Source organism: Cyprinus carpio, chromosome A3, assembly GCF_018340385.1.
Source record: "Cyprinus carpio isolate SPL01 chromosome A3, ASM1834038v1, whole genome shotgun sequence".
Classification (NCBI taxonomy): domain Eukaryota; kingdom Metazoa; phylum Chordata; class Actinopteri; order Cypriniformes; family Cyprinidae; genus Cyprinus; species Cyprinus carpio.
Genome location: NC_056574.1, coordinates 10,429,163 through 10,501,251, shown reverse-complemented (window position 1 = coordinate 10,501,251; position 72,089 = coordinate 10,429,163). Strand labels below are relative to the sequence as shown.

General features: G+C 37.4%; 1 protein-coding gene and 1 long non-coding RNA gene across 2 annotated transcripts; one reads left to right on the top strand and one right to left on the bottom strand.

Annotated features, from left to right (window-relative positions):
- Window positions 1-21,419: 21,419 nt before the first annotated feature.
- On the bottom strand, window positions 21,420-24,195 carry LOC122136173. Its single transcript, XR_006153976.1, has 3 exons — window positions 24,110-24,195; window positions 21,830-21,928; window positions 21,420-21,714 (listed from the first exon to the last, which is right to left on the bottom strand). It is a non-coding gene; the product is annotated as an uncharacterized LOC122136173 (long non-coding RNA).
- Window positions 24,196-25,855: 1,660 nt separating this feature from the next.
- LOC122136150 lies at window positions 25,856-27,460 on the top strand. Its single transcript, XM_042717828.1, has one exon. The coding sequence runs from the start codon at window positions 26,071-26,073 to the stop codon at window positions 27,079-27,081; it is 1,011 nt and encodes a 336-aa protein (XP_042573762.1). The 5' UTR covers window positions 25,856-26,070; the 3' UTR covers window positions 27,082-27,460.
- Window positions 27,461-72,089: the final 44,629 nt, after the last annotated feature.

Genomic DNA, 72,089 nt, shown 5'->3' with positions numbered 1-72,089 from the left:
TAAAACGCAAAAGCTGTTTAAGTGTTTCCACAAATATGTGTACCAAGTTGATCAATAGACCTAGCCAAAATTCACCATCTAAAATACTCTGATTAAGGAGATCTTCTCAAATATTTGCCTTCCCTTACACCAGTTTGTTGGTCAAGTGAATATATGACTAAGGACTTCACTCAATCTGTTAGCCAGAACCTTGGAAAGTAACTTATAATCAGTACTCAACAAGCTAACAAGCCTCCAATGTTTAATATCATTTAAATCATCTTTCTTGGGCAATAATGTAAGAACTGTATAAAGTTAACTGTCCATTCACCAAACATTCATTGAGTACTTGTAACAAATCCAAACTCACTTCTGCCCAAAAAGTCTTATGAAATTCAACTGGCAGGCCATCAATACCAGGCCCTTTATTACATTCCATATTCTGAAGTGCCTTTTGTAATTCTTCTAAGTAACAGCATACTTAATACAGAATTAAGTTCTCGCATGTACGTGAGCAAATTTTCAAAAAAGACATTCACGTCTGACTCCCCCAGAAATAGCTTCACTCCATATAGTTTTCAATACAAACCAATTGGCACTATTTATTTTCTTCAAAGCGGTCTGATTACAAACACCCCGTTCGCAGAACGCAATTTTGATATAACCTCTTTTGAAAAAAAAATGAGAAGGGCATCCATCAATCATATTTGAAAACCTTGATCTGACCAAGCTCCTTGTGGCAGCCCAAATCCAATGAAATAAAAAGTGAATCTCCTGAGGTATCTCTACATTCCTCACCCCTTTCATTCTTTTTCTAATTATTCAATTGATACTTTTTCTATCCCTTGTTACATTAAAAGTGTGCTGCTGAAAAGCAGTCTAATAATTATCATCTCAAAAAAACACCACACTTTTACACATTTAAAAAATAATATTCTATATATCAAAACAACCCCCAAAACTCCTTCAAAAGAATCTTGAAATAAACCGATCACATAACAAATATATTCGAGTGCTCATAAGCACTATTTGGCGAAAAAAAAAAAAAAAAAAACATAACTACAGAACATTTAACTAAACTATGATCGGAAAAAACCAACAGGAATAATGGAACACTCTTTAAATAAATTAAGTTGATGTGTATGTTTCCATAAAATCTATCTAACCTGGCTAGGGATAGTAAATTTTCATGAACATGTGCCCAAATTTATTGTTGCTGTGAGTGATGAAAATTCCTCCATATCCCTTACCAAAAAGTAGTATACTTCAAGTTTATTTTATTAAGTATACTTAAGTAAAGTTCAAGTATATTTAGACTTTTTGTAAGTATAAGTCAAGTATAATTTAAATGCCATTTTAAGTATATTTCTGAGGAGTACATAAAGCCCATTTCTGAGAAGTACATAAAAAGTAAACTAAAAGCATACTTTCCTATTTTTAGTTTAAAAGAAGTATACTAATAGCACAATTGAATAAACTTCTTTTTCGTAAGGGATGTCAACAATTTCATTAGAACTCGTTAGCTGTATAAGTCTCCTTCATGATGGCATATGAGGTTCTACTTGATTTCTATCTAATAACTGATCAGAACAATTAAAATCCCCACCTAAAATCAAAACATCCTCTGTACTACAGTTCACTAAGACGTTACTCAGAGTATCTAAAAAACACATCATTTCAACTGCTCTATTAGGAACATATACAGAAATAAAAACAAAAAACAATTCTCAAACTGCGCTCTAATCTTTAAAAGTCTGCCTTTTATGATCTCTTCCACTTGATATGAACAGGGAATAAAACCTTTAGAGAATGAAATTGCAACACCGACACCATCCACTAGCAGAACTCAGATGATTTAATATGGACATTCCATCAAACTCTCTGGCCCAATCACACACATTCAGCTCATCGCTGTGAGTCTCCTGCTCAAATAAAAATCATCGACCTGTTTTCTGTTTGACTAATTAAAACGTTGAAAACGCTTCTTCCCTTCTCTAGCCCCATTTATGTTTAGAGAAGGCAATACTTGTTTCCCCCATAAATAAGAAATGCCAAAAGCAAATAGGCTCAGCAGACACAAAAACTCATATAGACATGCTGATTATTTTTCATTACTGACATTGATTTCGACTGAGTATTGAGCTTAGCAAGTATTTTCTTAAGACGATATACTTCTTGATTGATAAAACCCCCTTCATTCCTATATATATTATCACTTTATCAATGAATTATATCACATCAGGAAAATGTTGCTCAGTGCAAACTTTTCTCACATTCTTTGTTTCCTTTAGAAAGGATTTAATATCATCTGCACTAAAGCTCCTTCTGGAGAATCCACTTTGAGGAACGTCATGCTGCACTCCTTTCCGTGTCAGTTTGACTTAAATCACAATTAAATTTCTTTTTTTTGCTTTCTCATCTGAAGGACGTTTGCTCTAAAAAAAAAAAAAAAAAACGTTGTTTCTTTCTGCTGCATTTTTAAAAGTACAATCGTTCAAATTCAGATAAAATCATGCTTTCATGATGAACAGATCACTCACCCCACACACTCACTTCTCTATTTTTTAGAAAACCACCAACATTAAACAAAGAAAAACCCAACAAACTAAAAAAAGAGGAACAAAGATAGAGAAGTAAAGACCACTCGTACCTCTCGCTCAACAATCCAAACACTCACCCAGCACATGTGCATGAGAGAGAGAGAGAGAAAGAGAGAGAGAGAGAGAGAGAGAGAGAGAGAGAGAGAGAGAGAGAGAGAGAGATTAAGCATGTGTCAGTTACCTGAGTCTGTGCATCTCTAGAACTGCTATGTTTCCATCACCCTGTTTTTATATACATTTTGAAGTATTGCTTCAGAAACAAATGATGGAAACATAAATAATAATAATAATAATAATCCCTTAATTCAGTAAAAAAAAAAAAAAAAAAAAAACAATTGCACACACGCGAGGTGGATTTTGACACATAACCCAGGTGAAAAATAAGTAAATTTATTAAAAATGTACTTGAGATCCATATAGTATATTTCTGGAACAATTATTTGTTTGTTTTTCAATTTATTTGTAAAGCACGTTTTAAACCACCTTAGTTTACCAAAGTGCTTTACACAGTTACATTGTCATTTTAGATTTGTGCTCCTAACATTCATTACTTTAAGTGCATTAAAAATGTATTGAATTGCATTTTAATATTTTTTTAAAAAGTATACTAAAAGTATTTTGGTAATCAATATATGCATAAAAAATGATTAAACACGAGTATACTTTTTGTGATATTTTAGTGTATTTACAGAAGACATACTTATTATAATCTTACTTAAAATATATTTTATATTTACTTTGTATTAGAATGTAGTAAAATTATACATCTTTTAGTGGGTTTACGTATCTTATTTATTATCAGATTCAGAAAGAGCTTTATTGCCAAGTATTTGCTTTAGTGAGATAAGCCCTTCCAGTACACAATGAGACAACAACACACAGACAATATATAAAAAAATAAAAAAATAAAGAAATACACATATGTAAATACATATAGACAAATATTAAAAAATAAATAAATTGTATGTAGACATATGGCAGTATTATATATGAAATGAAACGTGTTTCAGCCGACTTTTCAAAGGAAGATATTGCAAAACATTTATTTTTACATTTTTAGTATATTCCACAAAGTATATTAATTCACGCACTCATAAATACATTATAGCTATGTCTATAAAATAGGGAAATGCATTCTTAGATTGTACAAACTTAAAATGTATTGTAAATATAATTTTGTCAACTATGCCTTAGTAATATAATCATACTTAAAATCAGTATGTTGTTATATTTTGTAATATAATTCAAATACATTTCAATTTCACTTTTAAATACATTAATTTATTAGGCTATTAAACTGTACTTTCCACAGGCATTTCAACATCGTATCATTTATAATTCATCATAAATAATTTTTCCAAAGATAGGCTTAATATCCCTCTTTATTTACTTGTTTATGAACCCAAATTCAAACAAGATCAACCTACCATGTGACGCAGGAGAAACAAACCTCACGGGCTTTTGTGGAGGCTCAGGTGTGTTTGCGTAACACAGATTGTGTTTGGATTATTTTTTGCGATGTTTTTTGAAACGTGAGCATTTTTTGTGACTTTCAGTGGAGGGACAACAAATCTGTCAGATCTTATTAAAACATAAAATAACATGAAGGTGTGTATTTGATTACAGAATTTAGATTATTTTTTTTTTTTTGTTTCACTGGGCAACTTAAATTAAAAAGATCATTCATTGTAAATATATTTATTTTCTCCAGCTTCTAAAAGCGTCTATGTGTGTAGATCTCGATCCTCAGGGGTTCTTCTGTGATTCAGTTTTTTTTTTTTTTTTTTTTTTTAAAGCGCAGTAGCTCCATTCAATTATCCAATCAGAGCCGAGCTTTTCAAAATCAGCTTTGCTGGTAATGGTCCAGTCACACCGCTGTTGAAATGGTATCATGTTTTCCACAGAAATCATCCCAGTTTCTCTTCTGACCAGAAGACACGGACAGATGAAGACACATGTAGCGTACATTGTTCTGTCACTCTACTGCCTGAATTTATTTATTTTTTTCAGATCAGCTGCTGTCGCAATAGAAGACTAATTGAAATCAGATCAGAGAGACGAGTGAAGTGAAATGTTCTGTGTCTTTGTACAGTTCAGCCATTTGCGAGTTTAACTTGAGTTTGTAAAAAATTCACTTTATTCACTTCTGCGCTTTATTGTTTTTCAGTAACTTCTTTATGTGTGTGTGCAGAAAACTGCATTGTGATTTATTTCTATTCAATGACTGAATATTCACAGTGTACTCTCCAGTAATACAGGTATAACAGAAATGATCTACACATTGATTGAAGTAGTTCTGTTATAGCATACCGCTGGTTTATTTTAATTTATTATAATTTATTACAATTATTTTAGTCAAGAGTTTATATGTGCTCCTGTACCAAATATACTCATGCAATGTATTGTTGTAATGTACACAAGATATAGTACATTAAAGTTTTCTACATGTGAAAGTATGTACATGTGTCATATTCATTTATGATTTTGTACTTTTTAATATGCCATTATTCCAGAAATAGCTTTATAACAAACTAATAGTGTACTAGTAATGTATTTCTAATGAGCTGAAATCTATTCTAACTGTACTTCAAGAAGCATAAAAGTGTATTTTAAATAATGTAAAGAAGCACAATTAAATTACACTAAAGATACTATATTATAAATATTAAAATGTACTGCAATGTGCTTAAGCATATCTTAAAGAACACTTAACAAACTTAAAGTTGTTCTAGAGTAACACATTTACTATGTACTTAGGACAGTATAATAAAAGTGCATCGATATTAGTACTTGAGTGTATTTTTTATTATTTTTTTTTACCTGAAAGCACTTTCAGGAAATACAGGACTGATGGTGTGATGGAGAACCACTCGCTGATAACTAACAGAGTAACTGTTGATTTCTTTGATTATCTTCAGAGAAATGATCTGGATGCTGTGTGGATGTTAAAGCTTCAGTATCACCTTACATTCCTGCCGCTGTAAAACATGTATCTGCTCCGTTTATTATTCTGTGTTCATTTCTGCAGGTTGGTTCTGCTTTTTGATTCGCTGTCAACCACAAATAACAGGTACGAACGTCAAGCTGTTGTTCATGAATCAAAGTGAGACGCGATGCTGATCAGAGAAATACCTCTCAGCTGTCAGGATACACAGTTATATATTACAGAAATATGAACTGCATTTAAAATCAGTTTTGTGTACAAATGTCTTACCTTCTTAACATTTGTATATAATCAATAAAGCAATGCTTTATTTGAATTCATCACTATTTTATTATTAGAAAAATATTATTAGAGAACATAAGCCCACGTAAAAACTACATAAAACACACAGTCTTTGCTTACTTTTAATTATTTCATTTCTTATTAATTGTTTAATCTGTGTGATATGACTGATTTCAGTTATTAATTCTTCTACAGATGATCTGAGTCAGTGTCCTGCTCGGCGCGCTCTGTATTTATTGCTTTTTTACAATTCAATATTTTAGAACTCATCATAAATTAGTCATCAATCGAAATCTTAAACTCACAATTCATTCTGTAAAACTGTTTTGAAATTGGACATCGTGTTTCCATGGAAACAGTACTTTAAAGACAATTCGCGGCTCCTCACGTTTCAAATTTTACAATATACTGCATTATTATTATTATTTTTATTTATTTTTTTCCCAATCTTGGCAAAACACATATCATTGCAAAGATCTGAGACTCAAGGTTCCATATTTGGCCACTGTTTTGTAATATCAGCAATAATATTCTGAGTGTCTTCTTTAAAAGAGACCAATCTTATGTCTGTATTCTTAAACACTCGTGAATTACAACCATTTCAGTTCAGACAGAGCATTGTCTGTGCTCAAGGTCAGTTAACAGTTAGGTTAAAGTTTTGTGCTAGTCAGTGATTCATTTTATTTATTATAATTTTTTATAGTGTGAAACAGATATATGTAACTGCTAATAACTGGATTAAAAAGACAAATCAATGTAACTGATGACCCGTCACATCCGTCTGTCAGCCGTTTCCATCAGTAATGAGATTTAAAACTTTATTTATTTATTTAGTTGTCTTTTTTAAGCACACACAAACCTGCTCATATTTACTGGTCCTGCACTGTTTAATATTGTGAACTATTTCATTGTACATGAACCCAAACCGATGCAGAAAAACATCACAGAAAGATGAAGACTGTATCTCGAGAAATCCTGAGTAAAGAGTAAGTAGGATCTATAAAGTTCATAACTGTCCAGATTATCTGCAGAAACACCAGCACACAGCCCCATCCGACTGGATCTGTAAAACAATCAAATCAAGAGTCACTTCTTCCAGCACATTTTTACACAAGTGTCTTGTTTATATTGCCTTCATCATTCAGGACAGTTGTAGATCAGAGAGGACAGAGAAGACAGAGAGACACAACACAGATCTGACAAACCTCCTTTATACAGTATCCTGATCATGTGATCAACCCATGACTCCCACATTTAATAACAAGTTAATGAACATGAAACACTATCTACAATTTATATTTGCTGGAACAATGAATGAGTGTTGTAGTTCTTTTGAGCCGGTTCTCAGGAAGTAACCGGTCGAGCCGTTTCACAAGATCAAACCCAATCAAACTTAATTTCCGTGTTGATGACACAAGACGCACAGCAGAAGTAGCACGTCCAACCCAGAAAGAGCCGAAACTGTCAAAGTTTGCAGATGATTACAGAGGATCCTGACACTGTATAACGAGTCGGATGCACAATTTAAACATAAACAGACAAAACATACTGGAAATATGTCTATAACTGGTTTTATTAAATAGGCCTTCCTTTCTATTAAAACTAAGTAAAAAAAAAAAACTAAATTTTACAATGGCTTATTGTGCATGCAGATTGTATATTAAATCAAGGAGTTTATAAGGACAACAAACAAGGAGTTGATAAGACTGGTTTACTTTAGACATCAAGAACATATCCGTGTTTGTGCATCAGTGTCTGCAGTGTGTGCTGTAGCTGTAGCTGTGAAACCTTGACTGTTCACTGTCAGTGAAGGATAAGTGTATTAAACTGAACACAAACACCATTAAGCAAATGAAAGGCAATAAGCAGCTAAATGCATTTCACACAAATACATTTTTGAATGTTTCAATATTTATTAATACAGATTAGTTCATTTATATGTTTCCTTGATAATGGCCTAACATGACACAGAGTTGTTAGAAAATAAATGCATAGTGAGATTGTTGATGATGATGTCAGGATCTGATGAATCAGCGTTTTGAACCGGTTCATTGAGCCGAACGAGAAAAGAAGCGGTTCACGGAAATGAATCGGACTTTGCATCACTAATGTGTTGCATTTGCTAACATTATTAAATATGACTGTACCTGTTTGATCTTCCAGTGTGAATATGTAAAGGCCGATCATCAGTGCATTAGTCACTATCATGAAGATTAACATCACTGTGCTTATGACTGATTCTGAACCTGTAAAAGATGAGAGTGTGAGAATGTTTTGATAAATAACACTTTCATACTGACAGAAACAGAGCTGATCAGGGGTTAAAACTGACTGACAGAGAAACATCTGAACACATATCATCATGATTCCAAATCACATTCATTTCTCCTGGAGACTAAACTCAAACCATCACAGACAGAGAGTCAGAAATCAATCTGAATACAGTGACTGATCAGATGTTTTTTTTTTTCTCGAGTATGCATGACATCATGAAGGACAGAATTCCTTGTACGATTCCGGTGACGAATGTTTTATAAACAAATTAAAAAACAGTGAAGTTTTTGTTCCTGTTTTATTGATGTTGATGTCACAGCTGGCAGATGATCGCTATGCGAGAGCTGTGCGTGCTCATGAATCTTTAGCTCCACCCACAACACACCTCCAGGAGCTCGACTGATTTTTAGAGAGAAGAACTGAATCTGTCTTTTATATATCTGATAAAACAACCGACTCTTCAGAGATATGAAGGATGCAAAACTCTACAGGTACTCAAGATTATCATGAGACTGGCAGAAACTGTGTGTGTTATGTCCCCTTTAAAGCAGACAGACACAGACAGATCATTTCAATTAATGCCCAACATAATCTATGCAGGGAAGCACAAATTAAAAATAACAAATAATATTAGTAATAATAATATATAATAATAGTAATATAATAATTGTGTGTGTTTACAGGTTTGACTGTACTTGTGAGGGTCAAATTATCACCAATATAATGTACTATCATGACAACCGACTTGTGAGGGCATTTTACATAAATCAGCCGAATCATGTTTCTATTTAAATCTAGTGTTTTGCACACATTTCTCTGAGGGTTGGTTTAGGGCAGAGGAGTTTGGTCCCAGAGAGCCACAGTCCTGCAGAATTCAGCTCAGACCCGGATCAAACACACCTGAACCAGCTCAATGTCTTCAGGATCTCTGAGGCTAGAGGCAGGTCAGGGCTTTTTTTCAGGGTTGGAGCTAAACTCTGCAGAACAGCGGCTCTCTAGGACCAAACTTATACCCCTGGTTTAGGGTCAGAGGTCAGGTACCTCATTTATAAATGTGCACATGCACAGATTTGATGCTTGAGGTGCTAAAATCCCCAACCAATGTTCAGATCTATAAAAACAGTCTGACCTGGAAAAGTGCTGCTGCATTATAAGCAATTCTTTGTTGACTGCTGTTCTCAAGTAAAGGATCTGGAATGTGACTGGTGATCTATTATGTGTTAATGACATTAATTAGAGGATGTTTATAAGGCGGAGATCTAAAAACATTCAGAAGTGCACAGTCTCAAGATCATTTGTGATTTATAGATTTCATATCTGGAAGAGAGACATGTGCGTACAACAAGTTTTATTGTGTGTACATTCATTTCTCTGAATCACACGTGAACACATTTGATAAATGATCTCAACGGATCAAATGAAGTATGGTTCCTGTGCAACAGTTTATAAACGAGGCCCCAGAAACACAACAACGACTAAATACAGCCTGCCTTTATGAATCAACTGAGAATAAAAGAAGACATTAAATCTCTCTCAAGATCTCAACAAAGGAACTTCACAAAACAGCACCAGCTTTACTTTTTTACACACCAGTTTGACTTCATTTCTTTCTTCCGTGTAACAAAAGTTCTTATTGAGAGTTAACAGAGGTTTTATTGAAGATTATGTTTGTCATCAGTACGCTGCTTTAGCCGGGCAGTTTAAACAGTGATATAAATGTATCAGATCTCATCACTGAGTAAAGTGTGTTGTTGTCATTTATAGACAATACTAACCCTGAGAAATCACAGAGAGGATGACCGAAATATTTAAAATGAAAAGTTCTCTTATGATAACAGCACATGTAAATACTCAAGCGCCAGTAGCTAGATGAGCTCCCAGGTGGAAGTATTGTGCCTAACTTATACAGTCTATGGCCTTAACGCTGACACTGTCACACAAGAAGAAGACGCAGAGCTGCAGCTTTAACAGCAGTTTTCTGTGTTCATATATTTAATTGTCATTATTTTACTAGTCATAGAATGGGAAACATTATATTAACCTGTTAACAGCAGTTTTCTGTGTTCATATATTTAAGTAAAGGGTGATTATTTTAATAAGTACCGCGTTTTTATTACTCGTCTTATTTTTGTTTTTGCAATCAATACGGCTTGTGCGTAGTAACACTTTATTTCTTTGTTAACAGTTACATGATTAAAACTGATCTTTAAAACAGAGCCACCACATTTCTACATTAAACTCTGTAAAATGTGAAGTTTGTCGCAGCAGTGCCATGCACTTAATGCCTCATCTGCGGTCATTCTTCAATAAGGTTCATTAGTTAACATTAGGGTAATTACATTAGTTTACCTATATAAATAACATAAATAATAATTATTTCCACAGCATTTATAAATCTTAGTTCATGTTAGTTTCAGCATTTACTTATGCATTATTAAAATCACAAGTTGTGTTTGTAAAACATTAATGCAAAGACTAATAAATTGTGTAATAAATGTATTGTTCATTGTTCATTCATATTAGTTAATTAATGTTAATAAATGACATCTTATTGGAAAGTGTTACCATTAATATTTATTCATCATACTGTTGAACTTGACAGTATTTTCTCACTTGTTATTTCACATGTCTTGTGCCCTGCATTTATCATCATCCTCACTATATTTCAATAAAAAAAAAAAACACAACAAAAAAAACAGAGATAACAAATAAAGAAAAACATACACCTCACAATACAAAACAAACTTAAAACATACACTAAAAAACAAACTGAAAAAACAACTATAAACTTACACCATAATCAACAAAACCAAAATAAAAAAGATCACAGTTCATCAGATAATCTGTCATTTGTCATCATCAGTAACACTGGTAAAATCTCTCGTTTATCATCATCAGTAACACTGGTACAATGACAATAATGATGAATCCTAAAAACAAGAAAGATGTTATATTAATGTTGGATATTATAATTCATCAACAGGTTCACAGCAGATTACAATAAATACAGTACAGTAAATACAGTAAATCATAAATGAACACCAGTATCGGTCCATAATGAGTGTTTTAAAGTGAAATTAAAATGATGAAGAATGTTCATTATTAAAGTACGTTGATCTTAACCCCTGAGTAAACTGAACATAGATGAGCTCAGATGATTATGAATATGAACTCACCTCCTCTGACAGATTCAAAGATCGTAACACACAATAACAAAAATATTACAATCCACTAAGTCAAAAATAACAAAAACACAAGGCCAAAGATTTCTATTATCCTTCCACTTTTCTTTCCAACCTCTGTAACTAAAACTGTCAGAAACATTTTTGATAATTAAGATCTGATCTGATTCAGTTTTGAATCATTATAATGGCAGTTTATCATGACACAATTTACAACAAACAGAAGCAGATGAACTGAATGAATCAATGTGACTGTGATAGTTTTTATACAAACATGTATATTATCTTTATATTATAAACATATCAATAAATATAATGAAGTCATCCAATAACCTTCAAAAAAGGTTCTTCATGTTTCTAATAAAAACTGTACAGTATTATATTTAATAAACATTGATATGTACTATTTCTACTAATACTCTGAAGTGCAACATCAGATCTGAAGACTAAAGTCTGTTTGTGTTTTAATGTCTAGAGTTTGATTATTAATATTATTATTATTATTATTATTATCAGGAGCAATCAAGTACCTGACGACTGATGGGAATGAATCACACAGAAATACTTACGGTAAATGAATACTCAAATTAAAAAATTCTGCAGACGCAGCACACAAACACTACTGCAAACAGCACTATTATGATGACTTCATTAAATACAGCATAATTTAGAAACCTTTCCCAAGCACTTGCGAAAAGAGCTGGAAGAAGAGGTAAACAATTATCAGACAGGAACACAATCAAACTGTAAATACTGTTTTTTATGTAAATCATCTTGCTTTCTATGATTCATTCTGACAGTCTTTCTGTTATAATCTGAGGTTCAGTGCTTCTAATACTGATAAGTACACAATCATATGGAGTAAATATGATACCTCTGAAGTTACTCTTGAGTGTGTTTGAGAGAGATTGTGGTGTGTGAATGTATCTCCTCGTGTCTGGATGAATGATCTGCTGAGTCTAAAGTGCTATAATGCTTTAAAACACAGTACATGTGTGTGTCTACATGCATCTAGAGACGGATCATAACTCAACAGAAACCAGATGTGCTCTCATTATCATCAGTCAAGCTGCAGCTTACAAACACATTCATGCTGAGGAATAATGAGTCTATAATTTCAGTTTTAAACTCAGGTGAGTTCAAGTGAACATAGCATAATATATTCATGTAACATTTAATGCAGATCCGCTGTCATGATCCGCTGTAGATCAGAGTGTATTAATAAGATCATGACATGTGATTCAGTCCTGTAACGTGTGTAGGATCTGTCATAATAACACACATCTGTCATGTGCTTCATGTTTCTGCATATGCTATGGTTTATGTCATACTGTTGTTTTAGATTTGCTACAGATTATCCAGAGTTTACAACGATATTTAAATTCTGACAAACACAATTTTTCTCATCTTTTAATGTGCATTGTAATGTTTTTTTTTTTTTTCTTCTGATAATTTAAGTAGACTGACATTTGTATTTGTTTACCTGAATAAACAGCATATTCTGCAACAAAACTGTATTTCAGAATCCATGTTTTAATCTTGTCTGTGAAACAGAAAAGATAATAATTACAATCACAATATTATAAACAACCAACACAAGAAACACAAATGACACTAAAACACTGAACACTATTTCATGTTTTGTTAAATCCCTCACACAAAGATTATATAAAGTCCAAACATCTGGGTATTATGATTAATTCTCTTACCTCCACTGATAAACTGATCATATTAATCATATCTGCAAACCTATTTTTATATATACGTAGTCGCCCAGAGCAACAGGAGAGGCCTCAGAAAATAAAGAGCACAACAACAAACCGACTCATTCACAGATCCTGTAACAAAACCAGATATTCATCATCAGAAGTCATTGATATTCACTGACACATAAGTTTGTGAACCCTTTGAAATTTCTGCATTGATTAAATGAGGTCTGATCACAGTTTAACAAACACAATCTGACTAAAAACACTTTTCACATTTCACTGAATACACTGAGTAATCATTCATAGTTCAGGGTGGAGAAAGTAAGTGACCCCCTGAGTTCAGTATCTTGTAGATCCTCCTTCAGCAAACATTTCTTGCAGCTGCTTATAAAACTCATTTCAGAGCATCCCTCCCAGTGCATCTGTTTCAGTAAATCAATATCTCCGGGTTGTCTTGATAGTACAGCCCTCTTTAGGTTATGTCACAGTATCTTACAGTAATTGGTCAGGACTCGTGCACTTTCTTCTTTTTCCACCATTCTTTAGTGGATTTACTTCTGTGCTTTTGGTCGTTGTCTTGCTGGCTCTCCAAAAACAGTCATGAACTGTTGTCCTGACATTCTCCTGTAAAATGTCCTGATGATCTTTTGAGCTCATTGTTCTTCAGGCCCGAGGAGACAAAAAAAGCACTAAACCATGATGCTCTTTCTCATGATTCACAGTTGAGTAGAGGTTTGTGTGCTGGTGTGCAGTGCCCTTTTTCTTCCAGACTACTGTATAGTGTAACATTTACATTTACATTTAGTCATTTTGTAGACGCTTTTATCCAAAGCGACTTACAATTGCAGGATACATAAAGTGATTCTTCTTAAAGAGGCAAACAGACACAGGAAGTGCTTATAATACCAAGTTTTAGACATTGTTCAAATAAGTACAAACTAGAAAGAGAAGGAATAAATAAAGAGGAGTGTTGTAGATGTTTGTCTAAGCTGTGAACAGAACACTTTCACACAAGTGTTACTGAGCATCCAGTGGTTTTGTGCATCTCTGTAATGTGTTGTAAGGTCTTGTGAAAACATTTGTCCTCCTTTATTTTTCTGCTCTTTGTGTGTATATTACTGACTGGAGATCATTAAGATTTTATTGTAAAATGAAAAAAAAAAAAAAGTGTGGTTATAGCTACAGATCTTTTTTTTCTGCAATCTACACTTTAATTTGTGTGATTTGTTACTGACTTTCATACTAAATTTTACAATGTCAATGCTTTGTGTTGTCATCATTATTACATGTTTGCAAGACTGGAAGTTCAAGTATACTACTGTGATTGTAGTTCCTTAATAAAAATGTTATTATCAATTCATGCATCACTTAATTTCATCACAATAAACTGGCCTGACCTACAGAAAAGAACACTTTAATCTATCTAATAATGATTTATTGCTTGTCTTTGTTGAATAATACAGAAAATAAAGAACTTCAAAAAATCACATATTAAATTGCAATCGCAATATTGGTAAAAAAAAAAAAAAAAAAAAAACAAATAGATTATATTCCAAAATTGTTCTGCTCTGTTGATAAGCGTTCAGAACCATTATTTCGAAACAAATGTTTCACAAAGGTTTTGAGGCTTCATGAAGTAGCTCTTCAAAACTGACCAAGGGCCCAATCTAAAGAGTCAGGTCTGGTTATAGAGAGTGCTAGAGGTGCTAAGTGTCCTCAAACTAAAGTTCTGCTCGCTCACGAATCCTCTCATCCTCTCAGAGGGTGGAGAAGTGACACCGCTCTGGAAACATGTTAGCTCATCACAGATATTACACTTAGCTTTTTCAGCTCTGGTTTTGTAAAGTCTATCTATACTTCAGAGCGTTTAGATTAGTGATAAGATCCAGGCAGATCGTCAGGTCAGGTAACAGATGACGTGTTAAAAGAGATCTGAACATCACTCACAGGAATCGATAGGCAGAATCTACATTTATATTTTACAACAATTCCCAACCCTAGCAATAGATGGCGCTTTTACCAAATTGATGTGCTGTGTTTAGTGTGAGGTAACTAGCTCTGTTTCCATCTCATCAGAAAGTGATGGAAACGTCTAATAAAAAAATAATAATAAAAAAATAAAAAAAATCCCTTAATTCGCAAAAATGTTTTTATGCTAGCTTGAGGTGGTTTTTTGACTTGAAAAAAGTTGTTGTGAATAATGGTAGAAGGAAATACATTTTCCAAATTAATTCTGACATAGCGAACATTAAATCTACTTATACTACAGGGCTGTTGAATGCTTGAATCTGATTGACTGACGAACATTCTGAGGTGTGCAATTTTTTTCTGGGAAACGCATGGTGAATGTAGTTCCAGGCAGCTCTCTTGACCGCATTACAGTTCCATATCACTTCACACATAGTAAAACTGTAATAATGGTCACGCGGTTTGCACAGAAAGGTCGTTGTCAGCGCTGCCCTGACGATTTTATCAGTTAGCCTATACAGTGTAGCAACTTAAAGACTACACATGACATTTCTCACTAGCGATGTAATAACAGCACTGTTTAGAGACACTGCAGCAGAAGAGTGTTTAGAGACGCACAGAGGTACGTTAGCCTAATTCACGCAGGCTCTCTCTCTCTCTTTCTTTCTCTATCTCTGTGTGTCTCTGTCTCTCTCGCTCTCTTTCTAATAACTTCATTAATAACTGCATTAGAACGCTATCAACGTCTCAAGCCTCCGTTACCAGTTTAAAATGACGTTTTGGAACTAGCAAAAGAGGCATCGGATGAGATGCGGAAGAAATAATCCTACTCACAATAGCGATTTAAGTACAAAAACCGGACGAATCCCTTTAAATAAATCATTGGATCGATGTCTTGATGTGTGGTAACCGTAGTATACGCGGAATAATTGACTCCGGCCCGTTGAATTATTAAAAAAATAATGCATGTATGCACGGAGGTGTAACTCCGCTTCGCGTCGTAGCAGCATCACCACCTCGGGTGTGCATTATTTTTCTAATAATTCAACGCCCCATCGTCAATTATTCCTTACGTAACTAATCATCTGTTTCAGCTGATGGTTATTAATTTACTGTTGTTAACTAGGTTACCAATACCACCATCATTCACTCAAACCTTTTTTTTTTTTTTTATTGTTTTTTGCCAACTTTGAAAAGTTTGCATCATGTTTGGATGTAAACCCAGCAAGCAACACACACAGAGTTTGGTGTCAGTGTGTCAAAGCTCTGCAGAGATGCAGCCTCAGAGACAGTTTAACATCAGGACATCAAATACATTGATGCCTTAAAACTGTTTTGTATGTTGACACGAAATCTGAAGATCATCTCAGTGAAATTAGGAGAAAATCAGACCAATGGTCTAGGAGGAGTTCACAAAGTAGGTTTTCAGCATAGATCAAGATGGGCTGATTATGGAATAATGGTATAAATGTTTTTCGGATTGCTCAAAGGACTCTTCTTTGAAATTTCATTATAACTTTTGATCACAAGGGGTCACTGACCCGAAACTTTTTGAGTAGTTTCAAGGTATGAAGCTGATGACACATACTTCACACCAAATCTAAAGATAGCAGTCTTGTCATTTTCAGCCAAACCAATCAGAAGTTATGTGTGAAAATAGACTTGTTTTACATCTCCAGACCACTAGCTGGAGTTAGAGACTCCAAAATTTGCTGTGATTAAAGTTCAGACTGTCCTCCATCAAATGACATTAATTTCCCACAAGCGGTGGATGATCTGGCATAGACTCAAGAGCAGAAGGAGAAGGAGAACAGATACAATAAACACATACAGTAGTTGTCTGAGAGCCTCTAGTGTTTGACTGTGACGAGTGGGGCGGGGCCGAGAGCCGTGGGAACGGAGCGAGGCCGGTGGAGTGATTGGGAAATGAGCGACACCTGCTCCACTCACCGGTCTCGAGTCCCACGGAGGAGATTGGGAGGATACAGAAGAGGAGCGACGACAGTGAAGGACGAGAGAGGGGAGAGAGAGGAGAAAAAAAAATCCGGTTCCAAGACACGCTGCCGCTCGGCCCCTCCACCAGCTGGGTGAACTCTTCCGCGGTGCCTGGCGGCGGCACTGGACGGCCCTCGGTGGACGGCGACGGCTCCTCCGCTTTCGGGCAGCCGGCAGGAGTCCCCCGTTCCCTGCTCCTCCCCATTCTTGGCGGATGGCAGCAGGCTCCGGCCACCTGGCGAACGGCGCCGACTCCTCCGCTCCCTTACGGACGGCAGCCGCCCCTCCACATCACGGGCGGCCGGCAGCGAGTTCGTCCGTCCCCGGCAACTCACTCCAGCCCACCGCCTCGAGCGTCCACAGCGCCAGACTGCTACGCCTTGCTCGATGGCAACGCGGATTCACCCCAGCGGCGAGGGTTCTTCGGCAGCGCGTCCCTCCTTCCTCCCGGGTTTCGGCACCAGTGTAACAACATACAAACTCCATAATAATGGGAAGAAGGAGGCGGGAACCGGCGAACATTCAAATAAATCTTTAATGACAAAATAAATACAAAACAGCGCGACAGCCCCTCACGGGCGACTGCCGCGCACAAATAAAAACAAACCACAAAATAAAACCCAGGCCTGGTCCTCTCTCATCCTTCACTGTCATCGCTCCTCTTTTATATCCTTCCGATCTCCTCCGTGGGACTTGAGACCGGTGGGTCAAGCAGGTGTCGCTCATTTCCCAATCACTCCACCGGCCTCGCTCCGTTCCCACGGCTCTCGGCCCCCGCCCCACTCGTCACATTGACCCTAACTACAGTCCAGCTTATCTCATGAGTCCATCTGAGACCAAGTAGAAATACATCTCATCTGTCTGAGTTACTTATGCTTCTTTCATCACACTGGAAATGGAAAATCAGGTGAAACGCATTGCATTGTGGGATACAGTTTACTGCTCTGTAGTGGATGTAGCAGGTCTTCCAGATGTTCAGTGCATACAGAAAAATTACATAATTTCACATACTGCAGCAATAGTAAGAGTAGTCAAAGTTAGTTTTATTAATAACAGTGTATGTGTCCTAATGTTTTACTCTTCATGACAGAGTCACAATGAAGGATCTGAGCGGTCATCTGAAGCTGTAGATGTTCAGTCTCAGTGTTTCTGATGTGATCCTGAACTGTGATCTCTGTGATCTTCAGACTCCAGCATCAATCCACAGACGTGTTTATTAAAGTTAATATTATAACACTGATTTCTCTCCGTTGATCTCGAAGGAGTCTCAGATTCATTTCTACTGCTGAAGTAGTTTACAGCTAGAGTTAGTTATAAAAGCAGATCACTATTACATCAATATAAAGAACAAGTGCACTGGCAGTTAAACATCCTGCATATATTTACAGCAAATGTACATTTAATAACGGCCTCAATAACAGATGAAGAACGAGACTGAACTCTTAAATCTCAGAAGAAAAAGCTCCTCACGAGTGTTTTTTCTCTGAGGGTTGATTATGATTGTGAAACCACTGAATCCGGCTGAGTTTCCTCCGTCCCGGCGCTCCTGCTGTTCTCCTGGTTTTGTGTGTTCAGAAGAGGCTTCATCTCATGTGATTCTGTTGGGTTCTGGTTCTGGTTCTGGTTCGATCCGGTGGCTGAATCTGCTGCTGCATTCTGGGTTCAGAATAAGACAGATTTTAACATGTGTGCTTCAGCAGCAGTGATTAATAAATGAAGGAAACAGAAGCACTGATCTACAATCATCTCTGTGCTTCTGGAGAACAGTAATCCTGACACTAACCTGAGATTCCTGATTCTGTGATCCAGCGGCTGCAGCTCGACGAGACTTCATTGCCTTCTGTGTTCACGACAAGACAGTTCATTCACACACATCTTCACTAAACCTGCTTCTGCTTTTCAGACAGTTGTTTAAAGTGCAGTTGGTGACTTTGTCCACTTTTAAAAAAGCTTTATATTTGAAGTAAATAATAGCACATTTGACAAATCTAATTAAACTGATTTAGAGCCCTCTCAGAAAGACAGCTGCTCAAATTACTTTTTATTTATATAAATTGTACTTAATTTTACTGTACTTAGTTAAATGTCCAAGTATCTAGTCATTTCCCCTCAAATGTAATTGAGTAAAATTACAGGTTTTTTTTATTTTTCAATAAAACTCAAGTGAAGTGAAATTTCCCTAAAACAGTACTTCAGTAATGAAGCAGAATTAATTTACACATCTGTCCCTTTATTATTATAGAGTTTGTGGGAATCAGTTCATCACAGGTGACAAATAGAAATGTGAATAGAGCAGGTCTATTTCCACTGTGACGTCTGTAACCAGGAACTGATGTGTGTCTGTATGAAGTATTTAAAGACTCAGAGAAACATCAAATCACCAACAGCACCTTCTGCATCTGGTTTCTGACACTCACCGAACAATCCTGCAGACACGGTGTGATCCCTGTGAGGACAGAGATTTACAGCATCATTCAGATCTGATCAGATTCACACACATCACACTCAAGAACACACCAGTCTCAGAACGAATCAAGTAAACCCTCAGATGTCTGTCTGGATACATGAGAATTAATTTAATGGTGTACAGAGAGTGATGAAGATGAAGAGCTTCAGTTCAGTTTAGAAATGACTGAACAAACAGCATCACTGAGTCACAATCAGTAGAAAAACAGTAGAAATATCTCTAGAAGTGACGCATCCTAAAGACCATATTCTTAAATGAAAATGAAAATCCCAAAACACCCTGAAGTGAATGTATTTAATGTTCAGTTATACTTACAGGGTTTCAAATACCATTAAAATCATCAGAATTAAAGTGAAGAGGAATTCAGAGGAGAAGACGATGATCCTCATGTCTCCCGTCGCTCCTTCACCATTAACTGAAGATGAAAATAAACAAGAGGGTTTTATTTATGACACTAGTATTCACCACTCAACAGCATGAAGCACTGATTATACTGATTATTAAGCAGGGGACACAAAACTATATAATTAAACTGTGTATATAAATAATTTTTATTTTTGAACAATAACTATTCATTATGGTCGTAGCTATATTAGTTTATGAAGAACATTTGTCATGAAGATTAGCTTATTTGTTAAAAATAAATACAAATTCTTTATAACAACTTTGAAGAAAAAGTTGAAAGTCAATAATTCTTGATAATATCCTTAAAAAGAGGAATTCGCTGACATGTTTAAGGCTATTTTCATTTTTTTGACTGTAGAAAAAAAAAAAAAAGAATGGTCTAAAAACATTTAACTTGCAGTGTTAGCTTATGAAATAAAATAAAGACAAGAAATAAATCACAATAAGATGTGTAATCAAGAAAAATACTTAATAAAATGTCTTAATGAACATTAAATGTTGTTTGACAGTGAACGCATCTTCATAGTCTCAGTCACAAATATTAAACATGTTTAAAAAAATATTTGCGAAAACGAATGGTTTTTTGAACTCTAAGTTTATAACCTTTAGACACACCACACACAATGTGATTTTTTCTGCTGACTGCAGACAGTGACTGAGTCCAGAACCCGGCCCGACTGGACACGATCCGTCCTCAAGAACAAATTACATTCATAAACAGCCTGACACAGTCGATTATTATTGTGTATTATTGCTCCATATTAATGTATGCGTATGGAAATGAGAATAACCTGTCAGAGAAACTTTGAGATGAAGCTGATTTCTATCTCACAGTGAAATATTTCCCCTCACTCAGATTCAAATGCTGTTTTAATTTATAATATGCATTTATATGCAGATATATGACAGTAATTGTGTAGTGTGTGATGATCAAGTGTTCACTCACCTGTTTTCAGTATCAGTTCAGTCATCAGAGCAACAGAGTTCAGTAAAAAAACACAAACCAATCCAAGACATTTAACATGAACAAAATGCACAAGAGCTGAAAGATCAAACATCAGTTTAATATCAGCAGCATTACATACAATTAAACCACAGTAACAACGTAATGTATTTGATCTCCACATCTTTCTAAAGTTGAGTCGTGGTCTGTTTGGAGTTTGATTTGAGGCTTTGAATATCATCAGGACAGAACTGCTTCATGAAACATGAAACTAATTTTCTGAATGCTTGAGACTATAAAATTACTCAGACAACTGTATTAATAAAATCATAACTATAGTTAACTGTCTAGAGCAGGGGTGTCAAACTCAATTCTGGATAATTTAGATTCAACCCAAATTAAACACACCTGATCCAGCTCATCAAGTCTTTTAGGCTTATTTGAAAGCTACATGGTATGTGTGTTGAAGCAGGGTTGGAACAAAACTCTGCATGGCTCCGGCCCTCCAGGAACTGAGTTTGACACCCCTGGTCTAGAGCAACAATTGTAATTTATAAACAATACAATTAATTTACAATTTATTTATTTGTATATTTTATTAAAGTTATATTTTGACCCCTTATAGTAGGGTTTTTTCCTAATGCTTATAACTTATAAGAAAAAAAAAAACAAAAAAGACACTGTATATATCAAAGGAAATTACTGTTAAGTGTTTTTTTACTGTAGCATTATTACAGTCCTTTACTGTTACAAACATGATCATATTTTTTTCCAGTGTAGAGACTTGATTTCTGTTCAGAGGAGTGAAGAGAATATAAACAAGAGCTGATAGTGAAATCATGACAGTGAGAAGATGATCAGAGCAGATGATTTATACTGTACCGAATGACTGAAATGACCGTGTGAAGTTGACCAGTGCCCAGAGAGACTGGAGAAACACAATCACACAGGTCCATCCGACACGATCTGAACACCAACAAACACATCAGCTTCAGCAAGAGTTCATCACTGACAAACAAACACTGCACTGTAGCACACATGTAAGATCTTTCAGTTCCTGATGTATATCATATTATCATACCCTTTTCATTTTCCAGAGCTGTGATGTAGAAATAGACCAAAACAGCATTGATCAGCATCATGAGAGTTAACCACACTGATCTCCTGACCGCAGGTGAACCTGAAAAAACAGCTTTAAATATTACTACATATTAACATCATATACAATATTATAGAATATCTGTCATTTAGGGCCCTATCATACACCTGCCGCAATGTGGGCGCAATGTGCGGCGCAAGTGTTTTTGCTAGTTTCAGCCAGACGCACTTCTCATTTTCCCGTCCAGTGTCGCGTTGTTTAATTAGCAAATGCATTTGCGCCCATTTGTGCAACTCAGGGGCGTGCTGGTCTGAGAACGAGGTGTGTTCAGGCGCATTGTTGGTGCGTTGCTATTTTGAGGAACTGAAAATAGACTGACATAGACCAACTCAAAACACTGGTCTAAAGTCTGGCGCAATGTTTTTTCTTTGATATTTAAAGAGCGCGTCAACAAAGACCATAACAACTGCTTATTACACACACAGGGATGCACAGCAGCACACAAACATGCCAAATATTAAAAATTAAAGGACTACAATGTAAAATAATATTATTGTGTAGGCTACATAAATATAAAAATGCCTACATGTCATAATGGATAGTCATCACATGTATCAGAATTAGGCTACCTATTTGCTAGTGCACAAGCAATTCTGTTTCATCTCGGAGATGCGTTCTGTCTTTGCGCTTGCAAATTCCGCCGTGTAAATAGCAAATTTGTCATGGCACGAGCGCAACTGGCTCTTAAAGGGAATGGGAGATGAGACTCTGACTGGTTTATCGCATGTTACGCCCAAAAAATGCCGGGCGTGCAAACCCTTTTTCCTGCCGTTATACTAGCAAAAGTCGCCCGGGCGCACCGACCGTTATTCCGTCGTTAAAATAGCAAAAGTGGATTTGGACACGCCCTGAGTGCACCTGCACCGTGCGCTTTACACTTTGCATTTAGATCGTTAAAATAGGGTCCTTAGTGTTTCTGCAGTAATATTATAATATTATATCATCAGAGCTGGGTAATAACTGATTACTTTTAATCTGAGTTATTTAATCAGATTCCAAAATCAAGTACTTACTTTAAAAATGTAAAATACTCAGAATCAGACTACAGTTACTTTTTATGGATTACGTTTACATATTATTCATACAAATGATGTCCCTTTTATTTATTGATTCTCACTAATTCCTCTTTCCTCCAGACTCAGAACGTCTCCAGTTGTGTGTGGACGTCCACACAGAGTCCAGTCATTAGTCAGCTGACCACTGCATTTACAGAAATCATCTAACTACTGATGAACACATTCATATTTATCTGAATTATCACTCAGATATTAATACATATTTCCTTTTAATCAACAAAACCACATTATCCCAAAATAACATATAATTTATTTACTTTTTTCATCTTAACCACCTTCTCCCAATATATGTCATCTTTCCCAAATGTTTTTTGTCATCTGAAATATCTTTCATCTGATATATTTACTTGAAGTGTCCCTGAGATTTGAAGATGAATATTTCATAATTAAGTATCACATTTGCCTGTTTACAGTTCTCTTACGTGGATTAATGTTCATGTTACATGCAGGTAAACAAATAAAATAATGATTTATTTTAATTTTACATTTTTATGATATCATTAACTATTAATCAATCATTAAAAATCACAAACCTCTTGCAGTTCTTCACAAACCGCAGCTTGGGAAACCTTGACGTAATGTGATGTTTAATCCACTTTATGTTGTTAATTTCAACGAATGGAATATATTTCTTTCTTTTTGTTTTTTGTATCAATATGGTAAAAGATCATCCTGTTTAAAACAATGTGATAAGTGAGTAAGATCAAAAGATATCTAAAACTAATCAGAAAGTAATATGATTATATCACCTGAAATGTGTAATGGATTACGTTACAAACTACAACTTTTGTGTGTAATCTGGAATCAGTAACAGATTACAGTTTGTGAGTAATCTGCCCAGCTCTGTGTATAATATTATATAGAATGGCACATCTGTGTTTGACACTGACTGAATACTATATAAAACATCTCACAAATGCTCAAAACAACTGAACACAGATTATTACGTCTGAAATCACTGGAAGTATTTCTACTCTCATTTAACCCTTCACTCAACATCTGTGAAGATGAGAAATACATGATGACTAACAGAGAGCATTAATTAATTATATATTGATCAGATTATGATGTCATGATTAATTAGTGTTTATATCAGGGATCAGATCAGAATTCATCAAACACTTACAGCCCATCCGTTCCCCACATGTAAGATCCCAATCATATCTCGTCACTGTGGTAAACACTGGTAAAACTGCAACAATGAAGAATCCTGTAAACAGAAGAGTGATTATATTAATGCAGATGCTGAGATTATATTAAGATTATATTAATACAGATACTGAGATTATATTAAGATCATATTAATACAGATACTGAGATTATATTAAGATCATATTAAGGCGGATGCTGAGATTATATTATCATTATATTAAAGCGGACGCTGAGATTATATTAAGATTATATTAACACGGATGCTGAGATTATATTAAGATTATATTAACGCGGACGCTGAGATTATATTAAGATTATATTAACACAGATGCTGAGATTATATTAAGATTATATTAATACAGATACTGAGATTATAGTAAGATTATATTAACGTGGATACTGAGATTATATTAAGATTATGGCCCCTACCATACACCTGGCGCAATGTGGCGCAATGTGCGGCGCGAGAGTTTTTGCTAGTTTCAGCCCGACACAGTTCTCATTTTCCCATCCTGCATCGCGTTGTTTAAATAGCAAATGCATTTGCTCCCATTTGTGCGCTCAGGGGCATGCTGGTCTGAAAACGAGGTGTGTTCAGGCACATTGTTGGCACGTTGCTATTTTGAGGAACTGAAAATAGACTGCGCCATAGACCAACTGTGGCGGATGTTGGTGAGCCTGGGTCAGGTTAGTTGAGTCTTTTTTTAAATGGAATTTGTTTACAGTAAAGAATACACAACAACATTATTTTTGGTTTAATAAACTTTATTTAAATTTTCATTTGGAGTTAAGTGCGCACAATCTTTAACGTTTAGTTGGTTTAGTTTTTATTCTTACCGTTCCTTTTGTTGTTTGTTATGTCTGTGTCCCATGAGCGGGTGTACTGGCAAAAGGGGGTTCGGGTGGAAACATTGGATGTATATATATATGGTTCCGACCAATGAGCGGGCCACAACCATTCCGGTTCCTGCTCAGGGGGAGCTCCAAGGACTATTCTTGCTTCTTTTCTTTTGTTTATTTATAAGAAGTATATTTATTAAGTGGAGTTATTTTGATAGTATTATTTGAAGTGTGTGTTTTGTGTGTATTTGATGTTTTCATATTCGTTTATTGTGTGTAATGGCCATTATATGTTTGTGTATCCCCCTTTTTGTGTTAATTGGTGATGGACACCAATGTATAAAATCCGTTAATTGTTTCTGTATGGGGGGGGGGGGGGGGGGGTGTTCTGTGAGAGGAAAGGTCCTGTAGTCCCTAGACCTCTGTAAATGTTTGAGGCAAATGCAGTGACTCATCTTTATTGTACGTTTTTGTTTGGTTTTTATTTTATTTTTTGGGTATGTTTTGGTTTACTTCAGTTGGGTTAACATTTGCTTTACTTTTGTAACCTCATTCTGTGGAAATAAACCCCTAAACGTTTGCAGTAGCCTGCTGCCTCCATGTTCCTTTTTCCTTACTGGTCACATCTATCACAATTGGTGGCAGCGGTGGGATGTGCCAGTGGGGGGCAGCAGTGAACGATTTTTTGTTTGGTTTTCCCTACTTCATTGGTCAAAATGGGACCGAAGAGAGCTGTAAAGAGTGATGAGATGGCGGCGTCAGCTACAGGAGGAGCTGATGCTGAGGATCCACCAGTTTCAGGTGACTCACAGAATATTACAGTCGAAGAGTTACGGGACATGTTCGGTGCACATATGAAAATGTAGATGGAAGAGAGACAAACGACTTGACCAGGAGACAGCGCGGCAGGAGAATAGATGGAGGGCTCTTCAACATCAGTTCACACTTCTTCAGGAAGAGGTACATACGAGAAATACACCAACCAATGTTCATCCTTCTGGGCTTCAATATACACCGTCAAATCAAGGGAGTGAGCAGGTAGTTGCTCTAGGCTCACCATCCGTTGTTGGTCAAGTCGTAGAACACACAAGGGCTATGACAGAGCCGCATCTACAGCCGCTTAACGAAGACGATGATGTGGAGCATTTTCTTACGACTTTTGAGCGGATAGCTGCTGCATGCCGATGGCCGAGATCGGATTGGGCTGTGAGGTTAGTGCCGTTACTTACTGGCAAAGCCCGTAGTGCTTATGTGAACATGGATATTAACGAATCTCTCGTCTATGATGAAGTGAAAGTAGCAGTTTTAAAGAAATATGATATTAATCCTGAGTCCTATCGTTTGAGGTTTCGGTCCACAGATGTGAGAGCGGATGAGACTCCTAAGGAGCTATATGGGCGCCTTAAGGACACTTTTAACAAGTGGATTCAGCCACAGAATCGGAGTAAGGAGGAAGTTGCCGAGGTGATTATCTTGGAGCAATATCTTAGGGTGCTTGCTCCAGAGCTTCAAACATGGGTAAAAGAGCATAACCCGGAGTCAGCAGCAAAGGCTGCAGAGCTCGCAGATGTGTTTGTCGCAGCACGAAGACAAGGTCAACCCTGGTCTTACAATCAATGGAAAACATTCAAAGACCCCAAAAGAACTAGTAAAAGATCTGTATCACCCCTGAAGACAAGTATGATGGGTGGTAAGTTTGTGGGTGATAATGGTGGTCTTGGTGGGAAACTGAGTGCTAATAGTAAAACTATTGTGTGCTATCAGTGTGGACAGGAGGGGCACACTAAGCCTAGGTGCCCTAATAGACCTTCCACACAGGCAAATTTGTGTGGAGTACCTAGACCTGATGACCCTACTTGTATAGCAAAGATTTCCTTGCATCATGTGACTGTGGGTTTGAATGGACAGGAAGTAAGTGCAATGGTGGACACTGGAAGTATGCAGACATTGGTCAAAGCAGAGTTAGTTCCAGTCCATCTGTGGAACCTAAGATCTCCAGTGGCAATTAAATGTGTTCATGGTGACGAAAAGTACTATCCTACAGCTGATGTTTATCTAAAGGTGCATGGACAGTCTTTTTTTGTTGGAAGTAGGCCTTTTACCTGAGTTGCCATACCCTATGGTGCTGGGTCAAGATCTGCTTGTTTTGTTCGATCTCCTTCCTTTGCAGAGTTGCAATGCAGCTATAACCCGGGCGATGGCCAAAAGTAGTGAGGAGGAGGTAGGATTACTAGGAGCTTTACCTTTTTTTGAGGCAGAACTTGAAGCAGGGCCAGGGAAGACACGGAAGTCCAGGAGTCAGAGGAAAGCGTGAAAAGTTTAGACATGCAGTGGTAAGTGAAGGGGAACCTGCCCCTGAGAACACATTGGGCTATAAAATACCTCAAGACATAGTACAATTGCAGAAAAATGACAATTTAGTCGGTCCCCTGTACAAGTGGGTGGAGGAGAGATCACGGGCAGGCCAGCCAGAGGTGGAAAGTAGTCAGGGAGTCTTTGCCTCCGCAATGGGGGCTTGTTTCGTAAACGGAGTCCTGAGCCGCAGTTGGTGGTTCCCAGGGAGGGTAGAGAATTAGTCCTTTCTTTGGGTCATTCTGTACCCTGGGCAGGCCATTTAGGTAGACATAAGACAACAGCACGAATCGTTCGTCACTTTTATTGGCCAGGTATGAGGAAGGACATAGCCACGTACTGTAAAACTTGTCCACAGTGTCAACAGACTTCTCTACGGGTTCCTCCTAGGGCACCTCTTAAGCCTCTTCCCATTATTGGGGTACCTTTTGAGCAGCCAGGTATGGATATTGTTGGGCCATTAGAGAAGACTAAAACAGGAAACCGTTATATGTTGGTCATTACGGACTATGCCACAAAGTATCCAGAGGTTTTTTCCCCTCAAATCCATTGAGGCTCGAGTGGTAGCTTCCGCCCTTATACAACTGTTCTCTAGAGTAGGTTTTCCTGAAAGTATAGTCACAGATCAAGGATCTAATTTTATGTCAGAACTATTAAAACGGGTGTATAAGTTGTTGGGTATAAAGGGAGTAAGGACCAACCTTTATCACCCACAAACTGACGGGTTAACAGAACGCTTTAAATCAAACCTCTGAAACAAATGCTTCGTAAGTTTGTGATGGATAAGAGTGACGATTGGGATCAGTGGCTCCCATATCTGCTTTTTTTGCCTACAGGGAAGTTCCTCAGGCCTTGACTGGATTTTCCCCGTTTGAATTACTATACGGACGGGAAGTGCGGGGACCGCTGGTACTGCTGAAGGACTTGTGGAATGGAGGACAAGACTGTGTAAGTCCTACTCTGATTGTTGACTATGTGGTTCAGATGCAAGAGAAGCTGGAAGCCATGGGGTACATTGGCTCAGGAACATATGGCCGAAGCGCAAAAAATTGCAAAAGACCTGGTATGACCAAGAAGCCAGGACAAGAAACTTTGAGCCAGGTACTCAGGTATTGGTGATGCTGCCCACTGATGCGAGTAAGTTGTCTGCCAAATGGCAGGGTCCTTTTGAAGTACTAAGGAAGCTGGGGCCGGTTACATATGATGTTGCCACTCCGGGTCAGAAACGTTCGAAATGGACTTTGCATGTTAACCCTCTGGAGTCGATTAAAACGCGTATACGCGTTTTGGGGTATTTTCTCCTGATAACCCCGAAAAGAACTTAAATTACACTTTCAGTTTTGATCGTACAGATAAGTGCAATACATCAATCGAATCTGTAAAGGGTCTACTTTTTTTTGTATACAGACATAATAACAACAAAACTTTGTGCACTTATAAAATAAAGATAACAAACAAGGAGTGCTGTCTGCAGCCTTTGTCTGCGCTGATCTTCAGATACAAATGCGTCATTAAAATGAACTGTAACTCTGTGAATACTCAACGAAGAGACATGAGAGAGATATCTATAGAAAGCCTGACATGTCTACTTTTAAACTAAACAAGTGCTGCTGAAAACAAATATTCTGTGATAAAGTAATCCATATGAAAAAACAACGCGATGTCCGTTTTTCACTTCTCCCTTCATTATCTTCTAATGCGACCACGCCCCCCCGCGCCGAGCGCGCTTTTGAGATTCAAATGTTTCACTGAAGCGCGCGGCTTTTGAATACGCCCACACAACAGAAGACAAACGCAGCGAGACTGTTCTTCAAGTTTTTTATTATTTTACTGTTTGCTTCGCGATGAGAGGGATAAGACATAATTCACCCCAAAAAGATGTGATGTGGTTGAGGATTTGAGATTTGGATTTCCTCAGAAAAAAGAATGAAGCACTTTATTCAGCAGAGTTCATAAACATGAGTAAGTCTCTTTCTATTATTTATATACTTGTACTAGTTTTCACATAACGTGTAAACATTTTACTAGTTAGACTTTTTCCAAAGACTTTTTTCCAAACTATAATTCCTGACTAAATGTATAATCAAGTGAAATATTATGAAGTTTCAATAACAATATACACTACTATACCATTCAAAAGCTTGATGTAAATAATATAAATGTAACAATAAATGTAACTGTAACAAATGTAACAATCATTGCTGTTCTTTCAATTTATCTCCCCCTAAAAAACCTGAAAAAAAATATTCTCAGCTCTTTTCAACATTAATAATAATAATAATAATAATAATAATGATAATGATGATAATAATAACAATAAATGTACTTTTTGTAGAAAATAAGATTGTTAAAAGGATTTCTGAAGGATTGTGTGACTGGAGTAATGATGCAAAAAATTCAGTTTCAAAGTCAGCTTTGATTGTTCCTAATAAACTGTTTAACTGCACTCACAAGTGAATATTAAATTATGTTGTGGGATAATTAAATATATTCTAAATAAATTACAAACATAAAATTATATACATTTATTTTGTCCTCACATTCTTTCTTGTAACTCATCCCTCTCAGTCACACAGCTGACTGAATGGCTCATTATGCAGCTCATTATGCAGGCCTTTGTCTTCTCAGGTGTGAATTCATGATAGTTGACGCCTACTCGCATATGACTTTTACCAACAAAAAAAGTGTCTTAGAAAATTTAAATCAATATATTGTTTTCTGTAAGTGAGTAAACAAGATGATTTTCACATCATTTAGAAAAAAAAAGTTCTAGGCTACAAGCTCCAGTTCTCAAAATTCCTGGGAACCAATTTTCTGTATGTGTTTTTATTGCCTTATTCAAGTGATTTAACATTTTAGTTTTTCACTAACCACGCATAACATTTTTTTTCTCAAAAAAAACACAATCATGTACATACATGCTGCTCACATATTATTATAGCCTAGTTTGTGCTGATTACAGTGAGATTAGACTTTAGCCATTTAGATATTTATAAGAAACTGAAAAAAGCACAAATGTCAGGGCATGACAAAACTTCTCCAGGCCCCAAGGAATGTCAAAAACAGGATCCCAGTAATGTTCTCAAAGATCAAGGGATGTTTAATAGGAAAATGCAGTGACTCATCTTTATTGTACGTTTTTGTTTGGTTTTATTTTATTTTTGGTATGTTTTGGTTTACCTCAGTTGGGTTAACATTTGCTTTACTTTTGTAACCTCATTCTGTGGAAATAAACCCCTAAACGTTTGCAGTAACCTGCTGCCTCCGGGTTCCTTTTTCCTTACTTGTCACATCTATCACACCAACTCAAACTATAGGTGGGTTCACTCTGCTTATTACACACACAGGGATGCGTAGCAGCACGCACGCATGCCAAATATTAAAAATTAAAGGACTGCTTATTACACACACAGGGATGCGTAGCAGCACGCACGCATGCCAAATATTAAAAATTAAAGGATTACCATGTAAAATAATATTTTTGTATAGGCTACATAAATATAAAACCGCCATATGTCATATTGGATAGTCATCGCATGTATCAGAATTAGGCTATCTATTTGCTTGAGCACAAGCAGCTCTGTTCCATCTCGGAGACGTGTTCTGTCTTTGCGCTTGCAAATTCCACCATGTAAATAGCAAATTCGTCATGGCACGAGCGCAAGTGGTTTTTAAAGGGAATGGGAGTTGAGACTCTGATTGGTTTATTGCATGTTACGCCCAAAAAACCCCCATTACTCATTATGAGAATAGGGACAACCCATTAAGACCATGCGCCCGGGCGCGCCAACCGTTTTCCCCGTCATTAAAATAGCAAAAGTGGATTTGGACACGCCCTGAGTGCACCTGCGCCGTGTGCTTTACACTTTGCATTTAGATCATTAAAATAGGGCCAGATACTGAGATTATATTAAGATTATATTAACGCGGATACTGAGATTATATTAAGATTGTATTAATGCAGATATTGAGCTTCACTGACAGACACATCAACACATTCACATCCCATCAGACTCTATCAGTGATTTACATCAGTTATTATATCCATCACTCATCATATTTACAGTGTGTAACATTCTGTCTGTAAGATGAAAATGGTTTTATTCACAGCATTTTAAAACATGAAGGTAAATAGTGTAAATGATGAGGATTAGGAACACAACAAAATAAAATATATGAGCAATGTCAATAAATATATTATTATTAATATCACACGTGTAGGAGATATTATTGATCCGCCGCAGGTAATAACAGCCGTGCTGAGGTACAGTCATATCACACTCCTGATCATGTGATAAACTGCATTTAAACAACAGATCCACAGAAGTATGTATGTGTGTAAATAATTCAGGAAGAATTAAAGAAATACTTCTGTCCCAAAACAACAGATTCCTGTGTGTCATAAACACTCCTCCATCAGAGTCATCTATCTCCTCAGTGAAGACATGTTTGACACATTAGAGAAAGAGACGAGCTGATCTCAGGCCGGGAAATGAGCTCATCTGAGAACAGCACTACAGCCGGACTTCACTGAGAGAGCACACATAATAACAGTTAGATTTGACCTGTATAAATAACAGTAGCCGCTTTTCCACTACCAGTGCGAGCCAGGGCTTAAAACAGGCCGGGCAGGGCTAATAGCCTCGGGCCAGTAGCACGAGGCCAAAATAGCGCTGCGTTTCCACCGTCGTGCCAGAAGCTCAGCTGCGCTTCACTAAAACCCGCCCTTTACACGCCTCTCAGGAACAACGTCATGCAATCCAATCATTTCACCAACAAAGAGAAGTTATCAGAAAACTAATAAGAAGTTAACCACTGGAACATGCGCGATCACAAAACGAACACGATAACAGCGGCCTTTTGTTTGCATGCTTTGTTAAATATTTACATTTTAAAGCATCAGTGTTTTCCTATAAGTGATACATTGAGCATAATGAATTACATTTACATTTACATTTAATCATTTAGCAGACGCTTTTTATCCAAAGCGACTTACAAATGAGAACAATAGAAACAATCAGATCAACAAGAGAACAACAACGGTATACAAGTACTATGACAAGTCTCAGTTACTCTAGCACAGAACACGTAGCCAGGTTTTTTTTTTTTTTTTAAAGAATATGATAGACAAGAGAAAGAAAAGGTAAGTACTAGTATTAGTTGGTTAAGTGCAGGCGAAAAAGATGAGTCTTTAGATGTTTTTTGAAAATGAGTAAAGACTCAGCTGTTCGAATTGAGATCGGGAGGTCATTCCACCAGCCGGCCGCAGTCCAGGAAAAGGTCCATGAGAGTGATTTCGAACCTCTTTGGGATGACACCACAAGGCGTCGTTCACTTGCAGAGCGCAAGCTTCTGGAGGACGCATAAGATTAAACTAGTGAGTTTAGGTATGTTGGCGCCATGCCAGTGGTCGTTTTGTAGGCAAGCATCAGTACCTTGAATTTGATGCGAGCGGCTACTGGTAGCCAGTGTAACCCTGATGAGGAGAGGAGTAGCATGAGCTGTTTTTGGCTCATTGAAGACAACCCTCGCTGCTGCATTCTGGATCAGTTGTAGAGGCTTGATAGTACATGCAGGAAGGCCCGCCAGGAAAGCATTACAATAGTCCAGTCGGGAGAGAACAAGAGCTTGGACAAGAAGTTGGGTGGCTTGCTCTGACAGAAAGGGTCTAATCTTCCTAATGTTGTATAAGGCAAATCTGCAGGACCGGGTCGTTGTAGCAATATGGTCTGTGAAGCTTAACTGATGATCCATCACAACTCCTAGGTTTCTGGCTGTCCTGGAAGGAGTTATGGTTGATGAACCCAGCTGTATAGAGACGTTGTGATGAAACGATGGGTTAGCTGGAACCACCAGCAGTTCAGTCTTAGTAAGGTTGAGCTGAAGGTGATGGTCATTCATCCAGCTAGAAATGTCACTCAGACAGGCTGAAATGCGAGCAACTACCGTCAGGTTAGGTTTTCTAGAAGTGCTGGATTTAGAGATGGTTTCTTCAGCAGTGGGATAAGAAATCGCTTGAAGGAGGTGAGTGGGGATCGGATAGAGTGAAGAGAGAAGTTGATAATGTGAGTAAGTGAAGGTATGACTGAAGAAGAAATCGCTTGAAGGAGGTGAGTGGGGATCGGATCCAGTGGGCAAGTAGTAGGATGACTGGACAGGATAAGTTTGGAAACGTCCATCTCTGAGAGTGGAGAGAAGGAGGAGAGAGAGTGTGCATTAGTCATCGTGAAGTTATCCTCAGTCTGCGGTATGGAGAATTGGTCACTGATGGTTCTTGTCTTATTTGTGAAGAAAACTGCAAAGTCGTCAGCTGTAAGAGTCGATGGAGGAGGAGGTGGAGGCGGATTAAGAAGAGAAGAGAAGGTTTTGAAGAGTGTGTGAGAGTCAAACAGTTGTTAATTTTGTCGTGGTAGTATGATGTTTTAGCAGTGAAGACGTTTGCAGAGAAGGAGGAGAGGAGAGACTGATACCAACTGAGGTCGGTAGAGTTTCTTGATTTATGCCATTTCCTCTCTGCAGCCCTGCGTTTAGAGCGATGTTCCCTGGAGAACATCGGACAGCCAGGGGGCAGATGGGGTGGAGTGTGCTGGTCTAGACAACAGTGGGCAAAAGTTGTCCAAGCAAGAGGTTAGAGTGGAGCAAAAAGTGTCCGTAGCACTCTTCGTGTCCAGAGCTGAAAACTGAGAGAGTGAAAGAAGTGAGGATGAAACCACAAATGATAGGCGAGATGGAGAGAGTGAGCATAGGTTCCGTTGAAAGGTGATACCACGTATTTACATTTATGCATTTGGCAGACACTTTTATCCAAAGCGACTTACAGTGCATTATTTACATTTATGCATTTGGCAGACACTTTTATCCAAAACGACTTACAGTGCATTCAGGCTATACATTTTTTTTTTAACCATGTGTGTTCCCTGGGGCCCTCAGCTGTTTGCACCATGTTACTTTAGTATCTTAGTAGTAATTTTCTGTCACAGCACGAGTGATAAGCTCCAGTCGGTCTCTGCACACTCCATCAGTGCTCTTTCATACACTATTACACTTCTATTCACTCTTACTTGTGCTTTTATTCTGTTCTTATTGACACCTATTTTAGATTTCTTTGCCAATAAATGTTTGTGTTTTTGTGCTTTTTTCCCCCTTTCTTTACGTTATTTTGCCCTTTGCCCCTTTTATATGCAGCAAACTTTGTAAAGACTTTGGCACTATGAATGATGATGTCACACATCTTGTTTTATCGTCTGTAATTTACTGTTTCTGCGGTATGTGTAGATTTAGAAATTTACTACATATTCATAAACTGTATAAATTAATGTCATGTTCAAAGAGTGGGTTTTAACATTAATCTGTGCATCAGTGTGAATCTTCCACATCTGTGGTTTTATTGTGCTAATCAAATCAACTTGTTTGTGTCACAGTTACATTCAGTTTTAGTCTGTTTTAGTTTCATTTTCATGGACTTTTATTTTGTATGCCTCTGTTACTGCTTCCTTTGTTCTGTTTTTCCCGCCATTATCTGTTGTCATGGTGATTCGTGTAAGAAGCACAGCTGTCTTCATTGAGTTCATTATCTCTGTGTATTGAATTAAGATCCTCTGTTTGTTTCAGTGTTTGTCTGATATTGTTTGTGGTTTAGTTAGTCACACACTGTCTTGTTTCTGTGAGTTTATTCGAATTAAAGGCACGATATGTAATTATTCACCGCTAGAGGTCATGTATTCAAAACAAAGACGTAGCTTGATGATGCAGAGATTGAGTGTGGAATCATGGGAGTTGTTGTCTTGACCTCACAGCCGGTGGACAAGAATCAGATGGGACTCAGAGATCAGAAATCATGTTAATGGATGAGATTATTATTATTATTATTATTATTATTATTGCTGCAGTATGAAGCGGAGCAGGGTGTGAGTGCTGCGGGAGCTCATGTGTTTGTGAGGTAAAGCAGCACTGTTTTATTATATTACATTCATCTGAGTGTGCTGAAAATGATGGTGTAATGTAGGCCTGTCGCAATAATCAATACGACTCATCGCACAATCTGTGAACATGACCTCAATTTTGATGATGCAATATATCGCCCATTATATTTGCTTCAATGACTGTCACCGTGTTTTGTGCACTCCACTTGCGCCTGCGTCTTTCGCAGCTTCTCCAACATAACGTGGCGTGGTCATGAGGTGCTAGATCAAAACTAAAAAGTGCTTCTACACACAAAGTTTCATCTGCAGATATGATCTTGTTTAGGGATCGGTGTCTTTGTGCGTACAGACATCTGACTGCTGAGTAGTGATTGTGTTTCTCAGCAATAGTGTGCACCCTTCATTTACAGAGAAAACAAGCTCAGATAAAAATTTCGTTACTCTCAGACCCCCGGTGCATACAGATAGTCAAGTCAAGTAAAGTCTGCTTTATTGTCAATTCTTCCACATGTACAGTACATACATACAGAGAATAAAAATTTCGTTACTCTCAGACCCCCGGTGCATACAGATAACACTAACAGTAGAGCCTAAAAATCTAGATCAAATATAAAATATAAGATAAAAACTATACAATAAGGGAATGTAAAAAGGAAGGACCTGGGGATGTGGGACCTGGAGTGGGGGGTGGGGGGTTCATAGTTCAGTGGTGCCTGAGGCAGAAGAGGGGACGGGGGGCAATTTCGGGAGCGAGTTCAGCTTCCTGACAGCCTGATGGATGAAGCTGTCCTTCAGTCTGCTGGTCCTGGCCTGGAGACTTCGCAGTCTCCTCCCTGATGGCAGCAGACTGAAGAAGCTGTGTGACGGGTGAGTGGGATCACCTGCAATGCAGAGGGCTTTTCGAATGAGACGGGTTCCATAAATGTCCTGGAGGGAGGGGAGAGAGACACCAATGATCTTCTCAGCTGCTCTCACTATGCGTTGCAGAGTCTTCCGGCAGGACGCGTTGCAGGCAGCATACCACACAGTGATGCAGCTGGTCAGAATGCTCTCGATGGTGCCTCTGTAGAAGGTGTACATGATGGGGGGGTGGGGCTCTGGCTCTCCTCAGTTTGCGGAGGAAGTAGAGACGCTGCTGTGATTTCTTGGCCAGTGCTGCAGTGTTGTCGGTCCAGGAGAGGTCCTCTGTGATGTGCACACCCAGGAACTTGGTGCTGCTCACTCTCTCCACAGTCGCACCGTTGATGGTCAGAGGAACATGCTGAGTGTGCGCTCTCCTGAAGTCAACAACAATCTCCTTCGTCTTCTCCACGTTCAGAGAGAGATTGTTGTCACTGCACCACCCGGCCAGGCGGCTCACCTCGCTCCTGTAGTTTGTCTCATCTCTGTTGCTAATGAGACCCACCACAGTCGTGTCATCCGCAAAACTTAATGAAGAGGTTGGAGTTGTGTGACTGTGTGCAGTTGTGGGTCATCAGAGTGAAGAGGAGGGGGCTCAGCACACATCCTTGGGGGGCCCCAGTGTTCAGTGTGATGGTGCTGGATGTGTTGCTGCTGACCCGTATTGTCTGAGGTCTTCCAGTCAGAAAGTCCAACAGCAAGTTGCACAGCGAAGTGTTGAGCCCCAGCTCGACCAGTTTGTGAATGAGCTGTTGAGGGATGATTGTGTTGAATGCTGAACTGAAGTCTATGAACAGCATTCTTACGTTATGTTCTTTTTTCTCTAGATGTGTGAGTGTTGAGTGGAGGGTAGTTGAGATGGCATCATCGGTCGACCGGTTTGGACCGATATGCAAACTGGAATGGGTCCAGGGAGGGGGGGAGGGCAGACTTGATGTGGTGCATGACTAGCCGTTCAAAGCGCTTCATGAGGATGGGAGTAAGTGCAACAGGACGGTAGTCATTGAAGCAGGATGGAGATGGCTTCTTCGGGACTGGAATGATGGTGGTAGCTTTGAAGCATGTGGGAACAACAGCCTGACTAAGTGAGATGTTTAAAATGTCTGTGAAGACATCAGTGAGTTCTGCTGCACAGTCTCTCAGTACACGCCCAGGAATGTTGTTGTCAGGACCCGGAGCTTTGCGTGCATTGATCCTGCTGAAGGATCTCCTCACGCTGTCCCGGGGTCAGCATCATCACCTGGTCACCGGGAGGAGGTGGAGTCTTCTGTGCAGTGGGGCTGTTTTGTGCCTCAAAGCGAGCGAAGAAGGTGTTCAGCTCATTCAGCAGAGAGATGTTGCTGACACAGGTACGCTATGGGGGCTTGTAGTCCGTAATGGTCTGTATCCCCTGCCACAGGCTCCGAGTGTCTCTCTGCTGTCACTGAATTGATGGGCTATCCTCCTGGAGTACTGCCTCTTAGCCTCTCTGATGCCGCGGGATAGGTTGGCCCCTGGCTGTTCTCTGGCCCCCCCTCGTCTCCAGCTCTGAAGGCAGCGTTCCGCGTCTCCAGGAGTCTGTAGACTTCCCCTGTCATCCACGGCTTCTGGTTAGCCCGGACAGTAATGGTTTTTGTGACTGTTACATCATCCTCAATACACTTGGTGATGTAGGCAGTGACAGTCTCCGAGTACTCCTGGAGGTCAGTGGAGTTATTGTAAGTGGCAGCCTGCTTATACATATTCCAGTCAGTTGTATCAAAGCAGTCCTGAAGAGCGTCAGACGACCCTTCTGGCCACACTTGAATCTGTTTCTGAACTGGTTTTAGCGACTTTAACGAGCGGTCTGTATGCAGGCATTAGCATGGAAAGTTAATGTGTTGATGCACCTAGGAAACACACTCTTAAAGCTTTGTAAGCTCCTCTCTGTGTGGTGTAAACAAAGTCTAAAACGTTATTACCTCTTGTCGGAAAGTTAATGTGTTGGTGTATTTTTGGAAACACACTCTTTAAGTCAGCATTGTGAAATCCCCAGCTATGATGAGAAAAGCATCGGGGTGTGCTGTCTGCTGCTCGCTGATGTGCTGGTACAGTTCATTTAGTGCATGGTTCCTGTTGCTGTTGTTGTTGTTCGGGGGAAATGTAAACCGAAACGAGCAGTATGGCAGTATATTCCCTCGGCAGATAGAACGGCGGCAATTAAAACGGTTTCCAAGACTTGGCTGCTTCTCTTAAGTTTACTACCTGAACACACACAAAACAAGTTGGACTTGACTCAACAATGTTAACCCTCTGGAGTCTAAGGGTATTTTTGGGGCATGGAGAAGTTTTGTCATGCCCTGACATTTGTGCTTTTTTCAGTTTCTTATAAAATATCTAAATGGCTGAAGTCTAATCTCACTGGTAATCAGCACAAACTAGGCTATAATAAATATGTGAGCAGCATGTATGTACATGATTGTGTTTTTGAAAAAAAAAAAAAAAAATGTTATGCGTGGTTAGTGAAAAAAAAATGTTAAAATCACTTGAATAAGGCAATAAAACACATACAAAAAATTGGTTCCCAGATATTTTGAGAACTGGAGCTTGTAGCCTAGAATTTTTTTTTTTTCTAAATGATGTGAAAATCATCTTGTTTACTCACTTACAGAAAACAATATATTGATTTAAGATTTTCTAAGACACTTTTTGTTGGTAAAAGTCATATGCGAGTAGGCGTCAACTATCATGAATTCACACACCTGAGAAGACAAAGGCCTGCATAATGAGCTGCATAATGAGCCATTCAGTCAGCTGTGTCACTGAGAGGGATGAGTTACAAGAAAGAATGTGAGGACAAAATAAATCTATATAATTTTATGTTTGTAGTTTATTTAGAATATATTTAATTATCCCACAACATAATTTAATATTCACTTGTGAGTGCAGTTAAACAGTTTATAAGGAACAATCAAAGCTGACTTTCAAAACTGAATTTTTTTGCAATCATTACTCCAGTCACACAATCCTTCAGAAATCCTTTTAACAATCTTATTTCTACAAAAAAAACATTTATTGTTATTATTATCATTATTATTATTATTATTATTATTATTATTATTATTAATGTTGAAAAGAGCTGAGAATATTTTTTTTTAGGTTTTTTAGGGGGGATAAATTGAAAGAACAGCAATGATTGTTACATTTGTTACAGTTACATTTATTGGTACATTTATATTATTTACATCAAGCTTTTGAATGGTATAGTAGTGTATATTTTTATTGTTATTGAAACTTCATAATATTTCACTTGATTATACATTTAGTCAGGAATTATAGTTTGGAAAAAGTCTATTGGAAAAAGTCTAACTAGTAAAATGTTTACACGTTATGTGAAAACTAGTACAAGTATATAAATCAATAAAAAGAGACTTACTCATGTTTATGATCTCTGCTGAATAAAAGTGCTTCATTCTTTTTTCTGAGGAAAATCCAAATCTCAAATCCTCAACCACATCACATCTTTTTGGGTGAATTATGTCTTATTCCTCCCATCGCGAAGCAAACAGTAAAATAATAAAAAACTTGAAGAACAGTCTCGCTGCGTTGTCTTCTGTTGTGTGGGCGTATTCAAAAGCCGCGCGCTTCAGTGAAACATTTGAATCTCAAAAGCGCGCTCGGCGCGGGGGCGTGGTCGCATTAGAAGATAATGAAGTGAGACGTGAAAAAACGGACATCGCGTTGTTTTCATATGGATTACTTTATCACAGAATATTTGTTTTCAGCAGCACTTGTTTAGTTTAAAGTAGGACATGTCAGGCTTTCTATAGATATCTCTCTCATGTCTCTTCGTTGAGTATTCACTGAGTTACAGTTCATTTTAATGACGCATTTGTATCTGAAGATCAGCGCAGACAAAGGCTGCAGACAGCACTCCTTGTTTGTTATCTTTATTTTATAAGTGCACAAAGTTTTGTTGTTATTATGTCTGTATACAAAAAAAAGTAGACCCTTTACAGATTCGATTGATGTATTGCACTTATCTGTACGATCAAAACTGAAAGTGTAATTTAAGTTCTTTTCGGGGTTATCAGGAGAAATTGATGGTTGTTCATGTCTATGCAATTTCACGTATTGCTGTAAACTTGGGTTGAAAAAAAAAATCTATAATTTGTCCTTTGCGGAATATATGCTTGTTCTTTAAGCATATTTTGGCATCTTTGTATATAGTCACACCCAACACAAAGTTTATTTTTTGTTGTTGTTTTTTTTTTTAATTCTACATTTTAACTTGATTTTTGATTAAATCTAAAAAGTCAGAGGCTCAGTTAGTTCAACACTGGTTTAGATCTCAGTCTACATGCAGCCTGTGAGCACTACTGCCATCTAGTGGCAATACTGATATTTCATGTAATTGCTATTTTTATACCAACATATGTCACCAGATGTCACCAAAGTAAGCCACATTTGAGGATTTGGCCATTAAAGCTTACTGGAATAAATATTTTACTGAAGGAAAAAATAAATAAATAAATATACAGGTCCTTCTCAAAAAAATTAGCATATTGTGAAAAAGTTCATTATTTTCCATAATGTAATGATAAAAATTAAACTTTCATATATTTTAGATTCATTGCACACCAACTGAAATATTTCAGGTCTTTTATTCTTTTAATACTGATGATTTTGGCATACAGCTCATGAAAACCCAAAATTCCTATCTCAAAAAAATTAGCATATTTCATCTGACCAATAAAAGAAAAGTGTTTTTTAATACAAAAAAACTGAACCTTCAAATAATTATGTTCAGTTATGCACTCAATATTTGGTCGGGAATCCTTTTGCAGAAATGACTGCTTCAATGCGGCATGGCATGGAGGCAATCAGCCTGTGGCACTGCTGAGGTGTTCTGGAGGCCCAGGATGCTTCGATAGCGGCCTTAAGCTCATCCAGAGTGTTGGGTCTTGCATCTCTCAACTTTCTCTTCACAATATCCCATAGATTCTCTATGGGGTTCAGGCCAGGAGAGTTAACAGGCCAATTGAGCACAGTAATACCATGGTCAGTAAACCATTTACCAGTGGTTTGGCACTGTGAGCAGGTGCCAGGTCATGCTGAAAAACGAAATCTTCATCTCCATAAAGCTTTTCAGCAGATGGAAGCATGAAGTGCTCCAAAATCTCCTGATAGCAAGCTGCATTGACCCTGCCCTTGATAAAACACAGTGGACCAACACCAGCAGCTGACATGGCACCCCCAGACCATCACTGACTGTGGGTACTTGACACTGGACTTAAGGCATTTTGGCATTTCCTTCTCCCAGTCTTCCTCCAGACTCTGGCACCTTGATTTCCGAATGACATGCAAAATTTGCTTTCATCCGAAAAAAGTACTTTGGACCACTGAGCAACAGTCCAGTGCTGCTTCTCTGTAGCCCAGGTCAGGCGCTTCTGCCGCTATTTCTGGTTCAAAAGCACACGCCTGTGCACGGTGGCTCTGGATGTTTCTACTCCAGACTCAGTCCACTGCTTCCACAGGTCCCCCAAGGTCTGGAATCGGTCCTTCTCCACAATCTTCCTCAGGGTCCGGTCACCTCTTCTCATTGTGCAGCATTTTTTGCCACACTTTTTCCTTCCCACAGACTTCCCACTGAGGTGCCTTGATACAGCACTCTGGGAACAGCCTATTCGTTCAGAAATTTCTTTCTGTGTCTTACCCTCTCGCTTGAGGGTGTCAATGATGGCCTTCTGGACAGCAGTCAGGTCGGCAGTCTTACCCATGATTGCGGTTTTGAGTAATGAACCAGGCTGGGAGTTTTTAAAAGCCTCAGGAATCTTTTGCAGGTGTTTAGAGTTAATTAGTTGATTCAGATGATTAGGTTAATAGCTCGTTTAGAGAACCTTTTCATGATATGCTAATTTTTTGAGATAGGAATTTTGGGTTTTCATGAGCTGTATGCCAAAATCATCAGTATTAAAACAATAAAAGACCTGAAATATTTCAGTTGGTGTGCAATGAATCTAAAATATATGAAAGTTTAATTTTTATCATTACATTATGGAAAATAATGACACTTTTTCACAATATGCTAATTTTTTGAGAAGGACCTGTAGGCATATTTTACATGAAAGTCAATGGAGTAATTTAGTAATTTTAGAGGTAAATAAGGGTTAAAAATACCAAAAGCCATTACCGGTTTCCAGGGATACCAAGACTTGAAAATGTCACGGTTTCAAATGCACTAAAATTTTCTATTATACCGTTCCTGTGGTATGCGCTGTTTTTCCATGTTTCCTCAGTGAGTGAAAGAGTAGGAATCCCTCGGGCTGAGTGCAGTGTAGAGAGTAACACTGACCGCTCCTCCTCCTGTTGGTGCGAGTGAGCGAGTGATGTGTGTGTAGGATGGCCGAACTTAAGGCCTGGGTACACTTCACATCCAGCGTTCCTTTTCGTCTCGCGCACAGCCACGTCTGCACAGCTTTTAAAAGTATACTCAACTACAGATGAGCGCGGGCGGATGAGCTCGACACATGTGCAGTACCACGGAGTGCACATCTGTCCCGCGAGCCCTCTTGATGACGAAAACAACGTAATGCAGACAATGCACGGATGGCCGAAGTATACTTTAGCCTTTATGCATTCGGCAACCGGCTGTTTTTTTTTGTCTTATTGCACCTCTCTGTTCTGCACTTGCACAAACTGCGTTGCAATGCAATCATTTTCCAAAATGTAATTTATGTGAAAATATATAGTCTGTTAACACCCGTTAACACAGGCCAGAGATGCTGAAGACGGACGCACAGAGAAAAATACTGTAGCAGACAGATCAATCACTGTTCATGATCCACAAACTACTGGAAGAAAATCCTCAATACTGATTAAGGGGTTTATATGAATGTGTTTCTGAGGGGAGCTGACTGTCTTCTGAAAGGTTAATGTGGTATTTTCTTTTCATCTCATCTCTGTATAGTTCATATCTCATTGAGAGCTTCTGCTGTTTGTTTCCTTCAGGCATGTAGCATATTTCACAAAGCTTGTCAGAACATTCTGTTTTTGCTTCAAATTTGTTTATTATTAAATCAAATTGTGTGTATGATTATTATTATATAGCTAAATTATATGAAATGATATGTAGATGAATTATATAACTAAAATTAAATAACTGTAATTACAGATTTAGGTTAAAGATGTCAGACTTTTTTTTCTTTTTTTTTTTTTTTTTTTTAGGAAACAAATCAAATAAAAAATAAACAAATTCTACTGTTTCTAATATTCTGTATGTTGCTCAAAAACAAAGTGTATTGTGTCAAGTGGAAAAAAATAATAATTTTTAAATATTAAATATTTAAATAAAATAAATATATATATTTTTACCCAGTTGTTTAAAAATAACACGTTTCAGAGCTGTAACAACAATACCGTGAAACCATGATATTTTTGCTTAAGGTCATCATACCGTCAAAATCTCATGCCCATGCCTACATGTATTTAAATAATATTTGTTGGATCACATCTGAGAGATTCGTGCCCAGATCTGTCCATGAAGGACTCATTAAGTGCTCTCGATGAAGGACACTCGAGGGTTAATAAAGGCTGGATGACTTGTTCATAAATGGGCATGTAATTAATTTTCTAACAGATTGTAAGACGGAGAGAATGCTGTATTATTGTTATTAAAAATAAAGCTGCATCTGAGTATGCTGTTAGCCGCTTGACATAATAGTGTTTTCTCTGAGGCAGAGTAAAAACATGGTACTCACGGTAAATCAAGAAAACAAGGTTCAAACAATAAGATGAACAGTGTTGAGCTATATAACACAGATCTGTTTTCTGTCCATAAATCTATCCACACAGTTGTTCCCTTGTCTAATATAACATATATATATAAAAGCGTCTTTTTCATTGGTTTCTACAAAATAAAACAGAAATCGAGGGTGTGATGTCACTGCAGACGACGCAATGACACTCAGTTACACTGATTACAATTAATTATCTCTCTGAATTTAAACATTCTTGAAAATATTTGAGATAATGTCAGTACATGTCATCAATATTTATAACACTGATCTAATGTTTTTAGGATATTTTTAATCCAAAAATCTTACGTTGTGCCTTTAAAATCAACTTTATTCTAGAATTAAACCGTTTCCTTCATCTTTGGACTCATTCGTGACAGTTTGAAATAAATGCTGTGCTTTTCAAAGATACTTTAATATTTAAAAGGTGTGTTTATGACAAATCCTTCTCTTTTTCTTCTTCCACTCTCTCTACTGGATATAAACCGTAATTAATTAATCAGATCAGTATACTTTAATTAGTGTGTATGAATAAAAGCAGTAAATAACTGGAAAGTTTCCACAGATTTTTCTTGATTGGATTTTAATAATGTTGAATAATGAATAATGTTTTCTTGCACTATTACTCATGAATGAATGTGAATAGTTCATAAATGTAAACTCACCTCCTCTAGTTGATCCAAACGCGACGAACAGGAGGATGAACTGAAGTGAAGGCAGAATATTAAAACTTATTCCAGCCAGAACATTGAATATAGTAATCACCCGCTGACTTGATTTACCAGTCAATCTCAGCAACACTGTAGAAGAAAACAACAACAATTAATAAATCCTGATTAAATATCGTTATTAAAAAATAATTACAGAAGTAATATAACTTCACTAATCCACAATCTCCCTCCTTGAAAACTATACAAACATATAAAATATCATATACTCTCAAAATCTTCAACACACAAGAAAAACTCTCAGTTTACTCACTGCCTCATGTTCACTCAATATTACACACATTAGAAGCATTATGAAGATATTAAGATGAAAATCTTTTTACAGTAAGTGAATGTGCAGAAGCTCAGTTGAGTATGAATTATGTGTTTGTGTAAATGTAATAAATCATGTGTGATTGTTGGTCATGTGATCTGATCAGACTGTACATGAACATGATTCATCTGTCCTGTCTTTAGTGTTTGACCTCATCATTTAACTTCTGTGAACACTGATTCTGGTTATTAATCCCGGTCAGATCGAGGAAATATGATGAAAATAATATCATTACAGGAGAACAAATGATCCATTCACTCTACTGATTATTATTATTGACATTCTCTGAGGAGGGAACATTAACAGAAGCAGTGTTTACTCAGATTTCAGTTTTCTGAAGGTAAGTGGTTGCACAAAAATGAATTTATCTTCATGGTAGACATAGATTTTTAGTTGAATCTTTATCAGCTCAGTCATATTGATCAGACTCTAATAAATAGAAAGATCTGTTAGTGTCTGATGTTCATGTCTGTAGTTTCTGTTAGTAGAGATACACAGCACATGAAGAAGTCCCTGACATCAGCACAGCTGTTTCTCATTTGAGTGAAGAAACATTAGAATTAATTCACCACAACTAAACCATAAACTCTACTGGAGACCACACACACTCCAACATAACAGAATCTCTTCTGGATGTCAAACATAACTTAACATTAGACATTAACAGATCTTTCCTTCACTCAGAACACACAAAAAAATGTTTAATTTCAGCATTTACTCTCCTGATCCAGCCCAGTGCAAAGCATGCTGGGAAACTACAGACTTCAGTGAATGAAACAGAAATGATTTCTGTAAATCCCACACATACTCAGTTCTTCATGTATTTAAGTGGACTGAAGAATGTCCTCTCGTAGCTGAAGCGCGTGCTGTACTGACACACGTCACTTGAGTGTTTGTGTGACGTTTTACATGAGACGATGAAGCAAATGATGAATGTGTTTGCACTGGTGTCTTCATCAGCAGCTCAGTGACTGATGATCAGAAACATGTTCAGAGTAATACATGTGTGACAGCACTGAGAGTTTCAGCAGATCATTACACTGTGTGGAGCAACTATCTGTGTTTCTGAAGAAATTATTCAGTCACTGTTTACTGTATATTCAGCTGAACAATACTGTAATAAAGACTAGTGATAAGTATCTCCATAATAACCTCTGAAATTAAACACTATAAATGATTGTAGCGATTACTTATCACAACTTAAAATGTAGAGTTTGTTGAGATAATGAAAATATGCAGACAAGCTGAACATAAAATATTAAAGCAGCACAAACACTTACTTTATGATGAAACACATTATTAGTTTATTCTAATGTTGAATATTAATATGTGATAATTAACTGCAACAGTATTTGTTACAGCAGCTGACGGAAGAATTTGATTCCCTCAAACTTAAATCCACTCACTGATAATAAGAACAATAAGAGGATCTGACCACGATGTTTTTATTGTGTTTCATATCCAATCTAAAGTGTGTAATTCGTTAGACTAATAACATTACAAGCATCAGTAACAGAATTTAATTCAATACGAGCATCAATAGCTTTATAAACAACATTTAATTTACTCACTCTATTCAAATAATTAAGATAAAGTTTGTGATTTTTCTCTATGGTATTTTGTGATCAGAGGTCAGAGACGATATTTAAATAACTGCATGGATACTGTAGAAATATATTAATATGAGGGATTTATCCAGCTGTGATTTCACTAGCACTGCTCTCTGATCACATCACAGCACCCAAGACTCATATTTCTCATAAAGATATAAAGCAAAACAGCAGCAGTCAGGTCCTGTTTAGGATTGTGTGAGACAGTGAATCTTACAATGACTGATCAGACTTGATTCACTTCATCATTCATAGGTTTTTGACTGAATTGCAGACGATGCAAAATTATTAATAATAATAAAAAAGTAAAATAAGAGGGATAATAATAATTGCATTTAGTTTTGATTTAGTACTGCTATTTTAAAAATAATATTTCACATAACAGATGTTAACATGTATTCATCAGGACAGAATAATAGCTGAAATCAGACACAGGGGTTTAAGCAAAAGAAATAATAATTAGAAGAAAATTGAGAACAACTGACCCAGTCATCCTGACTCTACACGAGCCTCAGCTGTTTCTAGTCACCACCAGCCGTGGATGATCCAGTAACAACACACAGTATTGAGAAACAAAAGGTATGTAGACTTTCTAAATTTATGCAAATGCAGCTATAACGTTTTCTCTATGGATTATATATATATATATATATATATATATATATATATATATATATATATATATATATATATATATATATATATAAACATTGTTATGTGAAATATGCTTATTCAGGGCAGTACTAAATAAAAAAAAACCCACAATTTATGACCCCCTATTAATAATAGTACAAAAAAAAATTAAAGAAATTAAAGAAAAATAACATTAAGCTATTTCTGCAAGGTGTATGTAAACTTATAACCACAGCTATACATGCAGGCTGTTTTAGAAAACAACAAAGACTGCAAAATACTGATAACATATTTTAGAGCTGAGCATAACTGAGCAGCCAATGCTAAAACTATTCCACATTTCAATGTTATGTTATTTATTTCCCTGATTTTTTTAATGACCTGAAATCATAATTTTAAAATTCCCTGATATTTCCAGGTAATGAGACGATCAGACGCCTCAGAAAACATTTCAGTGAGAGTAACGGGGGCAGAGACTGTGTGCAATTATGAAAAGAAAATTATGATGTGAGTGTGAGTGTGTGTGTGTGAGTATGAGTGGTAACACAACACTATGTCTCTATTACTGCGATCCTCAAATCTGTCCTGAGATCCACTGTCCTGCAGAGTTTGCTCCTGTAACTCTAATCAAACACACATGAACATGTTAATCAGTGTCTTCAGGATCATTAGAGAATCACAGGCAGGAGAGTTTGATCAGGGTTGGATGGCCCTCCTGGTATTCTGCGGTAGTAGAAGAATCTGTCTTTTCTTATTTGTCTTTAAATCACTCCAATTATGGGAGCCCCGCACATGGCATGCAGGAAAAAATAGTAGGCTAAATCGTGCACACAATTTATTTATTTTTTCTTGCATGTCATGTGCGGGGCTCCATACTCAATGGCCTGAGATTGAAATAAACTAGAGACTTCATCTGCTGATTCACTTCTCATTTCAGTTTCCATCATTTAATGGACAGTGACAATCTTTTTTATACATTTAATTCATTTTAAAATGTACACTTTATTTTTGACTTTGTTTTTGTGTTTTCTTCTATTCTTTCATCAGTTTTTTTTCTCTTTATCATGTCTGTGTAAAAAACTCTGAATATTATATTTGCCATATCAACTTGTGTCAAAATGGAAATGCTTCAGTTAAGTGATAAATCAGGTCTGATATTGTGTTTTTATATGTTGTGTCTTTAACAAACAGCATTAATCAGATAAATCATGATTTACAGCACATTCATCTCACTGACTCTTGATGGAAGGAAATACTTACAGTAAAATAATATAGAAAAGGTTGAACAGAATCACCATCACAAAGAGGACTATAATCATGACTCCTTCAAATCCAGCATAATTCAGACTCTTGTCCCAGGCAGATTTAAACAGAACTGGGAGAAAGAAGAGATAAAAACAACAATTACTAAAATAGAAGAACCACAATATAATAAATACAGATCACAAGAATTACAAAACCTCTTCTCACTGAACAGATGCAACATTATTTAAGACACATTCATTGAACTGTTACTGACACTGACCCTGTGACCTTTGTGCTGATTATATGACCCCTGACCCTCACATGACCCCAAAACATGCTAGATGTGATGTAGAAGTAGCTTCAGCTTCAGTCACTATAACATCATGTCTGTTTTATTAATGTGATTTCTTCATAATTAACTCATGTAGATTATAAGAGTGATGACATGTTCAGTCACACAGAGATTTAACACTGAACACGTGTAGAATATGATACTGACAACAATACAACAATAACAGACACTTCTAATTATTCCTCTCACGTCATGTTTAAGATTTCCTGCAGGATACTGAGAATATTTCATAAATTTATATGTAATCATTGTTCAAGTGTTTATGTGCATTTAAAATGTGTTTATGATAATGACTGCTTATATATCATATATATATATATATATATATATATATTATATATATATATCTATATATAATATATATATATATATATATATTTGGATTTCTTTACCTGATAAAAAACAGCTGAGAAAACAATATATTCTGCTCTAAAACTGAACACTCGAACCCATGTTTTAATGTTGCCTGTAAAACAGAAAAGATGAAGTAATTACATCACAATATCATTTACAACACTGACACAATGAAACGAATGCCAATGAAACACTGAATTCTTTTTAATTTAAATTCATTCAGGTCTTGACAGATTGTTTAGTTCATGTGAAAACAGTCTGGGTATTATAATTCATGAAGTATATTTTCTCTCATAAGCTGGTAATAATGAATCACCTGTGAAGTTATTAATATACGGAGCTGTCCAGAGCAACGTGAGAGGCCTCAGAAAATAAAGAGCACAACAAGAGACCGACTCAAACAGAGATCCTGAAACAAAACCAGACATTAATAACTACTGTATTAATAAACAACTGTTAGAATGATTTATAATAATGCACTGATGATTAATCAGCAGTGAAACACTGACCTTCAGAAACACCCCAGAGGACAAACGCTAGAAACATCAGAACATTTGGACAGAAGACGAGAAACATCTGAAGACGAAAGACTGTCTCTGGGAAAACACACAATAACTCACATTCAGTCACATAATAAATTATGATTTAATCAAATATTCTTCCTACTGGTAACCCTTCAGTATAGAGACCAGTTATTACTGTTAACTAGCTGCTTATTAGCATACATATTACTAGCATATTGTCTGTTTATTAGTACTTATAAAGCACATATTAATGCCTTATTCTGCATGATCATATTTTAGATCCCTTAACTAACTATTAATAAGCAGCAAATTAGGAGTTTATTGAGGCAAAAGTCATAGTTAATAGTTAACAATGAGAACTGGTCCCCAAACTAAAGTGTGACTGTCCCACTTTATACTTAGTGTCTTAACACTCGCGTGCTGTTCAGTAATTTTAGACCCAAATTACGTTTGCTAAAATTAAACAAAATTTAAAAAGTTCCCTTCATCTTACAGGTGCCTGGTCATACAATTAGAATATCATCTAGGTTGCTCTGATAGTGGCCTTCAGCTCTTCTGCATTCCTTGGGTCTGGCATATCGCATCTTCCTCTTCCAATACCCCATAGATTTTCTATGGGGTGGGTAAGGGCAGGCGAGTTTGCTGGCCAATTAAGAACAGGGATACCATGGTCCTTAAACCGAAATCTGCATCTCCGAGCACTGTGTGCAGGTGCCAAGTCCTGGTTGGAAAATGAAATCTGCATCTCCATAAAGTGGTCAGCAGCAGGAAGCATGAAGTGCTCTAAAACTTCCTGGTATACGGCTGTGTTTGACCTTGGACCTCAGAAAACACAGTGGACCAACACCAGCAGATGACATGGCACCCCAAACCATCACGGACTGTGGAAACTTTACACTGGACCTCATGAAATGTGGATTGTGTGCTCTACTCTCTTCCTCCAGACTCTGGGACCCTGATTTTCCAAAGGAAATGCAAAATTTTACTTTCATCAGAAAACATAACTTTGGACCACTCAGCAGCAGTCCCATCCCGTTTTTGTCTTTAGCCCATTTCTGATGCTGTCTGTTGTTCAAGAGTGGCTTGAACACCAGGTATGCGACAGCTGCTGAAACCCATGTCTTGCATACGTCTGTGTGTAGTGGTTCTTGACAGCAATGACTCCCCGCTGCAGTCCACTCTTTGTGAATCTCCCCGCATTTTTGAATGGGTTTTGTTTCACAATCCTCTCCAGGGTGGGGTTTATCCCTATTGCTTGTACACTTTTTTCTACCACATCTTTTCCTTCCCTACGCCTCTCTGTTAATTGTGTTGGGACACAGAGCTCTGTGAACAGCCAGCCTCTTTTTTTTGCAATGACCTTTGTGTCTTGCCCTCCTTGTGCAAGGTGTCAATGGTCGTCTTTTGGACAACTGTCAAGTCAGCAGTCTTTCCCCATGATTGTGTAGCCTACAGAACTAGACTAAGAGGACCATTTGAACGCTTTGCAGGTGTTTTGAGGATTAATTAACTGATTAGAGTGTGGCACCAGGTGTTAGAGTGAGGAAAATAAAATATCCCACTCAGGATATCGGGGTCTCTGGAAGACCCCACAATTGAAATGAATGTCAAATTGTCACATAAAATCACTAAAATCATTTCAGTAAAAATAAAAATAAAAAAATGATTAATAGAATTAATTGATAGAATGGAAGCATGTGTAACTCTTTCAATAAAAAAAAATATATATTACATTTTAAATAAATACAATAAATCCTCCCAAAACTGCACAAATGTTGAGGAAAAACATTAAATTACATTATTATGGGTGCAGTTATGACTCATCTTTTTAGTACTTTTTGTGAGCTCCTGGCATTATTCGGTTAAAATCATGTGTATTATATGTTTTATTAAAGGACACGATTTTAATTTGTCGTGCTAACACTTGGGGGTGAACTAAGGATTAAAAAAAGGCAGAATTCAGCACAAATCAGACTCATCCCAGTCAAGGAACAGGACGCTGAATGGGATGCTAGCAGTGTAGCTAGCTCCAGTCTGAGGACATCTGCACAAACACTAGCCAGAATCTAGACCTGATGAGAAGAGACTCTGAGTTCTGAACATGATTCATGATGTTAAAAAGATGTGAGAGATGTTCCGGGGTGCACGGATCTGGCCAAAGAGTGCATTAGCAATAATTTAAAAAGACATGGTTTAAGGCATCTATATTTTATTTAGAAAACTCTGTAATAATGCCAGGAGATTCACACATCTCCTATTTGTTTTATATACACTTCTAAAAAACGCTGGTCGCTTTTTTTTCAACCCAAATGCTGGGTTGAGACCGCTAGGGCGGAAGTTATTGTTTTAACCCAAGTTTGGGTGAGAAAATTGGTCTTGATTATAACCCAGTGGCGCTTGGGTTGGGAACGCTGATCGCGTAAAGAGAGCACGCGACGCCATGTTAAAATCAAAGACGCCTCCAGTGCTCCCAGTAAGTAAAGATTCAAAAATGTAAAAGTTATCATTCATTATTTATGTCCGAGTATTTTGAGGTTTCATTAGCCATGAAATAAAAGAGCTTATATTGAAAAATATACGAACGCCTTGTTTTTTCACCTCAGAAACGGAGGTCTTAACGGCCTCTTTTACTGAACGTCCGTGAGTGTCTTATGTCATATTTACATAAGATTTTACAATATCTGCACTTTTTGAGGTGTTAATAGACCAGAGTTATGGTTACGGTTACACTCATATTGAATTTATCTTATTTTTCGCGTTAAACTGAATGTAATGTTAGTTTCCTATAAGGAAACCGCTGTTATGTAATAAAGACTAGCATGATTATTTTTTGAGGCTATTGAGTGGTACTTGTTAAAAGTATGTTTTTTTTTGCATGTAATATTTCAGACTTGTTGAGGCTCAGGTGTCTTCATTGTACCTGCTTGGGAGTTAACTAACGTTACACAGAAGCCTGCTTGTGTGAGGAGGAGGAGGTGGTTTTCTCAGCTTCTTCAGACGAGAGGGAAAGACGGTTTAAGGCAAGTCAACTTAATAATTTCATGTTATCAGTTTTTTTTTTTTTTTTTTTTTTACTAAAAGTAAAATAATGTTTGTTTTTTGTTTTTGTAGATGTTGAAAGCCAGAGACATAGGAGAGCATCATTCTTTTGAGATTTATGCAAGTTATTTTTAGAAAATGTTTCTGTTGTCTCCTGCCTGTTTACTTCACATTTTGATGCAACAACAACAGTATATTTCATGAAACCATTACATGCTCATATTTCATTGAAACTTCAAAACCAACTTGATGTCTGTGTGGAGAGTCATCATTCATTGCAGACAAATCAAACCAATTTTCACTTTAAGTGGTAATCCATTTGGAGTTGTCTGATTTGGAGAGTCATCATTCTTTACAACACAAATGAATATATTTTTAATTTTCTCATAATTTTATGTTAATCCATTGAGAGTCTAGATAATTGGTATTTTCAAGCTTCATAAATACAGAGTTATTGTAGAAGTAATCCATTCCGATATTTATATATGATTAAATCTTAAATTATATGACAGCGAACATGTATGTTCAAAAGAACATATTGGTCTCCCAGACTAGCAATGGAGGACAAAAATTAAGAGAATATTAAATATATAAATATATTTATTTTCAAGCTCCAAAATTAGCAGAGTTTGTATGGGTCTTGGAACAACATGGGGGAGTAAATTATGACCATTTTCATTTTTTGGTGAACTGACCATTTGAAGAGCAGCCCTCCACGTGTACATATGAACATTTGGGAGGTACAGTATGAATGAAGATGTCATGTCTGTTTGAATGTTTCAGTAAAGAATTAGCTTCTTCTAGAAAGCAATATATTTAATCAAACAATATCACATGCCTTCACACTAGTGCTGCCATTATAGCATTCTGGAGCGCTGCGGTAGACAGAGACATTAAACAACCACACAAAGTGTTGAAACTATAAAACAGATTATTTACCTATCCTTACTGGCCTATGGAATATACCTCTATCTGAAAATGGAGAGTTTAATTAAATGTTTTCTTTTTTTTCAAATGTGTTTCTCTTTTTTGAGGCCACTGATGAAGAACAGGCGGTGACTGGGATGAATGCTGGTTAAAAATAGAGAATGTCCTTTCCCTAAACTGATGCAACAGAGGTTTTAAAGGAGGAGGCTGCCGTGGATGATGTAGATGTCATGTCACATGTGCTGATGGGGCTTCTTCAATGACTACATCAATTATGCTAAAGAGATCATGAAAGTTGACAGTGATGCATGATCCGTATTCATGGACTATGAAACAAACTGTAAGTGTATAATTTGTTTATTTATAAACTCTGTAGCTGTTAATGCCATAGTTTTCTGCATTTCTTCTTACATGCATGTTACTTTTTGACTGTTTTTAATAAATATTTACCTTTTGATAGTTATTATTTGTGTGTAAAAGTGATTTTAAAATGAACAAGATTTGTAGGTTTAATGCCTAGTTTAATTTGGGTTCATTTTAGCCTAGCAATGTAGTAATTTTAAACCATAAAAAAGGCAACCCAGCATGCTGGGTTAAACATAACAACCCAACTGGTTTGAAATAGCAATAACCCAGCGTTAGGTTGCGTCGTCCCTTTTGACCCAGCGGCTGGAGTTGCCAAAATAATCCAAATTAGGTTGTTTTCAACCCAACATTTTTTAGAGTGTATGTTTGCTATTCTGATAGTGTACAATCTGTCTTGTTTAAATAAAATCTCATTGATCAAGAAGCTTAAATTCCTCTCTTGGAACATAAGGCAGATGATTAAAATGGTTAAGCTTAAATAAATTATTACTTGAATCCTCTTTTATTTTTATTCTTTATATTTTTTTACTTCTTTGAATCCTCTAGTATTTAGAGGATTCAAAGAATATCTAGAGGAGATGCTCTGGTCAAGTTTTGGCTTCATTTCATTTAATTTTGACCAATGTGCTTTACAGAGTATAAGAATAAGATACATGATAAAGAAAAAAAGAAAAACCCATAACACACAATAAAATAAAATAAAAACATAATTAAGAGTTGTTAAATGCCTGAGCAAGAAAATAAGACTTTAACTTAGATGTAAACTCATGTACGGAGCGTAGGGATGTTCCAGAGCCTATAAGACCAACTACTGTGAACACGATCTCCTGAAAGTGAAAGTGAAAGTCGTGACATTTGTCAAGTATGGTGACCCATACTCGAAATTAAATGCTCTGCATTTAACCCATCAAAGTGTACACACACAGCAGTGAGAAGTGAACACACCGTGAACACACACCCAGCTATAGATCCAGCCAGCGGGGAGCAACTGGGGGAGTTCAGTGCCTTGCTCAAGGACACTTCCAGCCATGGCATTGAGGGGTGAAGAGAACGCTGTTCATTCACTCCCTCCCACCTACAGCTCCTTCCAGCACCGGGACTGCAGACCTGCGACCTTCTGGTTACAAGTCCAAATCTCTCACCGTTAGGCCACAGCTGCCCCCTCCTCTGGACTTCAAGTGTGTTCGAGGCTGGGCCAGAGAGTAACTGTTTGTGAGAGACACCTGCCTGATGTGTTCAGACTTAAGAGTTCAGATGAGTATGTGGGAGCAAGAGCATTTAGAGATTTAAAAACAAACATCACTATTTTGAAATCAACTCTATGACGCACCGGCAGCCAGTTCAGAGCCTTTAAAACAGGAGCTATATGTTCATGTTTGCAGACTCCAGTTAAACATCTGACTGGAGCATTTTGAACCATTTTAATCCTTGCAATAGAGTACTGTGACATTCGTGCATATAAAGAATTACAATAACCCAAGTGAGATTATTAACAAAAGCATGTGTAACTCTTTTAAGATCTTTAGAGGATGGAAAAGACTTTACTCTAGACAGAAGTCTGAGATGAAAGAAACCTGACTTATATGTTGATATGTTCATGATATTCTTCTCATTATAGAAGGGCTGTTGATCCATAAGGCTGTACCTTTTCAAGTAAATAAGAGTATTGTAGATCAGGTAGATATTTGATAAAACAGGCAACATACACGAGTATAAATCTGGTTAATGTTTATCATCTGAAATATGTAAGTATTACATATTTAATCTGAAAACAAAGAAAGCACTAGTTTATCAAATTATTAAAATGTTAAAGTAACACTATGTAACTTTTGGCACTCTAGCGGTTAATAAACAGAACTGCACACATCCTGCGGAAGAACATTCTAACCGGAGCTACTTCTCCAAGTTTATGTCTCTGGCGATTCACGCAGGCATGTGTTACTCCGCAGCGGTGATGAACCGAACAGGCTACAATAGTCCAAATATAATCACTGATTATAAATGTACCGTAGTGATTCGGGGTAAGGCAAAACGCGGTTTGGTAGATGCATTTATGATGTACTCGGCTCATTATAAACATTTTGCAACCCAAAAATCATGTTTTAACCCTTAAAGGTCTTAAGCCTCTTTAGCCTAGTCTCCTTACTGTTTTTCACTGACACATTCATAATCATTACTTCTGCCGGTGCTCTGTGGCAAGCTTTATGCATGTACTTGAGTGCTTGTTAGGCTATGGAGGCAATTAAAGGCTCATTATAATGATTTAAATGGTTTATTAATAAACACGCGATTAGTTGACTAATGCTTCAAATGAAAAATCATTAGAGGGCAACCCAAGAAGCAACATAATAAAAACAGAGCAATACTATGGAGTCAAAGTAATATCATATGCTATAAAAAAAATAAGTTTTCTGAAAACTTTATTTTTTTTTCGCGTTATATATGATATTTATACTCGACTCCACTTACAATACGTACAACGTAATAAAAGCGCGCCAGGGTTCAATGTGATTGAACCTGTGTTTGATGCGCCACTCAGTGGACATTTCTCAAACGATGGCAGTAAGGTAATGTGTAATAACTAGGGGTGTAAAAATCCCGGGATGGTTGCGTCACAATGCGATCACTACATCGATTCTCATACCCAACCATACTGAGACTGCCGACATACCTCTAAAAATTCCATGATATGATTACGATTCGATATGATCTCAGGAGTATATCGATCGATATTTTGATATTATATATCTATTTTAAACAACCATCTACATTTTTATTAACTCACAAATGCAACCAAAATATATATCATGAACATTTATCTGAAATTTTCACATCATGTACCTCAACTGGGACATTCACAACAAAAAAAAAAAAAAAAAAAAGGCCTACACATTGTTTTTTTTTTTTGTTTTTTTTAAATAATAAAGAAAATAACCAATTGGAAAAACAATTCTGGCTGCTACTATGGGCTCAGTGCTAAAAATCTCTTTCTACAGATAACCAAATTACAAGCAATAGCAGAAAAATAACTACAATACAACAAAGACACAAGTTCAATAAACAGTGCTTTTCAGGTTTTTCAGCTCAGTCAAAAATAGAATTTTCAGGTACAGCTACAGAAATGTAATAATCAAATGTAAAATAACTGCACAGTCTTCACTCTATAAATTAAATATAGATGAATCATTTCTGATGTTATAACGGTTATTTAGTCAGGAGCAGTGAGCACTTGTATTTTTTTCTTTGACGAGTATTGGGTTTATTATTAGTTTGCTTTCACTTTAAGAACGGCAAAGCCAGTTTAATATACTGATACACAAGCCTTTTCTTTCTCAACTGTTTATGTTAAGACATATGCCTAACGACTGTGTTTACTTGGATATTCGCCAAAACGCGCATTTTTATGTAGTTTCGTCTATATTTATTCATCCATGCACCAAAAAAAGCGGAAGAGAGCTCAATTTAGTATTCACGCGCCAGTTGCGACTGTGTGTGTCACGTCTTGGCGCTTCAGATGTATCGCGGTGAAAACTTCTCACACAAGCGCTTCGACTGTTCATAAAACAATCCAGAGGCGTCTTTTATGCTTCACCTTGTGCCTTCCGGCAGTCCTTATACCGAGTCCTGATACGCGAGTTTGAACGAGAATGCACCTTTTGACATTGGTGGGGACATAAACCCAAGTAAGCCCCCCAAAAAAAACACCCAATTATTTTCGCTGTTTTGATGGACCTTTGAACACAGATTCATGTCACCTAAAGTCTTCAACTATAGCTGTTTGCCAACATATTCATAACTCCTAAACAGTTTTTTTTTAAGTATGTCTAACAGACAATAATTACACAGTTGTTATTTTGTGAACCAACAACATCAGCATCAGAGTGCTGGTTGTCTTTATCACGGATCACTTTATTTTAATATTAATCAGAAGTGGTCCCAGGATAATTCTGAAAGAATACTCTGCTGTAATAACGAACACAACTTTCATGCTCATCTGATTGAACCGTACGCTCAAATTTCAGTGTTGTTTTTTTTTATTTTGAGGATATTTCAGCTTACATTTGATTTGTTAAACAACATCAATTTAAAGTTTAAGTTTGTCCGCGGCGGCTCAGGGTGCTGTTTCAATGGAAGAGTGTGTATCTTTTTTTAGCACAACATTCTTGTCTTTTTTTGCACAAAACTCACAACCTTTTTCAATACGCATTAAATATATAGCCAATAACAACCATATACTAGACTGGAAGATTGTGTATCTTACCGCACAACCTTTTTCTGTCCGTATGCTTTATATAGGGAGCTAATAATAGCCATAGATTGCACTTTCTCTTTCCTGTTTTGTCAGACACCTTCAAAACTTCAAACTCATCGATGCAACTTTGTTAATACCTGAAGTGAACTTCTGTGTTAATTGTTTTGGACTGCTGTCTTGAATTGGGTAAAATACCCGTGAGTGGTTCTAAACGCGGTGCTGCGCTTCTCTTCCGGTGAACTACTACATTCGTCGTGTATTAAATGCGCGTCCTTGAAAGCGCACAGTTTTCTACATAAAACTTTAATTTAACTTCTTAGGTAATATCAACAGTATGACGTTTCAGATGCGTCCGAAATTACAAAAACATATTTAATTGTTTGATCAAAATTATTGCTTTGGACAGTTTGGCACTCGCTGGATATTGGTAGGGACACGTCCCTGGCGTCCCCCCCAATTCTACGCCACTGCTTGGCGGTAATGCATAGACGGACATTTACATTTACATTTACATTTAATCATTTAGCAGACGCTTTTATCCAAAGTGACTTACAAATGAGAACAGTAGAAACAATCAGATCAACCGAGAGAACAACAACGGTATACAAGTGCTATGACAAGTCTCAGTTAGTCTAGTACAGAACACGTCAGCTGTGGTTTTTTTTTTTTTTTTTTTTTTTTTTTTTTTGGAATATGATAGACAAGAAAAAGGAAAAAGGTAAGTACTAGTATTAGTTGGTTAAGTGCAGGCTAAAAAAGATGAGTCTTTAGATGTTTTTTGAAAATGAGTAAAGACTCAGCTGAGATCGGGAGGTCATTCCACCAGCTGGGAGCAGTCCAGGAAATAGTCAGTGAGAGTGATTTTGAACCTCTTTGGGATGGCAACACAAGGCGCCGCTTCACTTGCAGAGCCGCAAAACTTCTGGAGGGTGCATAAGATTGAACTAGTGAGTTTAGGTAAGTTGGCGCGCGTGCCAGTGGTCGTTTTGTAGGCAAGCATCAGTACCTTGAATTTGATGCGAGCCGCTACTGGTAGCCAGTGTAACCTGATGAGCAGAGGAGTAACATGAGCTGTTTTTGGCTCATTGAAGACAACCCTCGCTGCTGCATTCTGGATCAGTTGTAGAGGCTTGATAGTACATGCAGGAAGGCCCACCAGGAGAGCATTGCAATAGTCCAGTCTGGAGAGAACAAGAGCTTGGACAAGAAGTTGGGTGGCTTGCTCTGACAGGAAGGGTCTAATCTTCCTAATGTTGTATAAGGCAAATCTGCAGGACCGGTCGTTGTAGCAATATGGTCTGTGAAGCTTAACTGATGATCCATCACAACTCCTAGGTTTCTGGCTGTCCTGGAAGGAGTTATGGCTGACTAACCCAGCTGTATAGAGAAGTTTTAACGAAACGATGGGTTAGCTGGAACCACCAGCAGTTCAGTCTTAGTAAGGTTGAGCTGAAGGTGATGGTCATTCATCCAGCTAGAAATGTCACTCAGACAGGCTGAAATGCCAGCAACTACCATCGGGTCATCTGGTTGGAATGAGAAGTAGAGTTGAGTGTCATCAGCGTAGCAGTGATAGGAAAGCCATGCTTCTGGAATGACAGATCCTAATGACGTCAGCGTAGAGGGAGAAGAGAAGTCCAAGTACTGAGCCTTGAGGAACCCCAGTAGCAAGTTGTTGTGACTTAGAAACTTCACCCCTCCAAGACACCATGAAGGATCTATCAGAAAGGTAGAGTTAAGCCACTGGAGGCGGTTCCAGAGATGCCCATCTTTCTGAGGGTGGACAGGAAGAGAATCTGGTGATTAACGGTGTCAAAAAGCAGCAGACAGGTCCAGCAAGATGAGTACTGAGGGATTTTGGAAGCTGCTCTTGCCAGTCGCCCAGGGCTTCAGTAACGAGAGCAGGGCAGTCTCAGTTGAGTGGCCACTTTTGAAGCCAGATTGGTTTGCTGTCAGGGAGGTTGTTCTGTACAAGAAACATAGAGAGCTGGTTGAACACAGCTCGTTCGAGTGTCTTTGCAATGAATGGAAGAAGGGATACCGGTCTGTAGTTTTCTAGAAGAACATTATGTGAACATTATGTGAAAATGTGGACAGTGCCAAATAAGGTGTCTATTTACACTACAGATATCGATATTTTACGTGTGGCATCGATCGCGTCAGATCGGGTCAGACATTGTACTCGATGTATCGATCCATATCAATGACTCGTTTCATCCAGGTTGGCTTTTATACTCAGCACCCCTTAAGGAACTGAACAAAAAGATAGACAATCATTTTGTGAAAAACACTCTATTGATCTGGCATAAAGTTCATCAATGAATAATCATTTTGTGAAAAACACTCTATTGATCTGGCATAAAGTTCATCAGTTTATTGGGGACTCCCCAAAGCTTTCTTTCTTTTCTCTGATTTGGGGCAATGATCACTTTAGCCCGGCTAAGAAAGATAAAGGCATTATTAGATTGATGGATCTGTGAAGATTATATTTTAACGTAATTTGTCAAGCTTGTAATGAAGTTTGACATACCTCTCAAAATGATGTGCAGATATCTACATCTCAGACTTTGGACATTGTGTTTGAGTGAGTGAGACTGAATGGGGGAAAGTCGTGTGCTTGTTCCAGATGCATCTGCTCTGCACAGACTGATCAGTGTATGACAGAGAGCGGGCTGCCAGAGTGGCTAATTGCGGAGGACGAGGAGGATTCCGGTGGGCGGTCTATGTTACGGGCGACACCGGTGAATTTGTCGCGTCACCACTGGTTTGAACTATGCTGTGCTTAGACTGCCTGCACTTACTCTTTTTATATATTATTTTCTCACAGCCCATATTATTATGTTCACTAGATCATATCAGTAACAAATTCTCAATTGATAACTAATGTCGTTCTTTTTACGCCAAATCATTGTTTTTATTTGTAGGTGTGGGAGAAGGCTTTAAGACCAGGCGAATTCTCTGCCGGCTGCTCTCGCTTTCCATGGCTTAAGACTTCGTGCTAACTGCACCTTCGTCCGCTTTTTTAATTTACAAAATCAGTTTGGCAAATGCAAACAATTTATTTATCATGAGCCCAACATCCAGCTGACAGGAAAACATTTACTCTACTTGAGGGAAGGCGTCTTTCATTGTTAGTTAATGCTGTTAAACAGAGAGGAGAAAAATGCATTACAAATAAATAAATAAATAAAATAAATATAAAATCCTTCTAAGCGTTAGGCTATTCTTAAACTTGGGCGTCATTATTGAAGTACAAATCAAACAAAGCGGTCCACAATCTCTAAGTTTTCTTTAATTGAAAAAAAAAAATTTGCATTTTCATTCATCAAAGGCTAAAGTTGCAATAATATTTTAGTTCAAAACTTTAAGAAAAAAAAAAAATGATTGACTGGCTAGCTTCATAGACCTTGTTATGCTTTCAAATGTAATGCCAGTTGTAATTTCACAGTATTTTCACCTCTAAATTACCGTGTTAAGTCACAATTCTATGATGGTACAATTTACTCCAGGCTGATGACATTTTTTTGTATGACATTAAAATTCTTTTTTAGAATAGTTGTACATAAATAGGTTAAGCAAAACAATTATTTTTTTATTTGGGATAACTTTTTAAGCTGCAGGCAGACTTAGGCCTACATTATGTAATTTACAGTACAAATATTTGGAGCGTGCCTTATTCTGTCCCTTATTTTCTTAAGAATAAACAATAATACAAGAATAAACATTATTTTCTTAAAGAATAAGATAAGGAATCCCGGTGTTACTTATTTTCCATTTCCAGTTGATTGGCTTTTGACTCCCCTGACAGCGGCACCTTGCTCAAAAAAAGCAACAAGTCATCGTTGGAGATATCTTGAGCAAAGATAATAGAAAAAAAAAATTATAACAGAAAGTGCAAAGGCGGCACTGAAAAGACCAGTACAAAAAAAACAAATAACCAAGTAGGCCGGTCTAAGGCATGAAACTCCAGGGCTGAAAATGAGTCCCACTCCGGCCCTGGACAGAGGTGGACAGAAACTAATGTACATTTACTTGAGTACTGTACTTAAGAACACTTTTTGAGTATCTGTACTTTACTTGATAATTATTTTTAATAGAAACTTATGACTTTAAATTCACTACATTGAAAAGACACATATTGTATTTTCCACTACATTACTATTGAGCTCCTCGAAGTAGAAAGTCATTACTCTGAAGCAGCTTTGAAAGTCAGTGCCTGATTATTTTCTTCTCTATAACATGACTATTTTCTCCAGACAGTCTATCAGTCATCACTCTTGTAGGGTTACTGTACATGAAGTGATTTCCCAGCATTTTTTGAACACTGACCAGTTGCAAATGTGATATTTATTTACAGTTCAATAATAAGAATTTAATATTGTGGTATATATTAGACACAATATTGTCTGCAGTTGCTAAATTATTGAAAGACCAAGGCCCTATAGCTAGAAACTGTTGAGGTGTCTCCTAATAAAACACAATAGGTCTTGGAATGTGAAACAACAGATTGTTCTGTGTGGGACAGCAAAGCACTGCGAGAGCGATTAGAGAAGCATTTTTTTTAAATGTTTGTTTTGATGTCAAAATAAAATAAAGCAGTGTTTTTTGTTGAAGCAGGTGTGAGCTGTTAGCCAAGTTAAAAAAGCTACAGTGGTGTTGCTGGGTTTTAAAGCAGGTTTGATTATTTTTATTTTTTTCTATCGGTCTGTATTTACAGCAATTTCTCCATCCGCTCAGTTCAGATGTGAATGAATGGCTGCATGTAGATGTGCACACACTGTCAGAGTTGTGAGAGATCACTACCGTCCTGCTTCTGTGGGGGTGGGTGGGGTGTTAAATCATTTATTTATTTTTTTATTTATTTGGTCAACTCACTTTCCTATATTCCTATAGGTCTGTAACAGTCTAAAAGCTCTTTATTCCAAAGATACTAGAAGCTAGTCAGTGTATTCAGTGGGTGTAAGTTGCTTCAGAGATACGATAATAAAACAGTGCATTGACATAAAAAAAGAAAAGTACTTTTGGTACTTAAGTTCTTTTAAAAGCAAGTACTTCTGTACTTTTACCTATTGTTTTTACAACTTTCACTTGTAATGGAGTAATATTCGAGCAGCAGTATTTGTACTTTCACTCAAGTAATAGAGTTTTGTACTTTGTCCACACACTCTGGACATCTCCTTTAGCAGAAAGTTTAAACTCTCTCTCTAACTGCTCTCTCTCTCTCTCTCTCTCTCTCTCTCTTTCTATGGTTTACTATATACTTTTTACTCACAGTAATATAAACCATAGTATGACTTTTTTTTTATAATAGGGATAAAATAGCTGACTCTTGATTTTTTATTTATCAAATATTGTGATGGTGTAGTTATTACAACAGTACTAATTTTTGGCATAGGGTTATGGAATTTAAAAATTATAGTTATTTTGCATAGCCCATAGTTTAATCATGGAATTTGTAGTAAAACTATGGTTATACAAATGTAATCAATCCACAAAAAAAACAATGGTTACTATACTTTTACTGTTATAAAAACCATAGTTAATTTTTATAAGGGAAAAATATGACTCATGATAACGCAATAACATGTTTAATATTATAATTTTTGTTATAAAATATTGTGATGGTGTAGTTATTGTTGTACTAATTTTGACATTTATAGAATGTAGAAAATATAGTTATTTTGCACGGCTCCAGCCTAAGGATTTTAACCTGTTTTATGCGATGGCTTTACAAAAAATAGTGTTGTGCATGTTTCAGAATGTGTTGTGGGTGTATGGGATGGTCTGGATGAGTGAAACGTCCAGTCCTGCCCTGCTCTACACAGCAGTTGATCAGCCTGGATACATTCATTAACTAACAAAATCTCAAATGTAAGTTCTTTTGGTATTAAGGTATTTATAAGGACGTGAGTAATGAGTTTATATGAGTACCGGCTACTTTTGCCAAGTACATGTCAGATCCCATACTTCTTTACTTTAACTTGAGTGTAAAAGTGTAGTCTGTACTTCAGCTTGTAAACATTAGTATCTGTACTTCTACTTGAGTCAAGAATATGTGTACTCTTCCATCTCTGCAAAGTTCCTCCAGTGTTAAGTCTGTGGGGAGATTTTGAAGGCTATTGAGAGAACATGTGACTAGTGGCACCCCCATTATACAATTCCTGCCAGTGTTGAGACTTGAACTCACACCCTTCATTGGTGTGAGATGGTCCACTCTAACCATTAGGCTTTACAACTCTAGAATCCATTTCCGCATATGTCTTAGTGAGCACAGATATAGTATATAAACCTAAACTATTAAATTAACCTATTTTATTAAGGCTACAAGATGATGTACGGTATTTTTATCTGTTGACTTACCTAGTAATCTCAGTTCCAAATTTGTCCAAGCTGAAAACACAGATTCTTGCTGAATGTAAACTCTACATGTGTATTTCCCTTCATCTTCAGCTCTCAGATCGTCCAGCCGGAGCGAGAAGTCTCCATGTTGAATCTGATCAGTGAAGAAATGAGCTCTATCCTGATAATCTTCATCTTGTTCCTCTGCTCGACTCTCTCCATCCTGATACAGATGAACAGTAGCATCTGCTTTTTTCCATTCCACCTCCAGATCCTCCACTGGTAAATGTTCATCAGGATAAGAGGGCAAAACCACTGAAGATCCCAGAGGAGCAAGTGTGTGACGAGAACACTGAACAACAAACCCTTAAAAATAAAATAAATAAATAAATAACAAGGTTAATTTGAAATACCTGTTAAGACAAATGAACAGTAAAGATTTGTGTTTTGTGTATAAACTCTCTTCATTTGATCAAACATTTATTAAGTGCACAGAAGATGTGAGAGCCTGTTGTTTTCTTCTCGTTATTTATTTATTTATTGTAATGCAAATCATTATTTGAGAGACTTAATAGCAGTTAAACTAGATATTAATGAGTAGAACTGAATAATTCTATACTGTGGGTGAATTCCAAACAGAAGTGAACATCCCTGTTCTACTCCCTTCTAAGGGCAGAGAACTGGAAGTGTGTTCTTTGAAGGGTGCAGGACATTACTGTCTCGTTTGGAGCTCCCTTGATGAAGGGAATGACTGACCAAATGATACCTTTACAACGTGCAGCATTCAGCACTCCATCTGATGTTGTAAATAAATATTTCTTATTATTTCATTCAAATATTGTCTAATTGTCTTATTTACTAATAAACATTTTCAAACTAAACGTGCTTAAACTTGCTTTCACTACCGTCTTAAAGCACATTTCGATCACTGACGAAAAATATGTTGTGTTGTATTAAAATAGACAAATTTAATTAGCCTATTCTACTTATGTTAGTATGTGAAGTCTAAATCAATCCCAACTTTGTTTTAAAATGCATCGCAAGATCTCCTGACCGAAGATCACATGATCCTGGCATACGGAAATCACCTCCCGGTGGAAGTGACCATCTTTTATGTTCCCCTTGCTAACGGACTTCTGGGAGGGCCCTTAGCGGGAAGAGGGATTCAGTTGTTCACTTTTGTTTAGAAAGTCCCTACAGATGGCATCCCCTTCCCAAAGTGCCTTCAAGGCCACAAATAGCCATTTGGAATTCGTCTTGAATATGAAACAGTCTGCATTTATTTTCTGTACAGTCCTGTTTTCTGTACAATCTTTTGTGGAGACTATTGTGCCAAGTTTTTTTTTTTTTTTTTTACTCCACTGTGATCTATTATTGTAGTTGTACACTTTTTTTGGCAATGTCTGTTAGTAAAATTATTTTTAAATCTATGTTTAAGTTTGTATGAAATGTCTCTCAGATACTTCAAGAAACACACTCACATCTGCAGTACCACAAACCCACAGAAGAGCTGATTAATCATCTACGGTCCAGAAAAGTGTTTATCAGTACTGTAGCTGGTACACTTTCAAACTGAATAATTCATATATGACCAGTCCAGTGGTATATAACATCAGACTATTATATTTATGACTGAAGTAACTAAAATGATCATAATTTTCCAGCATCCTTCTGCTCTCACTTCTTCCAGTCTCGGATGGGGAAGTTTCCATTTTAATTTCATCAATGATGAAATGAAGCTTCTTTGATGAGAATCTTTGTGCTGTTTCTTCGGTCTCCTGTCACTCTCACCGTCTTCATACAGATGAACCAGAGGTCTCTGAGTCTGTTCTTCTCAACTCCACCCTTCAGACTTTTCTCTAACAAGCTTTCGTCAATCTGACAGGGCAAAACCACTGAACCTCCAAGAGGAACCGTCTGATCATCAGAGGAACCTTTCACTTCAAACTCTGTACAGGAACAGACACAAAGTTTCTAATGTGAAATAACTACAAACAAACAAACAGATAAATAAATAAACTGAGATATATTTTGTCCAAGTGTAATGTCTGAAAAAGACTACATTGCTGGTGATGACAATTACTCATGCTGTTTGAGCAAACTGTATTTCTGATTTCCTCTCAAACACATTCACACTTCATCTCTACAGCAGCACAAGCTCATATTAGACATGACTCTAAGCTCCTTTATTAAAACTTTTTGGCAATATTTTCACACTGTTTTTGGCTATATTTAAGAACTTAGTATAAAACTCCAAAAAGATCACACCTGTAACAGGTAGTTGATCATTAAAAACTACATTACATTACATTACATTTACATTTAATCATTTAGCAGACGCTTTTATCCAAAGCGACTTACAAATTAGAACAGTAGAAACAATCAGATCAACGAGAGAACAACAACGGTATACAGTGCTATGACAAGTCTCAGTTAGTCCATTACAGAACAACGTAGCCAGGTTTTTTTTTTTTTTTTTTTTTTTTTTGAATAATGATAGACAAGAAAAAGAAAAAATGGTAAGTACTAGTATTAGTTGGTTAAGTGCAGGCGAAAAAGATGAGTCTTTAGATGTTTTCCTGAAAATGAGTAAAGACTCAGGCTGTTCGAATTGAGATAGGGAGGTCATTCCACCAGCTGGGAGCAGTCCAGGAAAAAGTCTGTGAGAGTGATTTTTGAACCTCTTTGGGATGGCACCACAAGGCATCGTTCACTTGCAGAGCGCAAACTTCTGGAGGGTGCATAAGATTGAACTAGTGAGTTTCGGTAAGTTGGCGCCGTTTCCAGTGGTCGTCTTGTAGGTAAGCCATCAGTACCCTTGAATTTGATGCGAGCGGCTACTGGGTAGCCAGTGTAACCTGATGAGGAGAGAGTAACATGAGCTGTTTTTGGCTCATTGAAGACAACCCTCGCTGCTGCATTCGGGATCAGTTGTAAGGCTTGATAGTACATGCAGGAAGGCCCGCCAGGAGGGCATTGGCAATAGTCCAGTCTGGAGAGAACAAGAGCTTGGACAAGAAGTTGGGTGGCTTGCTCTGATATGAAGGGTCTAATCTTCCTAATGTTGTATAAGGCAATCTGCAGGACCGGGTCGTTGTAGCAATATGGGCTGTGAAGCTTAACTGATGATCCATCACACCTCCTAGGTTTCTGGCTGTCCTGGAAGGTTTATGGTTGACGAACCCAGCTGTATAGTAGAAGTTTGTGATGAAACGATGGTTTAGCTGGAACCACCAGCAGTTCAGTCTTAGTAAGGTTGAGCTGAAGGTGATGGTCATTCATCCACTAGAAAATGTCACTCAGACAGGCTGAAATGTGAGCCAACTACTGTCGGGTCATCTTAATGATTTCATTAAGAAACAGCAAACACAGCAGAAGGTTTTCTACCAATTTAGCAAACAATGCAAGATATTTGTTTCTGAAAGAAACATTTTACAGTACAACATTCCCTAACCAAATTGTCCTAAAATTTATAATGTCTGTAATATCCAGTTCATCAATTAAAATAAGAACCCAGTCCTGGACCCTGCACCAAAAATCTTTTATATCTCTAGCCAGGTAAGATTCAGTTTAGTTTGCACCATCTCTGGGACTTGGGTAACATGAAAGTGGCTTGGCATTTCACGGTGTTCATGGCCATAATTACAGACTTTAAGCAGCAGCTGCTATATAACGGCATTCTGGCATTTTACTCCGCATGAGTGACTTTAACTGCTGCTTCGTCACATTATAATGTAAGCATATGCACAGGAGATAGCTGGTGTGCCATAGTTTAGTAAATGTTATGTTAAATGGTATTTGGCATGTAATTGTATCTGAATATCATTTAATGCCAAAATCAACCCCTGTCGTGCTTTTTTAAATATGTCATTTTTTGTGTACTTTGTCTCAATGATTAAATCATCCATTAAGGCAGGACTGTCCAAACTCGCTCCTGGAGGGCAGGTGGTCCTGCCATGCCGTTGCACAACCCAACGCAAGGAAGATCCTTCTGCAAACAGCTGCAATTGGCAGGTTTTTCAAACAGAGATGGCGACAGAGGCAAAACTACAGACTTGCAGCTTAACACACACACAACCTGTCACTTACATGAGATCACAGCAACACAACCCAACGAACCAATTAATTCCAGATGGACAAAAATCAGTCCTGCTCTATATTTGTTTTCTCATTCAAGAAGCCTTTCACTCAGAAATAGCCTAAACGATCTGGACAAGGTTTGGATAAGCAGAAATTGCATCCAGAATCTTTGTATTTTCTTTGCCTTTGGTGAGTGTCGTATATCTGAGTGAAATGGCTTCTTGAATGAGAAAACAAATATAAGAGCAGAACTTGATTCTGTCCCTCGGAATTGATTGTTCAGCTTGGACTGTTTGTCATCTTCTATTGCTGTGTCTCATGTGAGTGGGCAGATTGTGTGTATGTCAAGTGTTCAGAGTTACTATGACATGTTCATTTATCAGAAGGATAGACTGTAAAACAGAACCAGCAAATGATTTTTGTGTAAAACAGGCTAGGGCGCACAATTATTGGGAAAAAATGACATTGCGATATTTTTTATTTTTCTTCTGCATATATATCTGCGATATGAAATCTAATCTAAATTTTTTTCTTACCAAAACCAAAATGGGGTGAGCACAGCTTACATGCTCATTTAAAAGGATTTAAACTCATAGGATTATTTAAATTAGAGTAAAGTATTTGTTTGTAACTTTGGGATATGTTTTGAATTGTTAACAAGATATAACAACTGAACTTACCACGAGGCACTACTTTTGGTTACTATATTTTATTAATCTTTGTTTACTTAGTTTAATAAAAACACAGCTGTTCATTGGTTTGGTAATGTTACTTCACAGTGCATTAACTATGTTAACAAATACTGTACAACTTTTGATTTCAACAATGAAGCCCTATAGTCTAAATGTTTGAAATTAACAATGTTGTAGAAGTGCAGTTTTAGTAAGTAGTAATGTTAAATAATGTAGTAAAATACTTTAAATAAATAGAACATTATTGTAAAGTGTTACAGATTTTTTTATACACCAATTCAGACGTCTCATGAGTTCAATGTTGGACAGGTCAGTTTTTAAACCATTCATTAATGGATCGGTTAAAGGAAATCATGAGGTTTCGCGAAATCAGACGGTCGGCACGCGTTGGTGTAATTATCTCGCCAGTTTAGGATAGCGCACAAGATTTGACAACACAGAAAACATTTCATCACTGGGGATGTTTTTTTTTTTTTTTTGTTCGACACCATCGTGTTCAATTGATTTTGATTAATAGGCGCGAGCGAGAGAGAGCAAGACAGCGCTCGTGGTTTGTTTGAAGACGGTGACGGTGAGCTGCGGCGGGGCGCTCTCTCGCTCTCTCATCTCTCTCTCGCTGCTGCTCGTCTCTATATTGCGCCTCTGCTTAAACTGCGACAGACTTAAAAACACATGCAAATGACATAAACGTTCACTCTATGATGGTTAAGCTGCAATTAATCCGCGCATCACATCATAAAGGCCGGGGAGCAGCGGTTAATGAATACCGATCAACTACGGCAGTGCTACCTCGCACATCCTGCGATGTGACACAGTCGTCGTGGATTCGGTACAATCGCGATAATCGATGCTTAAACACGACACATCGGGTCAGCCCTAAAACCAGGCCCCATCAAAAATTTGGTCAAAGAGAATGGATATCAAGACGGGCAGATATGTTGTTGCTCTCTCCCGATTGCGACCCCTGCTGATAAACAAATAAACCAATGGCAGAAAGCTGTCAAATTAGTGTTACCGCACCCTTCACAGTTTAATTAAGTGTAAGAAACCTTTGGGCGTCAGGAAAACAAACTGTAGGATACCTATGGAAGGGAATGATGTCTTTCAGAGCAGTTTGAATGGTATTTTTCTTCTCATCTTGGGCCTCTGGATAATAGCATTAGTAGTTTTGATTTAAAGCACAGCGCCGCTTTGTTTACACAGCGTTAACCAAGAAAGGCTGTATCGGTATCTTTCATGAGCACCACCTGCTGTCAGTAAAGAAATGAGCTCTATCCTGATAATCTTTGTGCTGTTTCTCTGATCGACTCCCACCATCTTCATATAGATAACCCAGAGTCTTAGTGTCTTTTCTTCTCCAATTCCACCTTCAGTTTGTGTCGGGAAGAAGCCTTCCTCAGCAGACAACGGCATAACCACCGGAAGATCCCATATTAAAATAAATGGCCATAGGTTGTGGGCTAAATAACTCGAAAAAAAAAAAATAAAATAAAAAATGTTTGGCATGGATGCCTTTTTAGTGTGAACAAGTAACAATGGTTTTCATATATTTTATAATTATTCGAGTATAACAGACTAACTTTGATACTGGAAAGGGAATGAACATGTTGAAATAATCCCTGCATTACTGACATTATTAACATATATACATATTTGCAACACATATAAATTAACAACCACACACCTCTTTCTCACTCTCGTTCACCCTCACTAAGTTGATTCAATAAGCTTGAGTGTTTTTTTGCTGATAAATATCGAATAACAACATTGAATAATGAGTGCCCTCAAGACAAGTTAAAAGGGGAACAAGGAGAAGAGGAGAACATGTAAAACCACAGGTGTATTTAGAATAATTTATTGACTGAAGTGTATTTTTGACTAGGGGTATTGGAGACAGGTGTATGAGACTAATTAACAAATGGATCTCAAATGTCACAATAACTTCGGCTTTTAATGGCCGCGCGATCACATCGCAAGTGAGGCCGAACACGATGTATAACGCAAGAGCACAACACTGTCCCGCTGCGCGCTCAATCGCTATAAAAACAACAAACACTGCTGCTACGAGGGACATGAACGCACAGAACACTTGTGCTAATGTAGGTGTCTGGAACCCACATCACCAGTGCCAACGAAACCAACGGACAAGTGACACTGTGTAGCCTGGGTGCCCAATGCAGAATTGTCGTGGAACATCTCACCTTGGCCCGCGGTCCCCGCCCAAGAATTGCGCCCGCACACACCAAGACTCACAACGACAAAAGCGACAGATACTGGTCGAAAGGCCGAAGCCAGACTAATAGAAGATAGAAGAAGAAGAGTTGGGACCAGCATTACCACCGAAAACCGGAAAACGGTTAAACCAGAGACAAAGAGGAAGCGGGATAGTGAGACGCAGAAGAACTGGAAGGTGGGGTGGGATACAGAGGCTGAGCAACGGGACCGGAGGAGGATGGGAGAGTAGGAGTAGGAGGAGGAGGAGGATGAGTGGATGATGATAGAAGCATACGAAAGGGGCAGGGGGGCATAAGCTTAAGGGGACCCCACGGAAGGAAGGGCGGAGAGAAGGGGTGCCGGGGAGACACAAACTTTGTAGCGAGCTGACGGAGATCAGCAGAAGAGCAAAGGGCAGAGCCAACGCAGGAAGACGAGAATCAGCAGAGAGGGGGGAAACGGAGAAACCCGTCAAACACAACATGAGGAACAAAGACAACAGTATGGAACACGGGTCC

Excerpts from the sequence above, each read along its gene's own strand:
- LOC122136150 (XM_042717828.1), top strand. The coding sequence starts at position 26,071 with ATGACAGAGCCGCATCTACAGCCGCTTAACGAAGACGATGATGTGGAG.